The sequence below is a fragment of the Castanea sativa genome, chromosome 8, assembly GCF_040712315.1.
Source record: "Castanea sativa cultivar Marrone di Chiusa Pesio chromosome 8, ASM4071231v1".
NCBI classification, from domain to species: domain Eukaryota; kingdom Viridiplantae; phylum Streptophyta; class Magnoliopsida; order Fagales; family Fagaceae; genus Castanea; species Castanea sativa.
This window is the reverse complement of record NC_134020.1, coordinates 15,613,011-15,685,099: the sequence shown is the minus strand read 5'-3', so window position 1 is coordinate 15,685,099 and position 72,089 is coordinate 15,613,011. Positions and strand designations below refer to the sequence as shown.

The 72,089-nt window shown below is 38.3% G+C and overlaps 2 protein-coding genes across 2 annotated transcripts; both read right to left on the bottom strand.

Annotated features, from left to right (window-relative positions):
- Positions 1–54,962: 54,962 nt before the first annotated feature.
- Positions 54,963–56,042, bottom strand: LOC142605918 (uncharacterized). Its single transcript, XM_075777343.1, has 2 exons — positions 55,492–56,042; positions 54,963–55,113 (listed from the first exon to the last, which is right to left on the bottom strand). Exons 1-2 carry the CDS (start codon positions 56,040–56,042, stop codon positions 54,963–54,965), a joined length of 702 nt encoding a protein of 233 aa, XP_075633458.1.
- A 2,165-nt stretch (positions 56,043–58,207) lies between these two features.
- On the bottom strand, positions 58,208–59,461 carry LOC142605916 (uncharacterized). Its single transcript, XM_075777342.1, has one exon. It carries the CDS (start codon positions 59,459–59,461, stop codon positions 58,208–58,210), a length of 1,254 nt encoding a protein of 417 aa, XP_075633457.1.
- Between the last annotated feature and the right edge of the window lie 12,628 nt (positions 59,462–72,089).

Sequence of the window (72,089 nt, the reverse complement as noted above, 5' to 3'; positions counted from 1 at the left end):
GATGGAACATATATTCTCAAGATGGAATTCATAGTCTCTTGATAGAGATATAAAATATTCCCTTGAGATAAGTTTAATGGTTTCAGTTATTCAGAGAGTTAGGCCTAACCACTTTAGTAAGAAATTACTAAAGTATATATTTATGAAATTGGATTTCATAAATATATAATGACTAACTTTAAAGAATTAAACCGGGTACTCAAGGATAAGATGTAGTAATTTACAAAGTGGCAGTCTACATTTATGACTTTATGTTACTACGAATATTTTATGAAGGGGTTATGTGTATAATAAAGTTTTGGGATATAATTTATTAATAAGGCCTAGAGTGCAATTATATTTATATAGTGGTATTAAATATAATTAATGGTAACTTTGGACTTGTCAAGAGTTGACGGAAAAGCCCAAGGCCCATTGGAGCTAGTGTCTTATTGGTCCCTTTTGGTCCCACTCCAAGCCACACACTAAAGCCCAATTGGAAAGGCCCAATAGGCCAACCCAATTAGATAATCAGTTAGTTATAAAGGGAGAAACATACAGAATTTTTATTAGAGGAGTTTAGAAAAGAAAAAGAAACTGTGTGTGAGAGAGTGTGAGACACACTTTCATTCTCCCTTTGAAAAACTGATTGAGAGACCACACATCTTGGGCGTAAAGTGGAATTGGAGTGAAGATTAAAAGTGTTCCCAAGTGCTTCTAATCTTTGTTTTTGAATTTCTCCACACCAAGGTACGCTATCTTGTTCTTAAATTCTGAAATTTACATTGTGCACGTTATCAATCATGAATGAAATAGACCCTAGTTCGTCGCTTCCGCTGTGGGTTTTGCATGAGATGCAAAACCAGAATTTTTCCTTCAATTGGTATCAGAGCCAGGTTTTCATATCATGATTGTATAATATGTGATTAAATTTTAGAATTTAAGAAAACCGATATCTTTGTGTTTTCAAATTTCTGCATAAAGATATTGTTCCATAAATTTTGTGTGCATTGATAAATATATGTGATGTATTGTTCTGCATGTGCACGGAATGGTCATTGATTCTATAACCATTAATGGAAGAATATGAATGAATGTTAATGCTTTATAGCCATTGAAATATGTATGGGCACGTTCAAAATGATAACCATTTTTTTTTGACATTCTGTACATCTTCCATACGAATGGAAAGGTGGTTATTGAAATGGGTGGTAGTTATTTTTTTTTTTTAAAATAACTACCATTTCATTCACGGATGGAAGTTGTACATATATATATATAAATAACTACCTTTTGCATGCATTCATCCTTGCACCGTTAGACTTGGAAGTGGAGTTGCACGGATTGCATGGGAAATTCAATTGGTGCATTTTAGACTTTGTCTTGTTGCATGATTTGTCCTTTATTGCATGAAATGTGCTTTGGTTCATTTAGATTGCATGATACGGATTGGCACACTTGCAATGAATCAAAGCCTTCTTTCATGATTTGTCTTTTTCTTGATGGCCCACCATGACTTAAGAAAAAGACAAGTCAATGGCATATATAAATATATATATATATATAATGTAATAATTATATATTATATATATTAATTTGTATATTATATTATATATAATATAATATAGATTTTTATATATAATAAAGATTTTTATTACGTTATATATATTTATATACGTCAATGCTAGTTTAATGAAATTTATTCCTGATTAGATTAGGATTATTTTTTCAACGTGTCTAGCATTATTATCATTCTTGATTTTAAAAACCTTAATTTAAAATATCTAGTGGGAGAGAGATTCAAGGGTTGGATCTCACGGCCTCCATTGTTGGTTCATAGTAGTGTGAAATATATACTTTGTCTTTGCCTCGAGCTTAGCATTCCATGCGGAGAGTATTTATTTCATGGCCCTACAAGATTAAATTTCTTGGTTTATAGTGGTTTGATAAACACCTTGTCTTAGCTTCGAGCTTTGCATTCCATGCGGAGGGTGTTTTATCATGGTACTAAAAAATAAGCCTGTTAAAGGGATGAGATGTGGTTACACATGATTCTAGACAATGGTATACACTAGACTAAGTATTTTAGTATCCTCTATGCTGAGTTCTTACTATTATTACTTAGAGGCTAAATATAAAACGGCATATTATTAGTATTTGATAAGAGTTATCATGATAGTGCTAATAATGAGAATAGTTCTCAATCAATCATAATACTTTATGTTCACTCTATGCTGAGGGACATTGAATATGAGATTGAGTTGTCGTTGCATATATTATTTTATGGTTTTATTAAGGTTCCATATTATATGTTTTTATGCAAAATTGATAATGTCCAATTTAATTATTATATTCATGTTTATTATTTTCAGATTTTGTCATGGCATCATTTAGCCCACTTGTTTCTATTCTTAACCAAAACAAACCGACGGATCCAACTATGTTGACTCGGAAAAGAAATTTGGACATTGTTCTTACCGTCGAAGAGCACAAATATGTGCTTACTCAACCATGTCCTAACTTTCCTTCATTAGATGCTCCTCTTGAGGAAAAACAGCGATATGATCGTTGGCAGAAATCTAATGAGATGGCTAAGTGCTACATCCTAGCATCTATCTCAAATGTTCTACAGCATCAAATGCAGGATGTAGAACTTGCTTCGGACATAATGCATAGTCTGAAGGAGATGTTTGGTGAGCAAGGCCGTTCTGCAAGGCAAGAAACCATGAGGCAAATTTATAATACCAAAATGGCTGCAGGAAGTTCAGTGAGGGAGCATTGTCTTAGGATGATTGCTAATCTGAACACATTAGAAGTTTTAGGTGCCGACATTGATGGAGAATCCCAAGTGGATATGATACTCCAGTCACTACCAGAATCATTCAAGGAATTCAGACTCAATTATAACATGAACAAAAAGATTTATTCTTTGTCTGAATTAATGAATGAGTTAGTGGCGGCGGAAGGTATCCTTGGTACTTCTAGTGTTGAAGCCAATATGGGTGAAGCTTCTACTTCTCAACCTAAGTCGAAAGGCAAGGGTAAGAAGAAGAAGAAGAAGGACTTCACTAAGAAAGATGGTAAACAAATTGCCTTAGGGGTTGCCAACAAAGGAAAGAAAACCAAAGGAAAGTGTTTCCATTGTGGTGAGAAAGGACATTGGAAGAGGAATTGTCCAACATACAAGGCTGCCAAGAATAAGGGTATGAAAAGTTCATTTCTTCTTGAAATATGTTTGGTACAGAATCCAACAGATTCCTGGTGTGTGGATTCAGGTTGTACTAATCATATATGCAATTCTTTGCAGGGGTTCCAGGAGACCAGAAAGTTGAATGAGGGAGAACTATTTCTTACTTTGGCTGATGGGAGCAAGATTCCGGTTGAAGCTGTTGGAGTGTTTAATTTGTGTTTTAAGTCTAGAGTTTTAATATTGGAAGACTGTTTGTATGTACCTAATGTTCGTAGGAATTTAATTTCTGCAACTTACTTAGGTAAATATGGGTATTGTGTTATCCTGAAAGACAATGTTGTAATAAAGAAGGATAAAATGTTTATCTGTTCTGGCAATATTGTGGATGGTCTTTATATTTTAACTCCTGATAAGCATGAATTATACAATTCTGAATTAGATAGTAACTCTCATGTGAAATCATTAAAGAAAAAGTTTCCTTCTACTAGTGATGCATATCTATGGCACTTGCGTTTAGGTCATATCAATTCAAGTAGGATTCAAAGACTAATCAAAGATGGACTTTTACAGCCCATGGACTTTGATGGTTTTCCAGTTTGTGAATCTTGTTTGGAAGGAAAGATGACCAAACGACCTTTTAATGCAAAGGGTAGAAGAGCCCAAGATTTGCTAGAACTAGTACATTCAGATGTATGTGGTCCTATGTCAATCCAAGCAAGAGGTGGCTATGAGTATTTCATTACTTTCACTGATGATTACTCTAGATTTGGTTATGTGTACTTAATGAAACGGAAGTCCGAAGCCTTTGAAAAGTTCAAAGAGTTTAGGGCTGAAGTTGAGAATCAATTAGGTAAACACATAAAGGCCATTCGATCTGATCGAGGTGGCGAATACCTTCTTGGTGATTTTAAGGATTACTTGACTGAAAATGGGATTATATCCCGCTTGATCGCACCTGGAACTCCACAACAAAATGGTGTAGCGTAAAGAAGGAATAGGACTCTTTTAGATATGGTTAGGTCCATGTTGAGTTATTCGACTCTACCAATTTCTTTTTGGGGATATGCCTTAAATATTGCAATGTATCTTCTGAATTTAGTACCTTCGAAGTCTATTCCTAAAACACCTGTAGAGTTGTGGAATGGGCGTAAGCCTAGTATGAGACATCTCCACATTTGGGGTTGTCCAGCACATGTGTTGAAAGGAAAGTCTGACAAGTTACAATCTAAAACAGAAGTGGTATTTTTTGTAGGGTATCCAAAAGGAACAGTTGGAGGTTTATTCTATAGTCATAAGGATAATAAAGTGTTTGTTAGCACAAATGCCAAATTCTTAGAAAATGACTATATGAATAATTTTACTCCTAGAAGTAGAGTTGTCTTGGCTGAAATGAATGAACCTGTAGTTGAACAACCAATGGATGAAACTAGGGATGATGTGGTTGTATTAGATACACCACAAGATACTACTTATGAGATGTCTAGTACACAGGTGCCTCGTCGTAGTGGGAGAATTGTTCGGCCTCCTATAAGATTCATAGGTTTGGGAGAAACTTATGAGGCTATCTCAGAAGAGGCTGAATCGGATCCTTACACTTATGATGAAGCAATGAGTGATATAGATGCACATCATTGGGTCCAAGCTATGAAATCTGAATTGGATTCTATGAATTCAAATCATGTATGGGATCTTGTAAAGGCGCCTAACGGCATTAAACCTGTTGGTTGCAAATGGGTTTACAAGAGAAAGAGAGGGATAGATGGAAAGGTTGAAACCTTTAAAGCAAGACTAGTGGCGAAAGGGTATACACAAAAAGAAGGTATTGATTATGATGAAACTTTTTCGCCAAGATAGCCATGCTTAAATCTATTAGAATTCTCTTATCCATTGCCGCTCATTATGATTATGAGATTTGGCAAATGGATGTCAAGACTGCATTTCTTAATGGCAATCTTGAAGAAGAAATATACATGTTGCAACCAGAAGGTTTCATAGCAAAGAACCAAGAGCATATGGTATGCAAGTTGAATAGGTCCATTTATGGACTTAAACAAGCATCTAGGTCATGGAACATCAGATTTGATCAAGCAATCAAGTCATTTGGTTTTGAACAAAATCTTGATGAACCATGTGAGTACAAAAGACATTGAGACAAAGTAGTAATGTTCCTAGTGCTTTATGTTGATGATATTCTACTCATTGGGAATGATGTAGGGGTAATGTCATCAGTTAAAGTTTGGTTGTCAAGCCAATTTGATATGAAGGACTTGGGTGAGGCTAACTTTATTCTAGGGATCAAGCTTTGGCGAGATCGCAAGAATAAGATGTTAGGCTTATCACAAGCTGGATATATAGATAAGGTTCTAGAACGGTTTAGCATGCAAAACTCCAAGAAAGGATTGCTTCCTTTTAGACATGGAGTCCCTCTGTCTGATGACCAAAGGCCTAAGACTCAAGAGGAAGAAAATATGATGAGACAAGTTCCTTATGCTTCGCAAAGTGGGAAGTCTCATGTATGCCATGCTTTGTACTAGACCAGATATTTGTTATTCAGTTGGCATGGTCAGCCGATATCAATCAAATCCAGGACCAAAACATTGGCAAGCTGTAAAGCATATTCTCAAGTATCTTAGGAGAACGAGAGATTATATGCTTGTTTACCATAGTGAGGATTTGATTCCCATTGGCTATACCGATTCAGACTTTCGCCGATCTAGATTTCGTAAAATCCACTTCAGATGTGTTTTCACCTTGGGAGGTGGAGCCATAAGTTGGAGGAGTGTCAAGCAATCTTGTATTGCGGACTCCACCATGGAAGCCGAGTATGTTGCTGCTTGTGAAGCAGGCAAAGGCGGCTGTTTGGCTTAAGAAATTCCTTTCTGATCTTGGTGTAGTGAGAATCGAGCAAGTTCCCATCACATTGTTTTGTGACAATAGTGGAGCGGTTGCACAATCCAAAGATCCAAGGAATCACAAGAAAGGAAAGCACATTGAGAGGAAGTACCACATCATTCGAGATATTGTTGCTCGTGGAGATGTTGTGGTAGCAAAGATTGAAAGTGCAAATAATCTAGCAGATCCTTTTACCAAAGCCTTACCTCAAAGGACTTTCGAGTCACATTTGGAGGGAATGGGAGTTAGATTAATGCACAATAGTCTTTAGGGCAAGTGGGAGATTGTTAGGATTAGTGCCCTTAAATCCTATTGTATGATGCTATGTATGATATTATGTATGACATTATGTATGACATGATGTATGACTTAATATTGTATTTGATAAAGTTATTTTATTATTATCTAAAATAGTGGTTACGTGAATATGGGACATTATCATATAGTCCATGAGATGCATTGTATGTGATTTATGTGAAAAGTCACAGAAGATGTAAATCACAAGTTCTTTGTAAACTTAGAATTAATAGTTCGTAGTCGGTGATGAAATTGGGCATTTCATCTGCGAAGACTATAACGTGTCAACTAAGATGATTTGTCTTGATCATGGAAGTGGAAGCTTCTAGTTGATATGTTGATATGTTTTAAGAGTTAAAACATATTGAACACCGCTGTGAGATTTATTATTCTTCTAACGACTGTCAAATGAATAATAAATCTCACGACTTCTATTTGCATGAACTCTTAATCCTGAGAGAATAATGGACTTGATCATGAAGTGTAGGTTGCTTTGATATATCAGGAGTGAGATCTGAAATAACGGTCAAAACCTCAGTATGTTGGGCAGCCATATTTAGTGTTGATGGAACATATATTCTCAAGATGGAATTCATAGTCTCTTGATAGAGATATAAAATATTCCCTTGAGATAAGTTTAATGGTTTCAGTTATTCAGAGAGTTAGGCCTAACCACTTTAGTAAGAAATTACTAAAGTATATATTTATGAAATTGGATTTCATAAATATATAATGAATAACTTTAAAGAATTAAACCGGGTACTCAAGGATAAGATGTAGTAATTTACAAAGTGGCAGTCTACATTTATGACTTTGTGTTACTACGAATATTTTATGAAGGGGTTATGTGTATAATAAAGTTTTGGGATATAATTTATTAATAAGGCCTAGAGTGCAATTATATTTATATAGTGGTATTAAATATAATTAATGGTAACTTTGGACTTGTCAAGAGTTGACGGAAAAGCCCAAGGCCCATTGGAGCTAGTGTCTTATTGGTCCCTTTTGGTCCCACTCCAAGCCACACACTAAAGCCCAATTGGAAAGGCCCAATAGGCCAACCCAATTAGATAATCAGTTAGTTATAAAGGGAGAAACATACAGAATTTTTATTAGAGGAGTTTAGAAAAGAAAAAGAAACTGTGTGTGAGAGAGTGTGAGACACACTTTCATTCTCCCTTTGAAAACTGATTGAGAGACCACACATCTTGGGCGTAAAGTGGAATTGGAGTGAAGATTAAAAGTGTTCCCAAGTGCTTCTAATCTTTGTTTTTGAATTTCTCCACACCAAGGTACGCTATCTTGTTCTTAAATTCTGAAATTTACATTGTGCACGTTATCAATCATGAATGAAATAGACCCTAGTTCGTCGCTTCCGCTGTGGGTTTTGCATGAGATGCAAAACCAGAATCAACGAGTGAACAATCTTCGATCCGCGAGGGAGCGGGTTACAACAAGGTCTTCCAATCAAGTAGTAAGCACGAGGAGGGCTTCTCCTGGTCGTCAGAGAGGGAAACATCAGCCCATTCTTCTGACGAGGAAGTAGGGAGTAGTAGAGAAGATGAGGCTAGTGAGGGCGAGGACGGGGATGACAAAAAGGAGGAGGAAAGAGTAGGTGACGGAGATCAAAAGACCGGTGAAGAGGAAGGGGAGAGAACTAGTGACGGGGGTAAGGATGACGGTGGTGAGGAGATCTTAGAGACTACCTCAGGAGCCCTTGGTGATGACCGTCCTTTCATTCTACCTAAAGAATGGTTCATCGATGAGTTCTTGCCGACGATGTCGGTTAACGTCTTTAAGAATTTAGGTGCCCGTTACCAAATTCCAGACGACATCCCAATCCATCTTCCTGAGGAGAGTGAGAGATGTTATTCAAGACAAACCGCAAATGTTGGCATGTATGATGCCATGTTCGCGGCAGGATTGAGGCTGCCGCTGACGGCCCTTTACGGTCAGCTAGCTAATTTTTTGGGGCTATCTGTCAGCCAGATTGCCCCTAACACTTGGCTGACATTTATTGGGTCTAAGATTCTGTGGGGTCGTCTGAGTGGCGGAAACCGTCAGTTGACCCTTGACGATTTCTTTTGGTGCTACCGACCCCAGCACATCTCTTCGTCCCAAGGGATATACCACTTTGTAGTGAGGAAGAAAAAGCTAAAGCTGGTGTCAGACATGCCAGACTCAAATAGGAATTGGAAGGGAAGATATTTTTTTGTCAAAGGGACTAATTGGGTGTGCCGTTAGGAGGAGTGGGAGTCAATGCCCTATGGCTTTGACAACACTTAGGCCTATGTCAGGGACTCAAGTCAATCCCATCTGCTTCTTTATACAATTCATTTGTTTCAGATTTTTAACACCGTCTGCTTGTTTTTTCAGTTAGCGTTCATCCACATATCACAGCGGAGCAAGAAGACTTTATACGACGAGTAACATTTATCTCATTGGACGAGCGAAAGTGTCGAGACCTAATTACTCTTGACGCCTGGCATTTGTATTGTGGTGGTCCAGAGCCTACACCAGAGGCTTGCAAGCTAAACACTTATTCCCGTCGACGTGAACATTTCTCAATTCCTTCCGTCTCTTCTTTTGTATCATTTCTTCCCTAACCTTCACTCTCCGTCTCTTGCAGAAATGAAGGCAGCTAAGCAAAGAATAAGGGCTGCTGCTGCCAAGAAGAAGGAAGAAGAGAAAAAGACAAATGGGGAGGGGACATCCTCGTCAACCCCTAAGGCCGTCGGGAAGATAGCAGCCAAGAGAAAAGCCGACGATAAAGACGTTCGTCCTGGGAAGAAAGCGGCCATGACTCCTGGGGATAAACCCCCTAAAAAGCAGTCACCCCTAAGTCCAACCATGGGGCAGGCAAAGGGCTGATGACGTCATCCAGCCCCGTTGGCCAAGGACCTGACCATCGCCTTCTTACCCATAAGGATTACGCAATGGAGGTGGTAGAGTCCATCTTAAAAAGTGAAGAAATGGAACCATGTGCTGAGCAGGCGACGGAGGAATTAGGGGCGTCAAGCCTGTTTGATCTTGCTCGGGTATGTTTCTTTCCTTATTTTGATGCCAAATGAGTTTCAGTAAACTGACGTCATTTTTTTTTTTTTTTGCCATGTAGGCTATGGTTCGCGCGAAGGCTTTGTAAGACAGGTGCGTTGCTAAAAAGGGGGTGATTACCCGTTTGCATACGCACATCAAGAACCTGATCGATGGGCAAGAGAAATTCAAGGAGTCTACTCGTCTTCTTGGTAAGGAGGTGAAGGCGCTAAAGGAACAGTTGGCTAAGGAGGGTCGTCAGAGGAAGCTATAACAAGAAGTTAAAGTGACAGCAGAAAAGGAGTTAAAGGCCCTTTCGGGCCAGGTGGCAATAGCTAGGAGCGATGTCGTGACGGAATTCAAGGACTCGCAGTCCTTCATAAATGCTTGTGACGTCTACTATGGTGACGGGTTTGAGGACTATCTAAAACAGGTCAAGTTTGTTTACCCCGACTTGGATTTGTCTAAGATTACTATGGACAAGCCTCCACCGTCAACTCCTGCGGGCGACACTGTCTATGAGGAAAGTGATGGCGCTAATAAACTTATGGTAGACCAGAAAGTTGATAGCGTCATCCTTGCATAGCCGGCCGTTGCTTTTTCCTTGGCTCATGTATATTTTTTGCACTTGTATGCCAGGGTATTTAGCGAAATAGGGTGAAGTCCTCTGCCTAAGTTGTCCTTAGGCTCGTCTTCCCATTGTCATGGGCCCGTCAATTTATGAATATTGGCGTCAGTTGTTAGTTGACTATTCGGCCACTTTAAGGATTTTAATAAGCTTTTTCTTTTTGAAAGTTTTGTAACGAATTCGCCCTTTTAGTGGACGTTTATATTGAACCCGTCTACTTTATGGGCTTGACAAAACCCGTCAACTTTGTCGGGTCGTCCACTTTGTGGATTTGACAAACCCGTCCACTTTTTAGGGTCGTCCACTTTATGGACTTTGGCTCGTCTATTTTGATAATACGTTCGTCCACTTTGTGTGGTTAATAAAAATTTCGTCCACTTTGTGGACTTAGGCTCGTCTACTTTGTAGACATTGTAATAAGGTCGTCTTCTTAGACTTAATAATAAATTCATCCACTCTGCTAATACACCAGCCGTTTCTAAATAAACTCCTCTATTATGATGAATGCATATGGAAAATTGTCTCAAAACAAATAAACCTCAATCCCGTGGGCTTGGAAAGTACCATAGAAAAAAAAGTAAACTAAGATAAATGACTAAAAGAAATAGACTAGGAATGAGGAGTAGCGTTCTTCATGCTGTCTTCTACTGGTAGTACTTCCTAAGATGTTCGGCATTCCATGGGTGGTGTAGCTTCTGCCCGTCAAGTGTCTCTAAGTGGTAGGTGCCCTTCCTTAGCCATGATGTTATTCTGTAAGGTCCTTTCCAGTTTGGGCCGAGCTTTCCTTGTGTGGGGTCTCTGGCGGCTTCCATTACTTTGCTCAAGACAAGGTCTCCAACTTTGAAGTCCCGGTGTTTGACTCGGGAGTTGTAGTGTTTGGCCATGAGGTCTTGGTATCGCCCGAGTCTTTGTTCAATTGTCGCCCTAACCTCGGCAACTAGATCAAGCTGTAGACGTATGGCCTCGTCATTTCTTCCCTCGTCGTGATTGTCCACCCTGTAGCTCGTGAGTCCAACCTCAGCTAGGATGACCACCTTGCTCCCGTATGTTAGTCAAAATGAAGTTTCTCCCATAGGAGTTCTAACTATCGTCCTGTATGCCCATAGTACGTTGGGTAGCTCTTCTGGCCATATACCCTTTGCCCCCTCGAGCCGAGTCTTGATGATCCGAAGCAAGGATCGGTTCGTAACCTCGACTTGTCCATTGGCTTGAGGATGGGCAGGGGAGGAGTAGTGATTCTTGATTCCTAATTGTGAGCAGAAGTCTTGGAAGGAGTCATTGTCAAATTGCTTATTGTTGTCTGAGACGAAGACCCTTGGGATTTTGTACCTACAAATGATATTCCTCCAAACAAAGCTCCGTATGTTCTTCTCAGTGATTGTTGCTAGGGCTTCAGCTTCTACCCATTTGGTGAAGTAGTCTATGCCGACTATTAGGAACTTCAGCTGTCTCACTGCTATCGAGAATGGGCCCATGATGTCCAATCCCCACTGGACGAATGGCCACGGAGCAGTTATTGGGGTCAACTCTTCCGTCAGTTGTCTGATAATGTTGCTGAACCTTTGACACTTGTCGTAGGCTTTGACATATATCTGGGCGTCCTTCTGCAAAATCGGCCAGTAGTATCCCACCCAAATCAACTTATGTACCAATGAACGTGACCCTAAGTGGTTGCCGCAGATCCCCTCGTGTACTTCTCTCATGACGTAATTCGCCTCTTTGGGGTCTAAACATCTCAAGTACGGTCGGGCGAAACCCCTTTTATACAGGATGTCCTTTATCAGGACGAATCGCGTCGACTAAACCTTCAGCTTCCTTGCCACTTCCTTCTCATCAGGCAACGTGTCGTCTTTTAAATAAGAGATTAGGGGGTGGTCCAATTGTCTTTGGAACCTATCTCTTGTACATCGACGACATCTATCAGTGGTGAGAGCTGAACAAAGGAGAGTACCTTGTCAGGGGTGATCATGTATTCCACTGATGCGGTCTTGGCAAGACAGTCAGCTTGCTCGTTCTCTCCTCTTGGAATTTGGACTATTTTGGCCTGCAGCTCATTTACCCTTCTCTTTGCTTGCTCCAAGTACTTCTTCATCCTTTCACCCTTACACTTGGGAGTCGCAATGAATAACCATGTTCGCGGCTCCTACAACTTTGGCGAGATCTAAACATGCTATTAGGGCTTCATACTCTGCTTCATTGTTGGTTGTAGGGAAATCGAGGTGAACCATGCATTCGATCTCCTCGCCCTCTAGAGCTTTAAGTACGACCCCTGCTCCACCAGCCTTTCTGTTGGACGATCCATCTATGAACACACTCCATTGGGGATATTCTGCCTTCTGGCCTTCCGCACTAGTGAACTCCGCAATGAAGTCAGAGACCACTTGTCCCTTGATGGTGGTGCTTGGGCGATATTGTATGTCAAATTTGCTCAACTCTATTACCCATGACGCCATACGTCCGGTAGCTTCAGGACTGCTCATCGCTCGCAGTAAGGGTTTGTCAGTTAGGACGACCACCATATGGGCTTAGAAGTACGGCTTGAGTTTATGGGCTGCTATGACTAGAGCAAAGGCGAGCTTTTCCATTAGAGGGTACCTTTCTTCTACGCCAAGAAGTGCCCGGCTGGCGTAGTATACGGGCCTTTGCACCTTGTCGTCTTCTTTGACTAAGGCCACACTGACGGCGGCCGGAGAGACAGCCAACTAGAGGAATAATTCTTCTCCTGATTGTGAAGGACTTAGCAGCGGTGGCGAAGATAGGTAGGCCTTCAGGTCCTCGAATACCTGCTAACATTTGGCCATCCGCTCAAAAGACTTCTTCAATGTGCGAAATAATGGTAGACATCTATCCGTTGCTCTGGATACAAATCTATTGAGCACGACAATCTTACCGTTAAGGCTTTCTACCTTTTTTATGTTTTTAGAAGGTGCCATTTCTATAATAGCCTGGATCTTGTCTAGGTTAGCCTCAATACTTCTTTGGGACACCATGTATCCTAAGAATTTCCCCGCCGTCACTCCGAAGGCACACTTGCCTGGATTAAGCTTCATGTTGTAGGAGCGAAGAGTGTCGAAGGTTTCCCTAAGATCCTCCAAATGGTCGTCTTCCCTTCGGCTTTTCACTAGCATGTCGTCAACATATACCTTGACATTTCTCCCAATCTGCCGTGCGAACATCTTGTTCATAAGCCTCTGATATGTTGCACCTGCATTCTTTAAGCCGAATGGCATGACCTTGTAACAAAAAAGGTCTTGGCTTGTTATGAACTAAGTCTTCTCTTGATCAGCTTCATCCATTTGGATTTGGTTATATCTGAAGGAAAAATTCTGGTTTTGCATCTCATGCAAAACCCACAGCGAAAGCAACGAACTAGGATCTATTTCATTCATGATTGATAACGTGCACTATGTAAATTTCAGAATTTAAGAACAAGATAGCGTATCTTGGTGTGGAGAAATTCAAAACAAAGATTAGAAGCACTTGGGAACACTTTTAATCTTCACTCCAATTCCACTTTACGCCCAAGATGTGTGGTTTCTCAATCAGTTTTTCAAAGGGAGAATGAAAGTGTGTCTCACACTCTCTCACACACCGTTTCTTTTTCTTTTCTAATCTCTTCTCATAAAAATTCTGTATGTTTCTCCCTTTATAACTAACTGATTATCTAATTGGGTTGGCCTATTGGGCCTTTCCAATTGGGCTTTAGTGTGTGGCTTGAAGTGGGACCAAAAGGGACCAATAAGACACTAGCTCCAATAGGCCTTGGGCTTTTCCGTCAACTCTTAACAAGTCCAAAGTTACCATTAATTATATTTAATACCACTATATAAATATAATTGCACTCTAGGCCTTATTAATAAATTATATCCCAAGACTTTATTATACACGTAACCCCTTCATAAAATATTCATAGTAACACAAAGTCATAAATGTAGACTGCCACTTTGTAAATTACTACATCTTATCCTTGAGTACCCGGTTTAATTCTTTAAAGTTATTCATTATATATTTATAAAATCCAATTTCATAAATATATACTTTAGTAATTTCTTACTAAAGTGGTTAGGCCTAACTCTCTGAATAACTGAAACCATTAAACTTATCTCAAGGGAATATTTTATATCTCCATCAAGAGACTATGAATTCCATCTTGAGAATATATGTTCCATCAACACTAAATGTGGCTGCCCAACATACTGAGGTTTTGACCGTCACTTCAAATCTCACTCCTGATATATCAAAGCAACCTACACTTCATGATCAAGTCCATTATTCTCTCAGGATTAAGAGTTCATGCAAATAGAAGTCATGAGATTTATTATTCATTTAACAGTCGTTAGAAGAATAATAAATCTCACAGCGGTCCAGTTCAATATGTTTCAACTCTTAAAACATATCAACATATCAACTAGAAGTTTCCACTTCCATGATCAAGACAAATCATCTTAGTTGACATGTTATAGTCTTCGCAGATGAAATGCCCAATTTCATCACCGACTACGAACTATAAATTCTGAATTTACAAAGAACTTGTGATTTACATCTTCTGTGACTTTTCACATAAATCACATACAATGCATCTCATGGACTATATGATAATGTCCCATATTCATGTTACCATTATTTTAGATAATAATAAAATAACTTTATCAATCACAATATAAAGTCATACATCATGTCATACATAATGTCATACATAATATCATACATAGCATCATACAATAAGATTTAAGGGCACTAATCCTAAGAATCTCCCACTTGCCCTAAAGACTATTGTGCACTAATCTAACTCCCATTCCTTCCAAATGTGACTCGAAAGTCCTTTGAGACAAGGCTTTGGTAAATGGATCTGCTAGATTATTTGCACTTTCAATCTTTGCTACCACAACATCTCCACGAGCAACAATGTCTCGAATGATGTGGTACTTCCTCTCAATGTGCTTTCCTTTCTTGTGATTCCTTGGATCTTTGGATTGTGCAACCGCTCCACTATTGTCACAAAACAATGTGATGGGAACTTGCTCCATTCTCACAACACCAAGATCAGAAAGGAATTTCTTGAGCCAAACAGCCTCCTTTGCTGCTTCACAAGCAGCAACGTACTCGGCTTCCATGGTAGAGTCCGCAATACAAGATTGCTTAACGCTCCTCCAACTTATGGCTCCACCTCCCAAGGTGAAAACACATCCTGAAGTGGATTTTCTGAAATCTAGATGCGGCGAAAGTCCGAATCTGTATAGCCAATGGGAATCAAATCCTCACTATGGTAAACAAGCATATAATTTCTCGTTCTCCTAAGATACTTGAGAATATGCTTTACAGCTTGCCAATGTTTTGGTCCTGGATTTGATTGATATCGGCTGACCATGCCAACTGAATAACAAATATCTGGTCTAGTACAAAGCATGGCATACATGAGACTTCCCACTGCAGAAGCATAAGGAACTTGTTTCATCATATTTTCTTCCTCTTGAGTCTTAGGTCTTTGGTCATCAGACAGAGGAACTCCATGTCTAAAAGGAAGTAATCCTTTCTTGGCGTTTTGCATGCTAAACCGTTCTAGGACCTTATCTATATATCCAGCTTGTGATAAGCCTAACATCTTATTCTTGCGATCTCGCCAAAGCTTGATCCCTAGAATAAAGTTAGCCTCACCCAAGTCCTTCATATCAAATTGGCTTGACAACCAAACTTTAACCAATGACATTACCCCTACATCATTCCCAATGAGTAGAATATCATCAACATAAAGCACAAGGAACATTACTATTTGTCTCGATGTCTTTTGTACACACATGGTTCATCAAGATTTTGTTCAAAACCAAATGACTTGATTGCTTGATCAAATCTGATGTTCCATGACCTAGATGCTTGTTTAAGTCCATAAATGGACCTATTCAACTTGCATACCATATGCTCTTGGTTCTTTGCTATGAAACCTTCTGGTTGCAACATGTATATTTCTTCTTCAAGATTGCCATTAAGAAATGCAGTCTTGACATCCATTTGCCAAATCTCATAATCATAATGAGCAGCAATGGATAAGAGAATTCTGATAGATTTAAGCATGGCTACTGGCGAAAAAGTTTCATCATAATCAATACCTTCTTTTTGTGTATACCCTTTCACCACTAGTCTTGCTTTAAAGGTTTCAACCTTTCCATCTATCCCTCTCTTCCTCTTGTAAACCCATTTGCAACCAATAGATTTAATGCCGTTAGGCGCCTTTACAAAATTCCATACATGATTGGAACCCATAGAATCCAATTCAGATTTCATAGCTTGGACCCAATGATGTGCATCTATATCATTCATTGCTTCATCATACGTGTAAGGATCCGATTCAGCCTCTTCTGAGATAGCCTCATAAGTTTCTCCCAAACCTATGAATCTTATAGGAGGCCGAATAATTCTCCCACTACAACAAGGCACCTTTGTACTAGACATCTCATGAGTAGTATCTTGTGGTGTATCTAATACAGTCACATCATCCCTAGTTTCATCCATTGGTTGTTCAACTACAGGTTCATTCATTTCAGCCAAGACAACTCTACTTCTAGGAGTAAAATTATTCATATAGTCATTTTCCAAGAATTTGGCATTTGTGCTAACAAACACTTTATTATCCTTATGACTATAGAATAAACCGCCAACTGTTCCTTTTGGATACCCTACAAAAAATACCACTTCCGTTTTAGACTGTAACTTGTCAGACTTTCCTTTCGACACATGTGCTGGACAACCCCAAATGTGGAGATGTCTCATACTAGGCTTACGCCCATTCCACAACTCTACAGGTGTTTTAGGAATAGACTTCGAAGGTACTAAATTCAGAAGATACATTGCAGTATTTAAGGCATATCCCCAAAAGGAAATTGGTAGAGTCGAATAACTCAACATGGACCTAACCATATCTAAAAGAGTCCTATTCCTTCTTTCTACTACACCATTTTGTTGTGGAGTTCCAGGTGCAGTCAATTGGGATATAATCCCATTTTCAATCAAGTAATCCTTGAAATCACCAAGAAGGTATTCGCCACCTCGATCAGATCGAATGGCCTTTATGTGTTTACCCAATTGATTCTCAACTTCAGCCCTAAACTCTTTGAACTTTTCAAAGGCTTCGGACTTCCGTTTCATTAGGTACACATAACCAAATCTCGAGTAATCATCAGTGAAAGTAATGAAATACTCATAGCCACCTCTTGCTTGGATTGACATAGGACCACATACATCTGAATGTACTAGTTCTAGCAAATCTTGGGCTCTTCTACCCTTTGCATTAAAAGGTCGTTTGGTCATCTTACCTCCCAAACAAGATTCGCAAACTGGAAAACCATCAAAGTCCAAGGGCTGTAAAAGTCCATCTTTGATTAGTCTTTGAATCCTACTTGAATTAATATGACCTAAACGCAAGTGCCATATATATGCATCACTAGTAGAAGGAAACTTTCTCTTTAATGATTTCACATGAGAGCTACTATCTAATTCAGAATTGTATAATTCATGCTTATCAGGAGTTAAAATATAAAGACCATCTACAATATTTCCAGAACAGATAAACACTTTATCCTTCTTTATTACAACATTGTCTTTCAGGATAACACAATATCCATGTTTACCTAAGTAAGTTGCAGAAATTAAATTCCTACGAACATTAGGTACATACAAACAGTCTTCCAATATTAAAACTCTAGACTTAAAACACAAATTAAACACTCCAACAGCTTCAACCGGAATCTTGCTCCCATCAGCCAAAGTAATAAATAGTTCTCCCTCATTCAACTTTCTGGTCTCCTGGAACCCCTGCAAAGAATCGCAGATATGATTAGTACAACCTGAATCCACACACCAGGAATCCGTTGGATTCTGTACCAAACATATTTCAAGAAGAAATGAACTTTTCATACCTTTATTCTTGGCAACCTTGAATGTTGGACAATTCCTCTTCCAATGTCCTTTCTCACCACAATGGAAACACTTTCCTTTGGTTTTCTTTCCTTTGTTGGCAACCCCTAAGGCAATTTGTTTACCATCTTTCTTAGTGAAGTCCTTCTTCTTCTTCTTCTTCTTACCCTTGCCTTTCGACTTAGGTTGAGAAGTAGAAGCTTCACCCACATTGGCTTCAACACTAGAAGTACCAAGGATGCCTTCCGCCGCCACTAACTCATTCATTAATTCAGACAAAGAATAAATCTTTTTGTTCATATTATAATTGAGTCTAAATTCCTTGAATGATTCTGGTAGTGACTGGAGTATCATATCCACTTGGGATTCTCCATCAATGTCGGCACCTAAAACTTCTAATGTGTTCAGATTAGCAATCATCCTAAGACAATGCTCTCTCACTGAACTTCCTGCAACCATTTTGGTATTATAAATTTGCCTCATGGTTTCTTGCCTTGCAGAACGGCCTTGCTCACCAAACATCTCCTTCAGACTATGCATTATGTCCGAAGCAAGTTCTACATCCTGCATTTGATGTTGTAGAACATTTGAGATAGATGCTAGGATGTAGCACTTGGCCATCTCATTAGATTTCTGCCAACGATCATATCGCTGTTTTTCCTCAAGAGGAGCATCTAATGAAGGAAAGGTGGGACATGGTTGAGTAAGCACATATTTGTGCTCTTCAAAGAAGAAACAATGTCCAAATTTCTTTTCCAATCAACATAGTTGATCCAAATCTCATTTGTTTTGGTTAAGAATAGAAATAAGTGGGCTAAATGATGCCATGACAAAATCTGAAAATAATAAACATGAATATAATAAGTAAATTGAACATTATCAATTTAGCATAAAAGCATATAATATGGAACCTTAATAAAACCATAAAATAACATATGCAACGACAACCCAATCTCATATTAAATATCCCTCAGCATAGAGTGAACATAAAATACTATGATAGATTGAGAAATATTCTCATTATTAGTACTATCATGATAACTCTTATCAAATACTAATAATATGTCGTTTTATATTTAGCCTCTAAATAATAATAGTAAGAACTCAGCATAGAGGATACTATAATACTTAGTCTAGTGTATACTATTGTCTAGAATTATATGTAACCACATTTCATCCCTTTAACAGGCTTATTTTGTAGTACCATGATAAAACACCCTCCGCATGGAATGCAGGGCTCGAAGCTAAGACAAGGTGTTTATCAAACCACTATAAACCAAGAAATTCAATCTTGTAGGACCATGAAATAAATACTCTCCACATGGTATGCTAAGCTCGAGGCAAAGACAAAATATATATTTCACACTACTATGAATCAACAATGGAGGTCGTGAGATTCAACCATTGAATCTCTCTCCCACTAGATATTTTAAAATAAAAGTTTTTAAGGTCAAGAACCATAATAATGCTAGACACGTGAAAAAATAATTCTAATCTAATTAGGAATAAATTTCATTAAACTAGCATTAACATATATAAATAAATATATATATAACGTAATAAAAACCCTTACTATATATAAAAAATTTATATTATATTATATAATATAATATAATATACAAATTAATATATATAATATATAATTATTACTTTATATATATATTATAATATAATATAATATAATAATCATATATTATATTATATTATATATATATATATATATATAATTGTCAGAGAGGGCAAGAATCCTTAAGGATTCACTTTTTCTAAGACATTCAAAAGGGGCCAAGCCATGCAACCATGCATTAAGTCCAAGCCATGACATAAATTCAAACCGTACAATTGAATTCCAAGCCAAACAGTCAATAACTACCCCTATTCGAATAAACATTGTAGGGGCATTGGGCCCCGTAATTTACCAAGGATGGCCCAACGAAGTCTTTTGGGCTAGAAACCCAAATCCGAAGACATCAAAATGATCTTGGAGTATCTGAATGTATCTTATAAAGAAATGCCAAATAAAGATATGATAAGCAAATGACCAATTACGTCCGAGAAGTAGATTTGTCCTCGGATTGTTAAGCCGAGGACATAGGAAGAGAAGTTTAGTGTCCCCGGGCTATGTTATAAAGAATCCTACGACTACATGGATACACAGTACACGTGGAGGACAATAGAAAGAGCGGTGGAATATCTAAGGTAAAGCTGCTACCACCGCCCATACATTAAAAGCTCTGTAATTGATATACTGACTGCATAGATGGAAGGATGGGACCTGAGCATGAAGTTTGGAACTTGGTCCCTAACCCCAGCGGGCTTTAGGGAAGAATTGATGGGACAAGTATCCAAAACCTGCATTGCAACCATGAGGTGGAAGCTGGTGAAAGAGGAGAAAAAGAAGTATAAATAAAGGGGAAGACCTACGAAGCAAGGGAAGGCTTTTTCAGTAAGAAAAAGGGCCAATAGTATATGATAATCAAGAATTGTATCCAAACTTGAGGAAATACTGTTATAAATTATCCTCGGATTGTGTCCGAAGAGGAACTTTCAGTCTCACTCTTGTAAACAACTCTTTATTTTGTGCCATTGGGCCCAAAGCCCGTTCTTTTCCTTGTCATCTAAATCATCCTTGAAATCTAGATTACAAACCCAACCTCTACAAATTTTATTGTAAAAAAGGCATTTCAAGCCCATTTCCTTCCAGTCATAGTTTGGGAATTTGAATTGTATCCTTACAAACATCAAGGCAACAGATATGAAAGTTGCCGTGCAGAACAGTAATGGCTTGGTGTATATATCTATATATATATATATATATATATATATATATATATATATATATATATATATATATATATATATATAAAATTGTTTCATATGAATTCCAACGCTAATAACATTAATTCATAAATTCTAAAATCCATGTCTACACTAAGATAAAAGTTTTCACACGCTATACAATCATGATATGAAAACCTGGCTCTGATACCAATTGAAGGAAAAATTATGGTTTTGCATCTCATGCAAAACCCACAGCGGAAGTAACGAACTATGATCTATTTCATTCATGATTGATAACGTGCACTATGTAAATTTCAGAATTTAAGAACAAGATAGCGTACCTTGGTGTGAAGAAATTCAAAACAAAGATTAGAAGCACTTGGGAACACTTTTAATCTTCACTCCAATTCCACTTTACGCCCAAGATGTGTGGTCTCTCAATCAGTTTTTCAAAGGGAGAATGAAAGTGTGTCTCACACTCTCTCACACACCGTTTCTTTTTCTTTTCTAATCTCTTCTCATAAAAATTCTATATGTTTCTCCCTTTATAACTAACTGATTATCTAATTGGGTTGGCCTATTGGGCCTTTCCAATTGGGCTTTAGTGTGTGGCTTGAAGTGGGACCAAAAAGGACCAATAAGACACTAACTCCAATGGGCCTTGGGCTTTTCCATCAACTCTTGACAAGTCCAAAGTTACCATTAATTATATTTAATACCACTATATAAATATAATTGCACTCTAGGCCTTATTAATAAATTATATCCCAAGACTTTATTATACACGTAACTCCTTCATAAAATATTCATAGTAACACAAAGTCATAAATGTAAACTGCCACTTTGTAAATTACTACATCTTATCCTTGAGTACCCGATTTAATTCTTTAAAGTTATTCATTATATATTTATGAAATCCAATTTCATAAATATATACTTTAATAATTTCTTACTAAAGTGGTTAGGCCTAACTCTCTGAATAACTGAAACCATTAAACTTATCTCAAGGGAATATTTTATATCTCCATCAAGAGACTATGAATTCCATCTTGAGAATATATGTTCCATCAACACTAAATGTGGCTGCTCAACATACTGAGATTTTGACCGTCACTTCAGATCTCACTCCTGATATATCAAAGCAACCTACACTTCATGATCAAGTCCATTATTCTCTCAGGATTAAGAGTTCATGCAAATAGAAGTCGTGAGATTTATTATTCATTTGACAGTCGTTAGAAGAATAATAAATCTCACAGCGGTCCAGTTCAATATGTTTCAACTCTTAAAACATATCAACATATCAACTAGAAGTTTCCACTTCCATGATCAAGACAAATCATCTTAGTTGACATGTTATAGTCTTCGCAGATGAAATGCCCAATTTCATCACCGACTACGAACTATAAATTATGAGTTTACAAAGAACTTGTGATTGACATCTTCTGTGACTTTTCACATAAATCACATACAATGCATCTCATGGACTATATGATAATGTCTCATATTCACGTTACCATTATTTTAGATAATAATAAAATAACTTTATCAATCACAATATAAAGTCATACATCATGTCATACATAATGTCATACATAATATCATACATAGCATCATACAATAAGATTTAAGGGCACTAATCCTAACAATATCCTGAAAATGCATCCATGAAACTCAGCAGTTAATGTTAAGCCGTAGAGTCCACCAGGAGGACGACCCGTGGGAGGGGGTAGCTATCATTAGGGCATGCTTTGTTTAGGTCCGGGAAGTTGACACACATCCTCCATTTTCCATTGCTCTTTTTGACCATCACGACGTTCACCAACTAATCAGGGTAGTAAACCTCCCTAATGAACCCAGCCTCCTGTAGCTTGCAAACTTCTTCTGCCACCGCCCGATCTCTCTCTTGGGCAAACACTCTTTTCTTTTGGCGGACGGGTGGAAAGGAAGGTGACACATTCAACTTGTGCACCATGACCGATGGGTCAATTCCTGGCATGTCTTCATGGCTCCAAGCGAAGACGTCCCGATTTTCTTTAAGGAAGGTTGCGAGTGCTTGGCAGATTGTCGGGTCTGCAAGGGTGCCGATCCTGGTTGTTCGTTCTGGTTGGGAGTCGTTAAGAGGCACATCTTCGAGTCTCTCAAAGGGCTCCGTCGCTGCCCGATGTTCTTCTATGCTCATGGCCTGGAGGTGGTCATCCATTTCCATCATGGCTACGTAACATTCGCGTGTGGCCACCTAATCTCCTCACAATTCTCCTACTCTGTAGTCAGTAGGAAATTTTATCATCAAATGGTAGGTTGAGGTTACAGCCTTCCACGAGTTAAGGGTAGGCCATCCTATGATGGCATTGTAAGCTGATAAGCAATCGACCACAAGGAATGCTACATTCTTAGTGATCTACTAAAGGTAGTCACCAACGGTTATAGCCAAAGTGACAACGCCAAGGGGGAATACCCTCGTCCCTCCGAAGCCGACGAGCGGGGCATTAGTCGAAACTAGTCGCTCCTTACTAATCCCCATCTGCTGGAATGCGGGGTAGTAGAGGATGTCCGCCGAGCTTCTGTTTTCGACGAGAACCCAGTGTATGTTGTAGTCTCCTGCTTGTATGGTGACGACAAGTGCGTCATCATAGGGGTGGTGAAGACGTCGTGCATCTTCTTCCGAGAATCCAATGAAGGGGTTGTCAACCCATGCCATCTTGGGTACGGAACCCGTTAACTGGATGTTCTGCACCATCCTAAGGTAAGTTTTCCAAGCTTTCTTCGATGACCCAACTATCATGGTGCCCCCTACAATCATTCTTATATCTCTCACGAGGGGCTTGTTCTTGCGGCGGGTCCGTTCTTTCCTTGCTAACGAATCTTTGCAGCCTTCCTTATCTAATAAGAGCTTCTATTTGTTGCTTCAAGTCATAGCAATCAGTTGTGTCATGGCCGTGATCATGATGAAAATGGCAGTATTTGTCCCTTGACCTCTTATTAGGATCTCCCTTCCACTTACCAGGAAAAGTTAGGGCTCCTTCATCCTTAATTTGCATCAGTACTTGGTCGATTAGAACGGTCAGTGGGGTGAAGCTTGTGAACTTTCCCGTGGGTGGTTTGGAGCATCGGTCCTCCCGTCGTTCTCCATTTCTAGCCATCTTTCACCCCTTGTCCGATCGCGCGTCTTCTTGTCTTTCCCTTTTTCTGGGCTTCTCTTCTCGGGCCAGTAGCGCATCTTTTGCGTTCATGTACTTGGTCGCCTTGTAAAGCACATCTGACATGGTATTTGGGTCGTTCTTATATAGGGAAAATAGGAACTTGCCCTTCCGCAATCCATTGGTGAACGCTGCTACGAGTATCTTGTCGTCTGCTTCATTAATCGAGAGGGCCTCCTTGTTAAAGTGAGTTATGTAAGACCTCAACGTCTCATCTTCCCGCTGCCTAATGTTCATCAGGCATGCGGTGGATTTCTTGTACATGTGTCCCCCGATGAAGTGCGAGGCGAATTGGGTGCTTAATTCTTTGAAAGTACTAATGGAGTTGGGCGTCAGCCTACTAAACCAGATCCTTGCGGGTCCCTTCAACGTGGTGGGGAAGGCTCTGCACATGATTGCATCTAGAACCCCTTAAAGGTGCATCAGGGTCTTGAAAGACTCCAAGTGATCTAAAGGATCCTTGGACCCGTCGAAGCTTTCTACCTGCGACATGCGAAACTTTTGTGGAAGGGGGAATGAACTAACGGACGCTGTAAATGGTGAGTCAGTTCACTCAACCAAGTCATTAAGGTCGCTGGACACCCGTCCTCTGATGGCGTTCATCATGCAATCCATTTGCTCCTTCATCATCTGCATCTCAGTGACTATGTGAGGTGGGACGGTATCAGCGACAGATGGCCGGCCAGTGTCCTGTCGTTCTAGCCTACTTGGGGCGTTGCTGCCTTCCGACCCTTCTTGGTTCCTTCTCTCCGCACTAGTTCCTTCTTGGTCTTCCTCTTGTGTGTTGGCACCCGTGTTTCTTTGGCGCAACTGTTCTTCCAAATCTTGGTTCTGTTTGGTGAGGTGTTCCACGGTGACGGCTAGAGTTTGGACTTGTCTCTCGAGCGCTGTTGTGCGTGGTTCGTCTCCTTGAACGTTGTTGGTGGTCACCATCGAGCAAGTGAGTACCATGCAACTCTTTGTATGGGAAGCGATAGCACGGCTTTACAAGTCGCTAAAGTCTTTCCCATAAACGGCGCCAACTGATGATGCCGAAAATCGTCAGTAAGTCACACGGTCCACACGTGCTCCCAATAGAGAACTTGCACAACACAAAAGCTGAAGACCCTAAGAGGAGTACCGGTGTGGTACCAGCCAAATACCCTCCGACGGTCAAGTTAGAGAAATCTCTTGTTCACAACCCTAGAGTGCCAGAGCAGGGGTGAATTATGCGTACCTTGATTTATGAGGGTTTCAGGGTATTTATAGTAGTGTGGGGTTAACATCTATGCCTTGATCAAGAAGTCTTTTCCTTCTAGGAGAGTAACTCGTGGATCTTGTGCATCTTCTAGAGTTCTTTTCCTTATAGGAGTCTCCATAATTAGGGTTAAGCGTGTGGTACAAGATTTCTCTTTATGCACGCATGCGTAGAGATCAGGTAAGGTCATGGATATATTTGTCGGAGGTCCATATATCCCTTTAGCTTATCTCCTATTTACTTAACATTTTAACTTGCTGCCGTCGGTTTACTGCTGTCAGCCTATTGTCGTCAACCTACTGCCTTCGGCTTGACGTCGTCAGCCATGAGGTGGAGTCGTGGACTTTACGAGAAGGTAGTTTCATGAGTAAATATAACGACCTCGTTACATCCGTCACCTTTCATTTCGCCAGGGGCTAATCACAAAATTATCCTTATCAGCCTATATTCTCTTCTTTGGCTCTCCTTTCCTCCTATTCTTTCTTGAGAACTTTCTGAAATAAAAGAATACTGGTTGAGTCTCTATATAATGCTGAAAAGTAATAATATAGAACTCCATCTTAAAAGATCTTAATAGCAATTCTGCATTAAACCCTTTGACAATAACATTGTCATTATAAAGGACATCAAGTTAGGCAGAAAGCATAAATACATTAACAAGATGAAAGGGTGAGGAAAAAAAGAGGGGGAGGGGTGATGTCCTTTTCTATGACTTGTGCACTAACACTAAAAATGCCAAATCAGTTCATCACAAGCAATGTAGCTAAATGGTATTGTCCAATTCTCTCCACAAGAAGAAACTGGGTTCAAATATCCACATTCCCTACTTGTTGGAAGCAAACCAATTCTATAGTTTCTCCCACATTTGAAAGGCATCACAATAAGATATTCATGTTGGGGTTTTAATCTCTCTGGCCCAATCATTTCTTCCACCATACAAAAATAGGACCAATATTCAATTAAATAAAAAAGGGTTCAAATATCCTATTGGAATTTTATTTGTTCCATTTTTTTTTTTTTTTTGGTAGCATTTGGAAGAGCAAAAAATTACTCAGCAATTTCTTCATGAAAGAATAAGAAAAAGAAGTTGCTTTCATTTTCCAAAATCTTATAATTAATCAATAAGTTACTAGAAAACAAAAAAAAAAAAAGTTTATAACAAAAAACATGTCAAATCAGACTTCAAATAACCAAAGGCGATTGTGTTATGTAGTGTGTTCGCTGCGTTTCCTTGCTTTGCTGGTGCCTGTAAAAAGGAGAGAGAGAGAGAGAGAGACTTATATTATAAAAAATGTATATGGTGTAAATAATCCCAGATAAACTATACTAAACTGAAAAAAGAGTACATACAAAATTACCAAAATTCCAATAACAAAAAACCAAAACAATCTTCTACACCTTATTCCAAAGACCCATATAAACTTCAAATAACCAAAACCCAGAAAATTAAACCCAGTTTCTTTACTAACCAGAAACCCAAAAAAAAAAAAAATCATTAAACATGTCAGCTACATAAGAAAACAAATTAATAACAACCAAATAACTGAACAAACAACAAAGATTCTGTAATCTTCTACTTAGAGCATTAGCAGAAAACCATACACACTAGCAGGAAAAAAAAACCATTTAACATGCAATGGTATCTTCATATTGAAGTGACCAACAAGTCTATTATAGAGAGCCTTGGCAAGGGTTGTCTTACCAACCCCACCCATCCCATGAAGTCCTAGAATTCAAACGTGATAGGCCAAAAACGTATTGACTCCTTGTGATGAATTAAGTTGATTAATTGGCCAAGTTATTAATTAATCAAATTAACATGCAAACACGTGGTAGCACAAACAAATCACCAATAAACTAAAGTATGCAACGGAAAATAAATGACACGGTGATTTATTTATGAATAGGGAAAACCTACACAGCAAAAACCCCACCGGGTGATTTTAAGGTCACTACTTCCGAAATTCCACTATTATCACAACAAGCAGTTACAAGTAAAGGAATCCCAAGTACCTTACCAACCTACAGTTGAACCCTTACCCCAATACCCAATTGGACTTGTTCTGTAGTGACAATTTCTCCTTTCAATGCACAGCTCCCAAGTACGTGACTAACCAATTGCGTGAATCCTAGTACGTGACTTCAATCACCAACTAGAGAAGATTGTTGGCTGCAAAGTTCTTCAATTCATCCACACGATGAAGATCAAGAAGATGCTTGGTTATAAACCCTACGGTACAAAGACACATCAACTTCTTCACAAGAGAGATGAACTAGGGCGAGAACTTCGTCTCAAGTCACAATTTGCATGAACAAGGATTTCTCAATGCTTGTGCAACTTGCATCCCTTTGACGGCCCTTAAAATAATCCTTTTATATGTCTAGGGTTAGGAGAAAAGAAAGCCCAAAGACATATCCACTGATTGGAATCAAAACAGAACTCAGAATCTGTTTTTCTTAAACCTCGACATATAGAGGTATCGAGATGCTGTCGAGAAGCTATCGAGCCATGGGGCTGGAACAGCTCTTTAAACCTCAACACATGCTAGCTGTCGAGCTTTAATGAACTTGCACTTTTTAGCTTGTTTCTTGGACAGACTTGATGACTTCAACACTTGATCTTGAAACATAGTTTCTTGAAGTATAAAACTCATCCTAATTCTACCCAATTACAAGTAAAGTGCATTTTTTCAAAGGATTAGCCAATTACATAATTGAATGACATATGTTCTAAACAAGTGAAACACATACATCCTAACAATCTCCCCCTTTGGCAATTCGTGACAAAACCACAACCAACAAATGAACATATGAGAGAAGTCATAAATCACTTAACTCATATTCACTAGTTGAATACAGTAAAATCTATCCTAATACAAACTCTTGAAAAACTTTGCAAGGAAAGAGTTTATGACAAGTATACTTTGACAACCTGTATATCTGAAACACATTAAACAAAACTCATCAAGGCATCTTAGTGTGAAAAAGAAATAACAGATTGCATACAAATAAAGAATCATATGTATAAATAGATAAAAGAAACAACACATGTAGAGAAAGGTGAAAAAAACATACATCACCACATTTATAACAAAGATAAGCACAATGTATGTAATAATTGTCACAAGACCTAGGTACAAGAAGAGAATGTATCTAAAGTAAAGAAAATAAAAAGATACAAGTAATCCTCACTACATACCTCAACACTCAACACCCCCTATCAAAAATGTCCCTATACAAGCTCTCCCCCTAAGTATGACTACTCTCATAACCCACAAAACTACTCCCCCTTTTTGTCACGAGTGACAAAGGGTAGAGTGTCAAGTAGACATCTCATCGGTAGCGCTAGCATCTCCAACAGCAACATCTGAAGCATCATCATCATCACCATCATCATCCCCAAACTCGAAAGCCACAGGTGGTGGTGGAGGAGAAACTTCGGGAGCAAAACCACCCATGGTCACCTGTCGCCGAGCAATGCGACCAACACGAACATTCACCTGATACAACTCTGTAGAGAGCGTATCCAGGCGAGCATCCATGCGCTGAAGCTGCGCCATGATGTCTCCTAGTGACACATCGCTCGTAGAAGAGGAGGGAGCGAATGAGACACGAGCAGATCTAGATGGAGCGAAACGGGAGGAAGGAGCTGCTGAACCTGTTTGTCGTGACCTAAGCTATGCCTCACTACATTTTACAGTAGCGGCATCTATGGCAACCATGACATGAAAAGGGTCAAAGACAGGAAAAAGGATGGAAAAATGGCGTAAAATCCTTGTGATAGCGGACGGAAAGATGAGCTTATCATAGGTAGCCGCATCCTTATACACATCTATGATAGAAAAGATGAAATGTGAAGGAAAGTCAATGGTAAGATCCTCAAGAAGAGACAACAGAAAATGAGCACGAGGCTCTGTGATAGAGTTGTAGTGAAAGAGAGGATGCAAAACAAAATTCATCACCATGTTTAAGAAACGAGGACCTTTGGCAAAAGGTCGACATGACGTAAACTGGTGCTCACCCCAATCAGAAGGGCGCTCACAAAAAGTAGAGATCATCTCGTCTTTGGACATAGTCCGTAGACGCTCACAACCGAGGCAGTCAGGATGTGCAACCCTCGGAACATGGAGCACATCGGATACCAACTCCGGTGTGACAACTATGCGCGTACCTCAAACGCGAGTGAGAAAGAGAGGTACTGAAGAATCGAATCCATGCATGTTGAAGTAAAAATCCTGGATCAACACGAAAGGACAAGTGACCAGGATGTCACACAGTGACTACCATTCCCGTTTATGAAAGACATCAAGAAGGTCAGTGTCGGCGAAGTCCGCCAGAACAACTTGGCGTTCCGAATGGACACCTCGTTTAGAAAAATTCTCCGAGAAGTCCTGATGGGCTTTCTCATCACGGAACCAAACAGAAAGAGGAGTGGAATCAGAAGATGAAGAGGCCCTAGAACGAAGAGGGTTCTGGGTCGGAATAGACTTACGTTTTGGTGCCATAGACACTACTAACGCAAACAGAAAGAGAGGGAGGGAGAAAGAAACACACTGAAAAGTTCCAAAAAAATTCAAATATAACATGTATATTGAAAAGGGAAAACGTATGCATGGGGAATGCATGAACATGTGACATGCAATATAAAAAACATCATGAGCTCAACCCAATCCAATCCTACCAACACACAAACATTTTGCACACATCTAAATGCATGAGAAGACTATTAGAATGCAAATGTGATGCAATGCATGGAGTTTTTAGATCAAATCTACGAAAACCCATCCCAAAATTTTCAACAATAACTCATCAATTTGAAAAACCCTAAAATATTTCAAAACCCCAAAACCTAGGTTTCAAAACATGAAATGCATGTAAATGAGAAAGATTAGATGCTTACCAAGTGAAGAAAAACTTGAATAAGCGTGAGGAAACCTTGGGTAGAGGTTTGGAGTGAGAGAAAGAGGTTTGGGAGGTGAAGATACAGAGCTATCGAGAGAGAAATCAAGAGAAATGAAGAACCAAATCATACAGAATCTATATATAGATCCTCAGTAAATCTCGACAGATACAGGTGTCGAGAGGTGTCGAGACATCTGTCGAGGGAGGTGTCGAGAAAAACAACTTCGATAGATAAATCTATCGAGAAGGTGTCGAGGAACAAGGCAAAGACATAAGAACAGAAGCTTGATCGATCCACCAAGTGTCGAGAAGCTATCGAGAGGACAGGAGGTTTCTCGATCGATCCAGAAGGTGTCGAGAAGCTATCGTGATTGCGATAAGAAAAGGCTGAGAAGCTCGACAAATAGCCAGGTGTCGAGGAGGTATCGAGGAGGTGTCGAGCCAGCTTTTCAAAACAATTTTTTGAGAAGGAAAAACACAAACATGAATGCAATCATGCATGCAACTCAACCAATGATCCAATCAACATGTTAGACTCTCAAAATCATCTCTCAATAACAAATATAAGCACATGGATCCCAAAACACACACACACACACACTAAACAAGTCTAGCCGATTTTATATTTCAAAAATAAGTCAAGACAGTTTAGTGAGTATACATCAACGCATGTAAACCTTGTGATGGCCAAATCACGTTGTACCTGCACATGTATCAAAAGTAGCAAAGAATATTGCATGTTGTGTGTGAAAACATCGCAAGAATGCATAAGTGTTTCTATGTTATGACGATTTGAGATATGAGAAAATCACTTTAACTCACACACAATCATAACTGTTTGATGAGGACTATCACCTTTGAGGTACATCCTATAACCCACATCTCCTAGAAAACACGCTTACAATCATATTTAAAGCATTTTTTATCTTTTTGCTTTTATTTTCTTTGCATATTTTCTTTTTATTAAGTAAACCAAGCATGGGTATATAAAAGAGAGAAAAGAAATACCCAATTATGTTAAGCTTTTGACATTGCACTTTTGCTATGTCGAAGCATACATATGTCATTGACATTGCACTTTTGCTATGCCGAAGCATACAAATGTCATATCATGATTGGCGGGCAACAGTGGTGAGATGGTTATTTATGCCTTTCTCTTAGGATTTTCTAGTCCTACCCGTCAAAAAGAGTGATACGAGTGTTAAGTTCAAGAGATCACTTCACCTTACTCATCACAAACAAAGAGCCATAAAGCTCACTTGCTTAGTTGTGCATAGAGATGCTCATCTAAGCTACAAGAGATACAAAGTTTAGAAAACTCTGTTTCAAATGCCATTTTAAGGTTCACAAGAATTGATGTACATAAACACACACTGTTTTTGTTTTTTTTTTTTTTCAATTTTTCAATTTTTTTTTATCTGAAAAACAAAATAAAACAAAAATTGAAAACACACAAACAAAAACATGTTAAACAAAGTAAAACAAAGCATAAAACTAGACTGACTCAAAACATTAAAGCAAAACACACAAGTAATGCAAAAACAAAAACAAGAAGGGGAGAGAGAGAAGAAGTGAATAAATCACTTGGAACCATTTTCCTTCCACACCTTGGAAGAACCTTTCCTTTTTGAAAACCCTTGAACTGGTGATGAGGGGGAAGGATTGAAATCGTTCAAGTTCGAAAGGAACATGAGGGCTTTGTTAAGATCTCCAAGAGGAGCAAAAGAGGTTTGAAGCTAATTCTGGTTCCCAGATGTTATCATGCCATTGCTCTATTGAGTGGCTAACCACTTATAGCAATTTGTTCGAGTATGACCGGCAATACCACAATGATGACAGAGATGCTTCTTCTTCTGTTTAGGCTTTTGAGAGTTAGCCTTCTTAGTCCTAGGGTTTTTAGCCTCCTTCTTCTCACGCTTAGGGGGTGCTCCTAAAATGGACTTACCTTTGTCTAGGTTCTCACTTGCTAATTCAGTTTTATCATCACTGTTCTCAATTTTAATATTATTAGCAGGAGGAACAAAAACAGTAGTACTAGCAGAAGCAATATTAGAGGAAGAGAATTCATACCCCAATCCTGTTCGATCAGAAGCAGTTTTCTGAAAGCTGAGCATCTCATCCAGCTTCGCACTTGATGTCCTTTCCAATTGAGCTCTTACTTGAAACAACTCCGCTTCAACCTTCTTGGTCTTCTCAGCCAAGAAATTGTTCTTAAATCTCAGTGCTCCAATAGTTTGATTAGCTTCATCAAACTTAGTGGAAAGCTCTTCACGGTCAAGTTCCACATCACTGAGCTTCTTGGTGGCTAGCCTATAAAGTTTCTCATGCTTCTCAGAAAGCTTGTATATTTTCTCATAGGCTGTATGGATATCATCTTGATCATCCATCTTTTCAAACTTGGATTCCACCAATTCCTCTTCTTCATCCACATCTTCAACAATCCCTTCAGTAGGTTTGACAGTGGCAGTGAAGGCATTTAAAATTCCGTCATCTTCATTGTCGGAATCATCCTCAGGCTCTGTGTCGCTCAAAGTAGCAGCAAGTGCCTTGCTCTTCCCAATGCACTTGAGATATGTGTGACACTCTTGTTTCATGTGACCAAAGCCTTGACACCCGAAACACTTAGGTCCTGCTGGAACAGTGTACTGACCGCCATCCCTAGCATCCTTCTTTCCTTTATCTTGGCTCTTGAACTAAGAAGAACTGGATTGCCTACAGTCCTTGTCGAAGCCTTTTCCATTGGCATTTTTCATGAATTTCTTGAATTGCCTGGTGATGTAGGACTTCATCTTAGAGTCTTCATCGTCTGATGACCCATCTGTCTCACTTCTTTTGGCCTTCAGTGCCATGCTCTTACCTTTCGCCGACTTGCCAATTCTAGTCAACCCTAGCTCATAGGTTTGTAGATTACCAACCAGCTCAGTTAGAGGAATCTTGTCAATATCCTTTGATTCTTCTATTGTCGTGATCTTGGCATGGAATCTCTCGGGTAGAGATTTGAGCACTTTGCTCACAATCTTAGGTTCAGAAATGGTTTCCCCAAGATTGAAGGCTGAGTTCACTATGTCCTTGAGCTTGACATAGAACTCATCAAACGACTCATCCTCCTCCATCTTAATTTCTTCGAAGCTAGTAGTAAGCCTCTATAGCTTCGAATCTTTGACAGCCTTTGTTCCCTTATAGGTTGTTTGAAGGATGGTCCATGCTTCCTTAGCAGTTTCAGTGGAGGATATCTTCTTGAACTCCTCATTTGTGACCGCACTGAATAAGGCATTCAATACTCTGCTGTTGAAGTTTGTCACCTTGATCTTAGCTTCATCCCAGTCGGCCGGCACTTCTTTAGGCCTGGTCCAACCTATCTCCACAGCTTGTCACACCTTCTTATCTAGTGACTGCAAGAAAGTTTTCATGCGTACTTTCCAGTATGCATAGTTAGTACCATCAAACAATGGAGGTATAATAAGAGACTGACCTCTATCCATGACAAATAGGGGTCAATGGATCACACACAAAGATTAACCCTAATTAGAGTGTGCTTGCTCTGACACCACTTGATAGGCCAAAAACGTATTGACCCCTTGTGATGAATTAAGTTGATTAATTAGCCAAGTTATTAATTAATCAAATTAACATGCAAATGCGTGGTAGCACAAATAAATCACCAATAAACTAAAGTATGCAGTGGAAAATAAAAGACACGGTGATTTGTTTACGAATGGGGAAAACCTACATGGCAAAAACCCCACCGGGTGATTTTAAAGTCACCACTCCTGAAATTTCACTATTATCACAACAAGCGGTTACAAGTAAAGGAATCCCAAGTATTTTACCAACCTACAGTTGAACCCTTACCCCAATACCCAATTGGACTTGTTCTGTAGTGACAATTTCTCCTTTCAATGCACGGCTCCCAAGTATGTGATTAACCAATTGCGCGAATCCCAGTACGCGACTTCAATCACCAACTAGAGAAGATTGTTGCTGCAAAATTCTTCAATTCATCCACACGATGAAGATCAAGAAGATGCTTGGTTACAAAACCCTACGGTGCAAAGACGCAGCAACTTCTTCACAAGAGAGATGAACTAGGGCAAGAACTTCATCTCAACTCACAATTTGCATGAACAAGGATTTCTCAATGCTTGTGCAACTTGCATTCCTTTGACGGCCCTTAAAATAATCCTTTTATATGTCTAGGGTTAGGAGAAAAGAAAGCCCTAAAACATATCCACGGATTGGAATCAAAACAGAACTCAGAATCTGTTTTTCTTAAACCTCGACAGATAGAGGTATCAAGATGCTATCGAAAAGCTGTCGAGCCACGGGGCTGGAACAACTCTTTAAACCTCAACACATGCTAGCTGTCGAGCTTTAATGAACTTGCACTTTTTAGCTTGTTTCTTGGACGGACTTGATGACTTCAACACTTGATCTTGAAACACAGTTTCTTGAAGTATAGAACTCATCCTAACTCTACCAAATTACAAGTAAAGTACGTTTTGTCAAAGAATTAGCGAATTACATAAATGAATGACACATGTTCTAAACAAGTGAAACACATATGTCCTAACAGAATGCCATTGGATTTAACATTTAACAATTTCATCAATTTTTCAACACGAGTGTCAAGTCCAACGATGTATGCAGCCACACCCACCGGAGTATTGCTCAATTCAATCAAAACCCTCTTGACCAAACCTTGAACCAATAGTGCTTCTTTACTGTCAGTAAACATGATTACTGCATTAGGATATAAAAGGCCACAGACATGGAAATAATTTAATATCTCAAATAGCAATAGAAAGGACTTGAATAAGTTTTGTTTCTTGTTTTCCTGTTTGATTACAAATAGAAATTTGTTTCAACATGAAATAGAACACCAACAAAATGGGGCAGAGAGAATGGTAAATTCCCCTCCCAAGTTAAGTTAACTACTTATAAGTTATAACCAGTTTTGTGATATGCCCAACCATCCTTTATTCAAAATGACCATTCACTGCGCATGTGAATTAATTTAGACCTTTCATTTAAGCCTATTATGTTAACTTTTAATTTTTCCATATTACCATTACATGAGATTTCACACCCTTTACATCAAGTACTGCTTATCCAAATATTCATTCTCAAGTAGAGTTTTACCTTCTCTCTTCTCTTTCCATTTGGATTTTTTTTTTCAACTCATTACTTTCAGCCACAAATCTATTGCGCCTTTTTTTTTTCTTCCAATTTTATACTCTTAGTACTAAGATAAAAGAAAAAATGAATACATGTTCTACAACTCAGTGCAACTGTGCATCACACAAACAACACCAAACCACACAGCAATACAGGACATCAGATCCTCTCCTACACTACACAACCAATGCAATTACATTTCAGAGAAGAAGAACTACACAGAAATTTAAACAAAACCCAAAACTGCAAATCATCTTTGGTTATTGAAAACTTTAGAAGAGATGCTCCAATTTGCACATAAGACTTTGTTTTACAGTGAAAACTTCACCTTGTTTTAAAACTTGATAAGAATTTAACATCCCACTTGATGGAGGTGACAATGTCACAGGGGCGCACTGCAATGGGTGATAATTTAACATCCCCCTTGTAGTAAAACTTCACCTTTTTGTATAATTTAAGTTTCATAACAACCATAAAAAAAATAAAAAAATAAAAAAAACCAAAAAAATTATGAGGGCACTGCAATGGCATCTTCAGATTTAACATGCTCTCTATATACCCGAGCATTTCTTTGAAAGCTAAATATACTAAACAGTAGTGTTAGTTTAACTTTGTGCACACAGTTGCAATTATTTGGCAATATCACTTTTATGATGAGGGAAGATAACACAAAAGGTTTGTTTCTAGTTTTTCATCAAAAAATTACAATTGATCAAGTACCCAAATCCACAAACAATTAATCAGTCAAAACAACACAACCTAAACCAAAAATGTAGATCCAAATCCGCAAACAAACAAAGAAATAGAAACTTACCTAAAATCAAGACCTAAATCCATCGATCTACCTTGGGTCTGTGGCTGGGGTTTGAGGAGAAGAAAGTGACTTATGATTTTTTTTTTTTTTTTGAAAAAATGCCGTGGAAAAAAATTCTCTCTCTGAACAGATTCTTTAGATTGGAAAGGTCGATCAAGGTGTAGAAGGAGATAAAAGCTTTACGCCAAAGGGGACAGAGAGAGCTCGAACCTAGATTAGAGAGATCTCGGTAAGGGTTTTTAATGAGGAGCAAGCCGCCTCCTGTGGTGGCGGTGCCGATTTGAGGTGATGAGATCAGGTAGCTCAAGCCATGGGTTTTTGTCAAGAGAGTTCGGATGAGATAGCAAAAAGAGGGAAGGTTCTAGATTAGGGGGATGAACCGCTAGGGTTAGAAATGATAAGAGAAATGGGTCGGGTTAGACCTGACCCATTTGTTTTTGGACCTAACTATGCTCGATTTTTGGGTGGTGGTGGTGGTTGTGGTTGGGGGTTAGGTGTAGGTGGTGGTGGTGGTGGTAGCTGTGGTTGTAGGTTTGTGGGTAGTGGTAGAGATGAGACAGTGAAGAGATGTTCAAAGTGTGTGTGAGAGAGAGTGTGTGTGTGAGAGAGAGTGTATGTGTGGGAGACTAATGAAATGGCTAAAAACGAAAAGGTGCTAAAAATGAAAAGGGACAAAAAAAACAGAGGGGAAATTTAGGACAAGGTGGGGGCAATGGTCTATTGCAGCGGGTCATTGGCCCGTCGCTGTAGTATGCCGCAAAATACTAGAACTATTGCGGCAGGCTAATAGAATGTCGCAATAGATCTCATGTACAGCGGTGGGCCAAAAACACGCCATAATAGGCGACATATAGCGGTAGTTTTCGCACCCACCGCAATAGCTCGTTTTTCTTGTAGTGTTTCAAAGTAAAAACTTGGGGAGGATTTGACCTAACTATCCTTAAGGTAAAGTAAATCCACTATAAGAGAATCAAAAATTTTACAACCAGATTTAACCTTAAATCTATTACAATCTCCAGTAGTAACTTACTAACACGATCACATACAAACTCCGAAACTATGGACTCCTTCTCTCTTTGGATTTACTGCAACACAAGCATACACGCTTGTGATTTTGAGATCCCACTTAAAGGTTTTAGATCACCATCAATAGTTGATCTTGTAGCAATAACTAGGTTCTACCACCGCTTGATTGTAGATCTTGCTCCGGTAGATTCTTGTGTAGTTAGAAGGTATAAAACCTCTCAAATCTCACAAAGAGTAAGACACAAGTCTTCCAAAAGCCTAAAAAACATAGCTAGAGTTTCCCTTCTATATGTGAACAAGTTAGAATGAAACTCTAAACGTTTTTGCAAGCTTGGGCTTGATTTAAAATTCTGCAGAATTTCTTTTTCTGCGATTCTCAATCAGTCGAGCCTAATTCTCGATCGATCAAGTTTGGCAGATTGTGACTACCCTTTTTTGCAGTCAGCTCAAACTTGAAGCTTGAAACCTACACCTTTGAGCATTGCCTAACACTAGACTAGACATGTTTTGTTCTCGGTTTGCCAACACATACAAAATATGATTCTAAACACTTAATACTAAACTTTAGAATCTAACACATTCCAACAACAATTCTTTAACATCAGCACATTTTTTAGTCTTTATTCATGATTACTTTCGCGATTTTACATTTGGACCTATTATAATTAGGGCACTAAAATGCATTTATAACTTGAGCACTTATGGTATTAAATAGCTTTATTTTTTCTTTTCATCTTTTTACATCTGGAGTGTTTCCTAATTAAGGAATGTCCTTAACAACAAGGATTAAGGATCACACTTAGAAAACTAATCCCTTATGTCTCTACGTTCTGATACCAATTGAGAAGTCCAATTTGAACTCCAAGGTTTATTATGCAATGGATTTATGAATTAATTACCAGTTAAACAAATTAAGTGAATCCAATTTAATGATTTAATCAATGAAACTAGCAAGTTACCAAACTTTAAGCAAACAATAAAAATAATAAACATATAATTCCTAGAGTTATCACAGGGATAAACTAACCCAACTGAAGCAATCCACTATAAAAGAAGAAGTTTACAATCTAAAACAAATTAAAATTTTTATTTCCTAGAGTTAGCAATCCCAATAGATGAACTCATTATTGCGATCCACAGTAGCTTTGGAACTTCTAAAATTCTCGTAAATGAACTCCTTCATGAATGATCCATCCATGTTAACAACCAAATTTTGAACGACTCGAAGGCACCTCCTTAAGGGTTTGTTACAGTAGTATACTCAAGGCCGGCTCAATAGGTGATGCAATTGATACAATCGCCTAAAACCCCCAAATGAAAAATAAATAAATAAATAAATAAAAAAGGCCCTCACTTGTAAAAAAAAAAATTATATATAATACTTTTATCTATATATTCTAATTAAAAAAAATTTAAGCACTTTTATTGGTCAATAAAATGCATTAAAAATGCCACATCGTATCCTAAAATGCAGAAGATTAAAAAGGGAGAAAACAAAAATAGTCAAACTTCACCTAACAAAATTAAATTTTAGGAGAAAAATTTATTAACTCATTCTTGAAATATGCTAAAATGAAAATTAATACCAAACAAATTCATTAATAATACAACGCAATTGTCTTGAAATATACTAAAATAGAGATTATAAATTTCAAAAACAAAAGAAAAATCTCTCATCTCTCTATCTCTCTGCCTCAGCATCTATATTCTTACCTTTCTTTTCTTCATTTTCATCTTGATTCTTGATCTTTTTCCATAAACTCAGTCTAGCTTGAAATTTTTCTTTGTTGATTCCCTTCAATTCACAGCAAATTCAAAATTGAAAAGGAGGTAATCTTCTTCCCCTCTCTATCTTTCCGAAAATGAAGATGATAAGTCTGCACTCTGCTATTTATTTAACTTAAATTTTTTTTTTTTTTTTTTTAGTTTATTTCACTGCACAATTGATTGATGGGACACATTTTTAGTCATAGGACAGGCTGGGAAAATATTGATAAAAAATTCTGCTATGATAGGACCCTTTTCTGCCCCTCTCTTAATTGGACCCTTGCTATGATAGGAGTGTGACACGTTTTTTGCTTTTACACTTAGCCAAAGGAGTACAAGCTAGACATCTTACATCTGCACTGCACAAGTGCACAACAATATATATTACATCTCACATCTCAATATATATTATTTGATTAATATTTAAACATAAAAAGGCTCCACTTAAAATTTTCGCCTAAGGCCCCCAAAGTTGTTGAGCCGGCCCTGAGTATACTTCACTAAGATATGGTTTCAAGCTCTTTGGTCATAAGCATTGATAAACACCTGAAGTACATGTCAATTTTGAACTCACGGTTTAATTATGCTCTCTATTTAGAAGTAGGTTCTACCGCACCTGCCATCTGGGGCTGTGATTTTAGTAGGGTTTTGAAACAAATGCATTATCTTCAAAAATTACGTTACAATATTAGCAAACTAAGGCTGTGACTTTCGATTGATCGAGTAACTGTCGAAATCATATATTGCTCAATCAAACATCAATTGAGGAACTGTCAAATATTGAATCTTGATCAATCGGGTCTCAATCAAGTTACTACTGAAATTTGGACATAATAAACTTCTTGAACTGCTTTGACACACTTTGAGCAAACTTTAATAGACTCATTAAATGTCAGGAAATGTTATTATGTCAATAATATTTTTACAATATTTTCATAACAAATTTAAAGTAGCAAATTGCTATGGGCTGTTACTAGTAAATAAAAAAGTAATTTCAGTGATGATTTAAATTAGAACCAATAAAAATTTACCATCTAAAATTTGTTGTGAAAATATTATGAATATAGCAGTGATAGCAATTCTCTTAAAGGTTATATTGTCGTATATGTTGTCAATCTAAAACTTAACAAATGCAATCTTATGTTTGGGTATGTGTTAAAACTTGTGTCCATTTTTTTCTTTTGTAATTCTCTTGCATGGAACATTTGTTTGAAATGTAATATGGCTTTGATGAAGTGTCAAAACAATCAATTTTGAAACTTTGAAGAATACGGGACACACTCACACACATAAACGTGCGGAAACTAGAATGAATAAAGTGTTCCCCCTCCCCCCTTTTGTCAGCCATAGTCGCTACCATCTTTAAAAATCCCATCTTTTGATAGCAAAAATAAAATGAAAACTCCCTTAAATCATTGTTTTCAATTCTCAAGCCAACAACATAAAATCGCACTTTTTGTTGAATATAAGTTTTCCAAATTTTTCTTTTTCTAAATCCATTTTTTTTCTTCAAATAATTGTTTTTAAAAAGGATGTAAAAATAAGTTTGTAGAAAGTGACTTGTGTGTTGTGTGTTTGGGAAAAGCTTTTTTTTTTTTTTTAAATTATTGGGGGTTAAAAAAAATATGGTTTCAAAAACCAAATTGGACTAACCGGTTGAACCAGGAAGTAGACACAGAACCAGTCTAGTAAAAGTCGGAGAAATCGACGGTTGAACCTTAAAATTTCTAGTTCAATTGGGAAAAACAGAAAATTAAACTTGTTTTCGGTTCTTTGACAATTCCGATTTTTAAAATTATTAAAAAAACATTTTGCTTTTTGTCTATTTCTTTTGCAAATAGTCTAACTTTCAAAAATTAGATTTTTTTATAAAAATTTTAATCTAATTGGTTGTCACATCTAATAGGCAACATAAAGGCAACACTTTTTTGGCATCGGTGAAAATATTATTTTAGTCATTACATTTTTAGGGCTAGTGTCAATTTAGTTTCTACATTTTAGTAATAATCAATTTAATTCATATTATTTTTAACTTGCAAACAACTTCAATGATTAGATTGTACAAATTAACTATTACCAAAATATAGAAACCAAAATTAATTTGTGATCCCAAAATATTATTGATCAAAATTGATATTTTGGCCTTTGTCATTTATCAAGTCATAAATCCATGGTCACCGACTTACCGGTACAGAGCGCAGTAATATAATACTACATTTTAGTACAAAAAGGAAAAGTCGTTGTTTCTTTTTTATCAAAGACTGGAATTAGCAAAATAATTGAGGAGTATAATTAAGACACAACGACTGAGGAAGGGTGTATGTGGCAGAAAAACTACTGTCAAAGCTGCAAAGAAAGGATAGACATATTAACTTATAAAAGAAGGAAAATGTGTATTTTTTTTTTTTTTGGGTCTGTGAAAACATTTAAAATATACAGTGCAAGATTATAATAATTATAAATCCAGGCAACAGCTTTAAACATTCCCTCATTCGTGATTGCACGTATAAGCCAAGCCTCTTTCCCGTCTACTTTTCCTCAGGCTATTCTATTGCTTTTGCACTCTGTCTCTGTCTCTGTCTCTGTCTCGCTCTCTCTGATTTCAGTCTTGACAGTTAGATGCAACTTTTTTAGTGTAGTTCAGACCCTATATATCACAAAGATCCATACCCTTAATGCCCTTCTCTCTCTCACTCTCTCTCTCTCTCTCTCTCTCTCTCATATCTCTCTCTGTGTGCATAGTGCAATCTTCATCAACATACAGTCTCGTACCTTTCTTGAATATGTCTCGGGATCGCACCGGAGAGAGAGAGAGAGAGAGAGTACCACACTCACTAAACAGTTGTTCCTTCTATGGTTCTCTTTCTCGTGAAACAGTAGAAGTGGTTTAGTAATAATTTATGGAATATAAAAGAGTAGTTCACATATACATACATTGAAAGTTGAAACTTTAGTCATAAACTACACATATCGAACTCAAACTAATGAATTGATCTTGGCAGTTCATTGTGCATTCTTTGTGAAAAAGGAAAGGGGAAAGAAAAGCACTCACACACAAAAAAGGATAGATCCTGCTTTGTGCACCTTGTTACTGGGCTTTAAGCACGTTTTTTTTAGTCCTCCAATATGACAATTTATGCTTCAAACTTGTCAAAAGCAGTTCATCTACTGGAATAGATGGAACTTACACCAAAGGAGTTGGTTAATTTAAATAAAATATCATCTTGTAAACAAAGGATCTTTGCTCTGAGTTTATGTCACACAAATATATACCTGGATCCATATTTTTTGTTGTATAATAACAAAAATCACATTAAACCAATAACAAATCACTATGAGCTTCAAGAAAAACTTGTAGATCATCTTTACCAAAAACTAATTTAATTTAAGGATTACAGTTTATGTAGCAATTTATCTTTTAATTAATTCGTTATTCTTTATAATATGATAGAATAATTGTAAACTCATGGGTCCAGTAGCTAAGTTTCAGCTGCGCAACCAAATCAGGTTAAGCAAAAGCAGTATGTGCCCGAGATATATGTAGCTCAATTAGTTGACATACTACTGATACTAAATTGTAATCAAGTTGACATGTGTTCAGACCCCTAAAAAAAAAAGAAGTGGTGGACATGTTGCAGTCCAGCTTAACCTATGTGCCAACAGTCTATATTGGTTAGGTCTAGGGTTAGGGTTGCTTTCATTGCCAGATCTCATGAACATTCTGTCTCTTCCGTAGCTCCTAGTGTCCTAATCCAGCACCCTTCAATCACTTCAATTTTTGCTTTCTGAAGCAACTGAAGACTACTAATCTGTTTCAGTCAGCTAGCATACATGTCAAACATTTGGCCAAATATTGGGTCTGTCTAGCTCCTAGGCAACTAGCTAGCATTAGAATGTCAAGAGCACCCGTAGGGTTTTTTAAGCTAGCTTCAGAAATCTGAGCCCAGAAGTTTGAATATATAATATAAAACATACATTAAAATTGGATTCAAGTTTATCTTTTCTTAGTTCGTCGATCTGGTTCGGATTGCCAAATCCAAGTGATACTATTTTGCTGTTTGCGGCTGGCTTCTTCTCAACACTAGAGAAATAAACTACTAGTGAAGGAAAAAGTGCATAACAAAATAGATGACAGAGCTAGTAATAAAAAGAGAAAAAATTGAACATATATAAGAAGTAGTGGAAACGATATGGAAAAGTGCGAAATTGAAGTAGTGAGGGTGGGGCTATGAATTACATTAGAGAAGGGTTTAGCAAATTGTTTTCGACTACTCTTGATTGCTCCCCTTTCCATATTCCCTAACCCTCCAGGTGGCAAGCTATTTTGTCAAAGAAGGATAAGGGTAGCCTGAATATGCCGGTTTCAGAAGAGGAAATCAAAGAGGGTTTGTGGGCTCTTAAATCTTACAAAGCCCCTGGTCCGAATGGACTTCATGTAGGGTTTTTCCAAAAGTTTTGGCTCACCATGAAGGAATCTGTGAGGAATGAAGTTATGAAAATTTTTGAAGAAAGTAGAATCTCTGATTACCTCAATAGAACCAATATTGTTCTAATCCCTAAAATAGCTGGTCCGGAAAGTTTGGGGAATTATTGCCCCATAAGTCTTTACAATAAAGTGTACAAGATTGTCACAAAGATCATTGTAACCAAGCTTAGACTGCATCTTGATAAGTTGGTTTGCCCTCTCCAATCAGTTTTTGTTCCGGGGAGGAGTGTAGACAATGCTATTGTGGTGCAAGAGTTGATTCATACTATTAGTAACAAGAAGGGCGGGGAGGCTACATGGCGATTAAAGTGAATCTAGAAAAAGGCTTATGATAAAATTAAATGGAGTTTCATTTGGGAAGTGCTGATTAGTGCAAACTTACCCCACAACTTGGTAAACCTCATCATGAGTTGCGTGTCTTCTGTTTTCACATCTATTCTCTTTAATGGTGGAAGTGTTGAGTCCATTTTCCCCTCGCGTGGAATTAGGCAAGGTGATCCATTATCACCTTAGCTTTTCATTCGTTGTATGGAAGTCCTTGGGCATTTCATTGAAGATAAGTGCAGTGAGAAGAGTTGGGATCCTGTTAAAAGCTCTCAGAGTGTGATGCTTTTTTCTCACTTGTTCTTCGCGGATGATTTGGTCCTCTTTGCAAAGGCAGATCATGTGAATTGTTCTACAATAAGGGATGTGCTTGATGACTTTTGTGCTCGGTCAGGTTGGCACAAAGTGACCAAAGCTAAAGATAAAGGGGGGGTCTTGGAATTCAATCGACAAGGGGAACGAATCAAGCTCTTCTTGCTAAGCTTCATTGGAGATTCCAGACAGAGAAGGATGTTTTTGTGGGCAAAGCTGCTAAGAAGCAAGTATTGCAATAGCCGAAGGTTGCATGCTGGAGACAAGGACAAGCTCCCTTGCTCTAGAGTTTGAAAAGCAATTCAAAAGGGTAGTGAGGTTTTCAATAAAAGCATTTGGTGGATTCTGGGGTGAAATAGTAGTTTGAGCCTTTGGCATGACAAGTGGATTGCAAAGGCCCCTTTAAGAACTTTAATCCAAGGTCCACTTCTTGAAGAAGAAGAAGAGAGGGTCCAAGTTAAAGAGGTTTTTGGTCCTCAAGGATGGGATTGGTCAAAAATTTCTATCCAAGTTCCAAATAATATTCTTATGGAAATTAATGTCATGCCATATTCCTTGGGAGCTTCAATAGCCACTAGATGCTGTGAGGAGGAAGAGGAGTTCATGGGGTTTCGGGTTTGGAAGGTGGATACTCTACCTTGAATTAAAACATTAATGTGCCTATGCTTGCATTATAGCATTGGTGTGGGAGATTGCCTCGTTAAAAGGCACCTTAGTGAGTCGGATAGATGCTCCATCTATTTAAGGGAAGTTAAGACTATTATTCATAGACTTAGGGACTGTGAGATGGCCAAAACAATTTGGACTAGCTTGGGTGTTTGGCCAAACAGTAGTTTCTTTGATGATAGTCTTCACATTTGACTTGAAAAGAATTGCTAAGATAATAGTTGCAGAGTGTCTAGTCAGGCACCTTGGAGAATTCTCTTTCCTTTTGTCATTTGGTTGTTGTGGAAAGAAAGAAATATTGTTGTGTTTAAAGGCCAAAACATTTGGCCTGGTGTTCATAGTGAAGCTATGTTCCAGGCACTTGAATTTCTGCATTGTGTGTTGAATCCTAGAACTTCGGGTAGCAAAAGGATGGTTCAGATCAGATGGGAGAAGCCTCCACCTGGTTGGGTTTGCTTAAACATAGAAGGATTTGCCTTAGGAAATCCAGGTAGAGCTGGTTGCGGTGGCATCATTCGGAATGATCGTGGAGATTGGCTTGGAGGTTTCTCTAGAAGCATTGGGGTCACCACAAGCTTTATAGCTGAGCTTTGGGATCTCCGCGACGGCCTTACCCTCTGCCATAACAAGCATCTTCAAGTTGTTGATATTCAAATAGATGCGAAAGCTGTTGTTGATGTTATTAGCAATTCTTCTTATTCTAACCGGTTTGTTATGCCTATTGTTGATGACAGCAGACAGCTGATCGCCCAACTTGGCCAAGTTCAGATTAGGCATTGCTATCGTGAGGCAAATTTTTGTGCTAATTTCTTAGCTAGGAAAGGTGCGCTTCAAGATTGTAGCTTTAGTGTGTACCAAGATCCACCTGTGGATCTTCTAGAGTTTATTTGTTTGGACAAGGAGGGTATGTTTTGTAACAGGGTTATCCCTGATCTTGCAGTTTTTGTTTAGTTTCTTTTAATGCAAATTCCAGTTTACCAAAAAAAAAAAACAACCAAGAACAGATTCTTGATTAGTATTTTTTTAATATTTAGATTGTCATGGCTTAAAAAGTATGAGATTTATAATTTATATATATATATATATATATATATATATATATAAAATCAAGATTTAATTTGTCTCAAGCGAAACTTCGGGGGAAGGGGGGTTCCTTGATTTAAATATACCCAAAACATAGTTTAATATAGTTTGGCAACTCTATTCGCAGAATGCATTCTATACAAATACATTTTTTGAAACATAGTACATAATACAATTTTTTTTAAGAAATTGAAATTTTTTTAATACTTTTTTTTTTATAAAGAAATTGAACTTTTTTTAATGCATTTTTTGTCAATAGTAAGGAAATATTGTAGCGAGTATGACCAATGTTTTATAAATTCTCTAATGAATAAAAAATAACTAATAAATTGACATGCATTTAAATTCACATCTCTATAACATAAAATCCAAGCATAAAAATATAAAATATTATAAAGTTGTGATTTACAACTATGTTTTATGTTGACTTTATTTCATGACAAAAAGTGTTGTATTTGCTTTAATTTGTTCCTTATATTTTGTGAGGTTTTATTGTATTGAGTTTAGTATTAAGTTGGTGAAGAATCGAGCATAAAATGAAGAATTAGTGAATTTCGCAAGTGTCTCACTAGAAGCTTACTCGTGAAAGAGGCACGTGAGAAGCACATGCTAGAAGTTGAAGAGTCTCTCACGGAAAGGCCTTACTCGCGAGATACCCGCGAAACTTTCTGCCTGGAAGATTTTTAAGTGTGACTTTCTTACCCTTCATCCATACTATATATACCCTCATTACCCACAAATGTATGAGAGGCCATTCAGAGAAAAAAACCCTAGATAAGTTTTCTACAACACATACACCCATCCTTTTAGAGAGAGAGAGCTACTCATCCTTAATGAAAAATCATTGTAGCTTCTTCTCGTTCTCTCTCTCATTGTCATACCTTGAGAGGAGATTTGTACCCAAACACAACTTATACATTTTCAGAGTGTAGAGGGTGTTTTGGAGCTTGGGAAGTTTTGGGGATTTGCTAAAAGAAGCCAGTGAGGCTTGGTGGATGCAATCGGGAGTATTGCGGGATCCAGAAAGTTAGACAAGACACGGTTCCGAGAAACCTAGTTAGAGTAGGAGTTTTGGAGGACTTAGGTTCATTGGGTAGATTAGGCTTGGAGAGTCTCTTGCTATTCGTGTATCCCAACTTATTGTCTAGTGGATCGATTTACCGTTTGAAGGGCAGCGGAGAGGTTTTTCGCCAAGTTCTTCAGTTTCCTTTTCAATAACACATTGCCATGTTATTTTATGTTTGCATTCTCTCTTCCCTTACTCTTGTGTTTTACTTTTATTGTTTGTTATTCATGTTTATGCACTAGAGTAGTTATCGGTTTATTGCGCTTTTTTTACTCTTGTTCCACACTTTGATTAAGTAAGAGTAAAAGCAATCTAGCCGTAATTTTAATTGGGGTCCTAAATAAGCTCTTACATTTATACACAAATCCGAGCTTTCAAATATAGTGCATAAAAAATTATATTAACAATTTTACTTCTTAAATATAATGCATCAATGACAAGAGAAAAGTATACGAGAGCAAGATGGAGTTTTTTTTTACCAATTTATTCTAAAACTAAACCGGTTAGTCTCCATCTTTCTAGCTATTATAATTATAAAAAAAAAAAAAAACTATCATTAAAGGCATAGAGCCGTGATCAAGAAATGATTATTAATTTTGATCTGAAGCTGAACCGTTTATTACATACAGTTCTTCTTATCTCCATGAACTTTTTGTTGGACAAGATTAATAGAGACATAGTAAACCCAAACACAACAGAGAAATAGTAAACCCATATTTGCCAAACCAAAATTCATCCAAAAAAATTAAAAATAAAGAAAATGGCAAAGAATCGAGATCAACACAGAGAAAGAGAGAAATGTAGAGCCAGCAATTCCCCCCCCTCCCCCCTCCCCCCTGCCCCCAACACACACACACACACACACACACACACACACACACACACACAAACATAGAGTTTCGCCCTGCACCCCCCACCCGCATGCACCCACAACCTCTCTCCTTTCCCAGACATAGATAGTGTCAGAATATTTAGGTGTGAGTAGTATGGTTATGTAATAAGCCCTATGCTGGATCATAATGACAAGAGTGACTTGTGAGTAGTCCTAGTAAGTCTTACATTGGACCATAATGAGAAGAGTGAGTGATTAATATAGATATAATATAATTGAACTCAAATATATTAGCTTAAGGTTGTGGCTCAACAACTGTCCATATACGTTATATTAACTCATTAATTGAAGTCTCTCTATGGTGTTAAATCCCCAAACAAGTGGTATAAGAGCCTAAAGTGTTATCTCCCTAACAAGTGCCATCAGAACTAATGGATTGATGGGCAAGTGTTCGTAAGTAGGTCCAACCAAGTAAAAGGAAAACTCTCATGTTAGCTCCACACATGGTTTAGTAAAAGGTTCTACAAGTAGTATGTCTAGGCGATTGTCATATTTACTCTACCCATACTTATAAGTAAAGGACAATCTATGGAGAGTAACTAAAGTGTAAGCACAAGTGAGAGAGAGAGAGAGATTCCTCACATTTTAGTAGAAATTTAATTAAATGCAAAATGAGAATTCTCAATTTTAGGAAATTTCATTTTAGTTTTAGAAAAATTGAAAAACAAAAACATATTCTTTCAAAATGTATTTAACCATAACCCAAAATTTTTCCAAATAAGTCAAAAATTTGTAAGTCTTTCCACTATATAGAAATCTATGAAATACATTTTTCTTAGAGAATCCAAACACAAGCCTAAACTTGTTAGAGGTTTCTATTTATCAGTCTAGTTGTTCTATAACTTTCATAATCCTTATGGTTTATTCTTTCTTTGACTTTTTATTCTTATTTTTTTCTCAAGATAAGGTATTAACGAAGATTTCATAATGTGACCGTATTCAAGGATTAGGTAATGAAGATAAATTTGAGATATCTTGGACAAACACAATAAAGACTTATCTAAAGGAATAATATAAGGGTATTCACATTGAAGATACTAAATTAGCCAAAATGATATTTTAGCACTTCAAACACCAAAAAAACTGCTCAATTTAAGATGATACATCTAAAAAATTTTGGCAACTAGTTAGTAGTAGATAACTGTAGTTGCTACTAATTTTATATTGATTTTTACTTAATTATCTCTCTCTCTTCTCTCCCCTTCCGCGTAACTCTCATTTCTCTCTTCTCTCAGCTCTTGTCTCAGTATCTCTCCTCTCCTCTCTTCTCTTCTACTTTCACGTGGTAGGTCATCAATCTTTGCTTGGTTCGACAGAGTTATAGGTGTGGGTCTTAAATCTAATCGGCTTTGCATGTTTGTGGTGGTTGTTGAGGTGGATTTGTTATTGTTTTGTGATGGTTGTTGTTTATGGCATCCAGTGTGATGTTTGTGGTGGTGGTTGCGGTGGTTATTGAGGTGGGTTTGGTGGTGGTGGGTGGTGATGTAGCGGTGGGTTTGTTGGATTTGGTGATGTGGGTGCTGGGTTTACTTTGTGTTTTTTCATTCTTTTAATTCCTTTAATGCGGTGGTGCTAGGTTTGACACAGTAGGGCTAGGTTTGCTGATGCTGGTTGTGGCAGTTGTTGTTGTGAGATTGCTATTTTATTCTTTTATTTTAATGGGTTATGGTTGTGGCAATTGTTATTGTGATAGATTGCCATTTTATTCGTTTATTTTGATAGGTTGTGGTTGTAAGTCTTGTGACAATGGGTTGTTATGGCTGGTGGTGGCAATGGCTAGTTGCGACAATGTGTGTTGGTTGATTTTAATAGGTTGTGGTGGATTTTAATGGGTTTTCCAATGGATCGTAGATGATAGTGATTGTGACGATAGTGGTGGTTGTGACTAGTTGCTATGGATTTTTGTGGCGGTTGTTTTATATTATTGTAATGTCTTGTTTAATTTATGAGATGTATGTTAAAATAGGAGATGAGATGTATGGTGTATTGTTAAGTGATGTGATAAAGTAGATAAATTAGTTTTTTGAGTTGCTAAAAACTAAATATTTTAGCTTCTCAAATGTGAATGCTCTAAAGTAATCTGAAATGAGTGACAAATTTTTTTTTATAAGTATTGAGATAGTATGCTATGATTTTTTTTTTGGTGTATAATGAAAATGATGTTAAAATTTATATGAAAGTATATTATACCAATTCCAACTTATCACAAAAAGTTTTTATAATAATTGTGAATTTTTGTATATATCTAGCGTTGCTCAAACTCAAAAAAAAAAAGAAAAAAAAAAAGTGTGTCCTGGATAAAAGTTACAAAGAAAGGCATGGTTGTTGGGGATGTGATAATATATATGTAAGGACCTGAGAATTCACAAACTTATTTAACTTCCTCTTCTTCGTTTATTGATCAGAGATCCTTATACAATAAATTTGGTAGAGAGGGTTCAACAACAAAAAGTCCCCCCTCATAGTCTCTTCATTCCTATTTATATTGTTTTCTGCTTTCATCGTAGCCTTACACCTTGCAATCTGCGGTCCCTTCCCCATGACACTTGTCCATCGGCAATGGAGCAAGATTCTACTTTGCGTTCCACACTGTTCAGGTCATGTCCACATTAATGCGACGGATAGAGGTGATGCTTGCTAATTAATGCGGCCAGAATGGTTGTTGCCGAGCATTTAATGCAACCTTCCAAATCGGGCCTCTCATCCAGATATTTGTAACACGTCCTTTATGTAGTTATTGTCCACGCCACTTCATCTTCGGGCACACCCGGAGAGACCTCACCTTGCATACTAAACGTTGGCCCTCCTTTCTTCGGGTCCTAAGGTTCTTAGGTCCTCGGGTCCTCACAACAGCCCCTTTAATACTTGAGTTATTAATCATGAATTAATAACCAAGTTTTAAGTTTTAACTTCTCATACACGCTTCTTACCCTTCTTATGTTTTCACACGTATAGACGTCTCTTCAGCCCCCGTGATCCGGCGTCGGCGCCGTATCCCACGATGAGGCATTTATGGCGTCTGACGCTTCTTTTCCCGCGCACGTTCTACGGTTGGATGAGAAATGTACGGCTCAGATCCCGCTTTCAATTATGAGTGGGAAAGTTACCGCTCTTATCTCTTTTACCCCACCCCTATAAAAGCAAACCCTTTGGCTGGATGTAGCTCATTTTGGCATTCTGAAGGATTGAAAGAAGAGTGAGCTCCCGAGGACCATCTTTAAGCGATCTTCAGAGGTGTGTTCATTTTCCTTTCGTTTCTCTCTATTTGCTTGCTTTTCTCCTCTTACCGCGGGGACTAATGGGTAGGTACGCTAAGCTAGTAAACACGGATGAGGCAAAGGCTGCCTTTAAAAACCGATATAGAATCCCTGATGGCGTAAACATCACGTATTGTGAGAAAGAAGAAATTCCACTCGCACCTCGCCCCCCTGAGTCCGTTTTGATTCCCATGATTGCGTTTATCGAGAGGGGCATGGAGATTCCTATGGGTAGAGTAACCAGGGATTTCTTAATAAACTATAGGCTTACCCCCTCACAATGTTCCCCAAACGTCCTTAGAATATTAGGATGCGTAGACACGCTTAACCGAAAGATGGGGACCAATTTGACATGGCAAGATGTAAATTGGGTGTATAACTGCCAAAAAGGGGATAGGACTAAATATTACATGAAATGTAGATTCCCTTCCGTTAGGCTGATCTCTTGCTTACCCGACTCGAGTAAAGGGATGGACGAAGATTACCTTGTCGTCTCGGGCAACTGGCATGACGGCTTACATGTACCCCGAGAAGGGGACGCCAGGGTAGTGTTCCAGGAGGGCCTGACCTGGCATTTAGGAATGACCAAAATTTTCATGTGTTCTTCTTTGTTTAACTTATTCATTCTAACCATTTCATTCCTTATTGCAGACGATTTCCATACTGCTCCGAATTTATCTGCTGTGAATCGAGCTGACCTAAACCGGATTCTTCGGTCAGAAATATTTGTACACCGGGACGGACAACTCCGAGCAGCCCACATTATCCTCGGGTACACACCATCCACTAAGCGTTTCCAAAGCCCGAAGAACGTAATCAGAGCAAGAGATCTACGTTTAGCTCGGATTGACGTTGCGGCCCCTGGATTCGTACTGCTCGCACCTCCTCCTGCAGGAACTCAAGACGCACAGCTTCCAGCTCCTCTTGCGGCCCAGTTACTTTATCCCCCCTTGGACTAGGCTACTAATCTTGTAGCCGAGGAAAGAGTTGATACGCCCGAGCCAAATCCTCCCGAGGTGACCGAGAAGGATTTTGAGGTGTTCTACCGTCCAGACGCTCCTTCCAGCTCCAATCCGTCAACCAGCGAAATGGGTTTTCAAGTGAAGGAGCCCGACCTGTTGGCCTTGCTGCAGGTGCACGCAGGCGACTCTTCGCCGGCGGTTCCGGTCCCACCTCGTCCGATCACTCCGGCTACTACCCGTGCACCTTCCTCGGAGGCGACGGATAAGAAACGGAAAAGGGGCCAAAGTAGCAAGCATGTGATAGAAATCGAAGAAGGGGAGAATCTCGACCCTTCCGTTAAAGATACCAGGGCTGCGAAAGCCCTTTCCAAGAAAGTTGCTCCTACTGGTTCGTCTAAGGACCCCAGTAGTGAGCCTACAAAGAAGGCGTCAGCCTGGCGACCCAACTTCACTCTCAGTTTGGGCAGTCCTGTTATGGATGATGCGAACCTGAGGGACCCGAAGAAGGAAGCTCGAGCACAGTGGCCGAGTGTCTAGAGATGGCTCTAGGCCTTCCAGAGGATATGGCCGAGTTACGATCCTTCCGTAAGAGGGAAGTTTTCTTGTCTTTGAAGCAGGACTTAGCCAAGGTATTTTTTAAGCCTTTGCAAAGTTTATACATGAGTTTAACTCTTTATTAGGACTAACTCTTTTTTTTTTTAACTCGAATACATCATAGGCGGTCCAAGCTTCATTTATGGCTGAGGCATGGGTAGATCACTCACTGGATCTTGCCCGAAAAGCTGATCAGAATGCCGAGGCGGCGGTGAGGGCACAAAAAGAAGCTGAGTTGAACTTGAAAGAGACCCTCACGCATCTGTCCGAGGTAGAAAAAGCTCACAAGAACGCTGAGTCGGCCCTGAAAAGCTACGAGTCACAAGCAAACCTTGCTCTTGAGGCTAAAAAACAAGCTCAAAGTAGACTCGCTCTTACTGTCGTTGAGCTTAAGCAAGCGCAAAAGAAACTGGCCGCCAAGGAGCAGGAACAGGCCGTAGCGGAACAAGCAGCATACGATGCAGGAATGAAAAAGGCTTCGGATAGCTTGGCCGCCCAACTCAAAGGTGTTGCTAGGGCGTTTTGCTTGGAGGTATGGGGTCATGCCTTGGACGCTGCTGGGGTAGCTGCCGATGCTGAACTTCGGGCTCCAGATAATGTTTACTATCCTACAGCATTACGGCTTGCTCCTGATCCCCCCATGCCACCAAGTGAACCGCTAGAGCCTGTTCCTGTTCCTGATTCTTCTGATGCAGCAGCCTCAAAAGGCCCTTCTCCCCCAGCTCAGCCCGTGGAAGGAGTAGTTGAGGGTGATGTGGCTGAAGAGCCAAAAAAGAAGAAAAAAGATAAAGAACCAGAGAAAAGGAAGGACAAGCAGCCTGTTGCTTAGTCATTCTATCATGGTTGTTTCCTTCTTCTTTTTGTTGTTTTCTTACTTTCTTCTTCTTCTTTTTTTTTTAACGGATGTAAGGGGCCATATGATTGCCCCAGTTTTGTAACAGATATTTGTTAAGGAATTAATATTTATCTCTTTTCTGATGTTTCATATACAAGTCTTAGTACAATGCGCTGCCATTTATTTGTTATTTTGTATGCATCCAAATAAAAGCTTACTTGAATTAATAATCACAATATCACTACGAAGTGGTTCGTTATACTTGTGTCCTTAAGAAACAAAAAAAGTTTAACCTGAGCACCGTAATCTCACCACTTGACCTTTTTTGACGCTTGAAAAGGAAGGTTGGAGATTCAATATGCTACTGAGCGACAAGGCTTGATGATTTGTTTTATGTTAGTGCTTTAGATATCTGAGATTCCTTAGCCATGATCTTGTTAGACTTACAACTCTTGGGTTATGGTCCGAGGAACCAAAGAAGAAAAGAAATCAGTTTAGCACTTACATTTTGCCAGTGGTTAACTTCTCCTAGACTGGTGGCCCATAGAGCCGAGTAAGAACTAGGGTCAGCCTAATGATTGTGTTTTTGCCAGTGATTGGTTGCTCTTAGATTTGTGGCCCGAGGAGCCTAACAAGAACTAAGGTCCATTTAACATTTGAATGTCTCTTAGACTTGTGGCCCGAGGAGCCGAGCAAGAACTAAGGTCAGTTTGACACTTGAATGTTTGCAAGTGACTAATTTCTCTTAGACTTGTGGCCCGAGGAGCCGAACAAGAACTAAGGTCAGTTTAACACTTGAATGTTTGGAAGTGACTAATTTCTCTTAGACTTGTGGCCCGAGGAGCCGAACAAGAACTAAGGTCAGTTTAACACTTGAATGTTTGCAAGTGACTGATTTCTCTTAGACTTGTGGCCCGAGGAGCCGAACAAGAACTAAGGTCAGTTTAACACTTGAATGTTTGCAAGTGACTAATTTCTCTTAGACTTGTGGCCCGAGAAGCCGAACAAGAACTAAGGTCAGTTTAACACTTGAATGTTTGCAAGTGACTAATTTCTCTTAGACTTGTGGCCCGAGGAGCCGAACAAGAACTAAGGTCAGCTTAACACTTGAATGTTTGCAAATGATGTAGAATTGATACGAATGGAAACCACGCACAAAAGGAAATTCTTTTCTTAATAATAATAACGTCTTAAGTTATTTACATTCCAAGGGCGAGGAATCACCCTTCCGTCCAAATCTTCTAGACGATAAGCCCCTATTCCTGCTAATGAGGTAATTTTATACGGCCCCTCCCAATTAGGACCCAACTTTCCCCAAGCAGGATTTTTTGCTACCCCCACCACCTTTCTTAGCACCAAATCACCTGGTACTAGAGGTCTGGATCTAACTCCCTTGTCGTACGTCTGCTTGAGCTTTTGTTGATAACTGCCCATTTTCACATTGGCTACCTCTCTCCTTTCCTCAATAGTATTCAAACAATCATACATCCTCTCATGATTGCTCGCTTCATCGTACTGGTCAGACTTCAGGGTGGGAAAGCCCGATTCTAATGGTATTATAGCTTCCATTCCGTACGTCATCGAAAAGGGAGTCTCGCCTGTTGATCTTCGGGGCGTAGTGCGATAAGCCCATAATACATGAGGCAATTCTTCTACCTAGCCTCCCTTAGCATCATCCAACCGTTTCTTCAATCCTGCCAAGATAACTTTATTTGTTGCTTCAGCCTGACCATTCCCTTGAGGATAGGACGGTGTTGAATATCCATTTCTTATTCCCATTTCTGCGCAGTATCGCCGGAAAGCCTTACTATCAAATTGAAGCCCATTATCAGAGATCAAAGTATGAGAGACTCCGAAGCGAATTATAATATTTTTCCAGATAAACTTCTTCACATCCACATCCCTAATATTGGCTAATGGCTCGGCCTCCACCCATTTCGTGAACTAATCTGTACCGACAATGAGCCATCTCCTATTACCTGGTGCCCGAGGAAAAGGTCCGACGATATCTAAACCCCACTTAGCGAAGGGCCATGGGCTGGATAACGGGTTTAAGTTACCTCCAGGTTGATGTATGCTAGGCGCAAACCTTTGACATTGATCACATTTCTTGGCATAATCTTGAGAGGTTCTCTGCATGCTCGACCACCAATACCCTTAGGTCATGGCTCTATGGGCTAGTGACCTTCCTCCAGTATGACTCCCACACACACCTTCGTGCAATTCCTCCAGCAAAGGTTCCACGGCTTCAGGATGTACGCAAAGCAGGTACGGCCCTGTGTAGGAACGTCTATAGAGTTTTTGCTCCTCTAATAGCCAGTAACGGGGAGCGCTTCTTCGTACCTTCTCGGCCACTGTTCTATCTTCAGGTAGTGTTTCGTGCTGCAAGAAAGTTACAATTGGGTCCATCCAACTTGGACCAACATGAACGCTGTGAATCCGTACTGCCGAGATGTTGGTCAAGCTAGAGGACAATAAATCCTCCACCATAACCATACGTGGTAACTTTGATCCCAGTGAAGTGGCTAGCATTGCTAATGAGTCAGCATGAGAATTATGTCCCCTTGGAACTTGTTGTACCTTGAAACTTTCAAACAAACCCAATACCCCTTGAACTCGTTTGAGATAGCTTTTCATTCGCTCATCTTTTGCCTCAAACTCCCCATTTACTTGCCTTACTACTAATCGGGAATCACAATACAATCTCACTACCTTTCCTCCCAAGTGTTTAACCATTTGGGCGCCCACTAAGAGAGCCTCGTACTCGGCCTCATTATTAGTGGCTGAGAATCCCAACCTCAATGACTTTTCAATGACTAGCTTTTCAGGAGATATTAGCACGACTCCAATCCCGGCTCCCCTTCGATTTGACGCCCCATCGTGTAGACTTCCCAGGGAGTGACTTCTTCCAACCCAATGGACATTATTGTCATCATGGTACCTCCGTGGTTAACCTGACATTCCGTGAACTCGGCTACGAAGTCGGCAAGGATTTGCCCTTTGATAGCTGTCCGAGGCATATATTTGATGTCACAAGCTCCCAGTCTGGTTCCCCACTTTGCTACCCGACCCGTGTAATCCGACTTCCTCACGATAGCCTGTAAAGGCAATTGTGTGAGTATTACTACGGTGTGAGCTTGGAAGTAATGTGGCAATTTCCTTGTCGCATGCACCACGGCTAGAAGCGCCTTTTCCAAAAGTAGGTACCGCTGTTCTACTTCCTGTAAAGACTTGCTGACATAATATATCGGTTTCCGGACCCCATCATCATTCCGTACTAAGACAAGACTTACGAAGTAATTCGTGACAGCTAGGTAAGCATATAACACTTCTTCCTTCTCGGGCGTTGATAATATCGGTGGTCTGGACAGGTATTGTTTTAAATCTTCAAAGGCCAAGTCGCATTCACTAGTCCACTGGAAATCTTTCCATTTGTGCAAAAGGCGATAAAATGGGCGGCACCTGTCTGCGGACCGGGATATAAACCTGTTCAAGGCTGCAATCATTCCCGCTAACTTCTGCACCTCTTTCGGATTCTGAGGGGGATGCAAGCCTAAGACAGCCTTAATTTGATCAAGATTAACTTCAATTCCCCGATGAGTAATCATGTACCCTAAAAACTTTCCCGATCCCACTCCAAAGGAACACTTTGATGCATTCAAGCGTAATTTATACTTCCTTAACACCGAGAAGGTCTCCTGCAAATCTGTCAAATGGTCTTCTGTTCTCTTACTTTTAATGACCATATCATCAATATACGATTCCATATTACGCCCCAATTGCGCATTAAACATTCTGGTCACCATTCGTTGATAAGTGGACCCTGCATTCTTTAAGCCAAAGGGCATCACTCGGTAATGGTAGTTGCCATTAGGGGCACGAAAAGCTGTTTTCTCCTGATCATTTAATGACAAAGGGATTTGATGATACCCTTGGAATGCATCCAAGAAGCTCATTCGGGGGTGCCCCACAGTTGCATCCACCAGTTGATCAATTCTGGGTATAGGGAAAGAATCCTTGGGGCATGCCTTATTCAAATCTGTAAAGTCAATACAAACTCTCCATTTTCCATTCTTCTTTTTTACCACGACAGTATTGGCCAGCCATTCAGGATAAAAGATCTCCTTGATCGCCCCGGCTTGCTTTAGCTTACTAACTTCCTCTTTGACTGCTTCGGCGTGCTCTTGAGATGCTCGCCGAGGAGGCTGTTGTCTAGGCGTCGCACGGGGGTTAATATTCAAATGATGGCAGATAACTTCTGGATTAATTCCTGGTACGTCATAAGTCGTCCAAGAAAAAACATCAATATTATCCCGCAAGAATTGGACCAATTCTGCTCTTTCCCGTACCAGCAGCCTAGATCCGACCTGAAAATATTTTTCTTCATCTACCCCAATAACTATCTTGGTTAGCTGCTCAGCAGAGCCTTCATCCTCATCTAGGCCGACTTCCCGAACAGTCTCCTTTAATTGCTATGATGTCTCAAGATAGTCCCCTTTCAAAGATTCTCGGCTTGTTCGGATAGTGGCAGATGTTAGACATTGCCTGGCTACCATTTGACTGCCATGTAATATTCCCACGCTTCCTCGCATAGGGTACTTCACCATTACATGTAAAGTAGATGAAACTGCCTCCATTGCATGCAACCAAGGTCTAGCCAAAATGGCCGTGTAAGGAGAGTATGCCATAACAACTATGAAGTTTACATGCACTTCAGAACCCTCCACCTGCACAGGCAGCCTAATCATTCCCCGCGGTATCACCTAATTTCCATCAAAACCGATCAACGGATGGTCGTACTTTTCCAAATCCTCTTGTTTCAACTTCAACCCATTGAATAGGTCCGGATACATAATCTCGGCACCACTTCCATCGTCCACCAAGACCCGTTTCACATCGTATCACCCAATACGCACCGTAACGACCAGGGCGTCATCGTGAGGTTGAAACGTGCCTTCTTTATCCTCATCAGAAAATCCCAATGTGGGCGTCGCCGAGGACCTCATTCTTTTATTTGCTTGATGACTCTCCTCTATGCCCTCGTTCCCACACTTGTTTTGAACAGTCATGACCCGAGAAGGTTGCCCCAATTCTCCTCTCGGCTGGGCCAAGATGATGTTAATAGTACCTAGAGATGGTTGAGGGGCCTGACCCCAATATTTCCGAGTGCCTTGCTGGCCCCTTTTCTCGTCCGGATTAACCAATAAGTGATTGATCTTTCCAGCCTTAATCAAGTGATTCAGATGATCGCGCAACGTCCGGCAATCCTCCGTAGTGTGTCCCTTATCCTGGTGGTAATGGCAGTGGAGGTTTTGATTTCTCGTAGATGCATCTCCACTCATTTTGTTAGGTGGCCTAAAATATGGCTCATGCCGAATTTTCTCCAGTATGTGATGCACGGGTTCCTTAAATAATGAGTTAACTAGAGGAGACTCGGCGGTCCTCGGATAGCTTGGAAAATCTCGTCTAGGCCTACTACCTTGAAACCCCCCTACCCGAAGATCCTTTTTCTCCAGGTACCCCTTCATTTTTGCTTTGCTCTGCATTTGATCTTCTTCCACCCGTTTATACTTATCTATCCGGTCCATGAGCTGACACATATCTATCGCGGCCTTCATTGTCAAAGACCTCCTTAACCCATGCTCCGCGGGAAGACCCACCTTAAAAGTCCTCACGGCTACATCTTTCACATCCCCATCAATTTCATTATACGTTTCCCAATATCGGTCAGAATAAGTTTTAAGTGTTTCCCCCTCCCTCATAGTCATAGACAATAGAGCATCCAAGGGTTTTGGAATCCTAGTACAAGTTATGAACCTTGCTCCAAATGCCCTAGTCAACTCCTCAAAAGACCTCAGAGAACCTTCTGCTAAGGCATCAAACCACCTCATAGCCACGGCCCCCAAACTGGATGGAAAAACTCTGCACATCAATGCCTCATTATTCGAATAAACGGCCATCTTCTGACTAAAATGACTAACATGCTCTACAGGGTCAGTCCTCCCGTTATACATAGTAAAGATGGGCTGTGAAAACCTACGAGGTAGCTTTGCCCTATTTATCCTGGCTGAAAAAGGGGATTTGGAAATTTGCCTCAGGGCTTTACCCATTGCATCACTCCCGTCATCACGATATATCCCATCTGCATCAGGCATCCTAATCTCCTTCTGCTATTTTACCCTAACGTCTGAAGACACACCGCCACGGGTACCACTCCGAGTAGGTTCGAGTACTGGGGGAACCCTTCCTCTGAGGCTTGCTCCCGAACTGTCACTGGAAGAGCTAGCAGTACTTATACGCCTCCGCTTCCTACTATCCATGCACTTGCGTAGATAAGCTATTTCAGATTGCATCTGTTGCAATACCTCGTCACGAGACATCTGTTCCTCAGTCAGTGATTGTCGCTCAGCCCCTTGACCGCCATCATGTGCTCTCACCACCTCTGAGGTATGTCCCTTTCCTTTGTCACGCTGAAGACTTACCGCTACGTCCCTGCTTCGTGAACTTACTGATTCCTCCCCTTCTAGGTACGTTTCAGCCATCTATTCTTATACTACGTTGTTGTCCCCACAGACGGCGCCAATTGTAAGGACCTGAGAATTCACAAACTTATTTAACTTCCTCTTCTTCGTTTATTGATCAGAGATCCTTATACAATAAATTTGGTAGAGAGGGTTCAACAACAAAAAGTCCCCCCTCATAGTCTCTTCATTCCTATTTATATTGTTTTCTGCTTTCATCGTAGCCTTACACCTTGCAATCTGCGGTCCCTTCCCCATGACACTTGTCCGTCGGCAATGGAGCAAGATTCTACTTTGCGTTCCACACTGTTCAGGTCATGTCCACATTAATGCGACGGATAGAGGTGATGCTTGCTAATTAATGCGGCCAGAATGGTTGTTGCCGAGCATTTAATGCAACCTTCCAAATCAGCCTACTACATCCAGATATTTGTAACACGTCCTTTATGTAGTTATCGTCCACGCCACTTCATCTTCGGGCACACCCGGAGAGACCTCACCTTGCATACTAAACGTTGGCCCTCCTTTCTTCGGGTCCTAAGGTTCTTAGGTCCTCGGGTCCTCACAAAATATATATATATATATATATATGTGTGTGTGTGTGTGTATAGATCGATGATCCTAATTAGTTTGGACTTTGGATTAAGCGTAGTTGATTCGATTAGATTTTTTTTTTTGGTAATTATAAGAATGCTCCCCGATAGTCCATTTTAATAATAAACCTAACTACATTTACACCAGGTTGTAGTAAGAAATCAATATTATCTACCATGTTAGAAAAAAAAAAAAAAATTTATTTGTTTGCAGTACCGGTTTTTATTTTTTTTTTATTTTTTCTTGGGAGTCTTAATTTACAAAATCACCTTTTGGATTTTCACGTGAGTTTATCAATTCATTCGAATTTATTTATTTTTTTAAATAATTCATTCTTGTCTTCGCATGTAATAATGTACATTTTTTTTTTTTTTTTGAGAATCGGATTGTCTTGTGAGTTAATTTCTGTAAATGGCATCAATTATTGATTTTTTTTCCTTTTCTATATTTTGTATAATGTGTTACTGATAAAGATATTTCACTTAATTTTTCAATGTAATATGTGAGAATCAATATTATAGGCTGCCATCTTAGGCTCTTTTCTTTTATAATAAGTATTGATGAAGAGAGGCATATGATATTATTTAAGAATTATGAATGATATGGTTAAATCATGTCCATTTGATTTAATTAAAGACAAATTTTGGATACAAAATTGGTTGTAGCATTTGGTTACAACTTCAATTAATATTTTTTTATTGGATATGAATTATAAAAAATCTACCATTGAATCAATTTTCTTCTTATATCCTCTATACTTGCGAAATTTTCAGAAAATAAAAGATTAATAGCTATGCCGTCAATCAAGTCTTTCAATTTTAAGTTTTTGTAGTCTAAAATTATGTATAAAAAATAATTTTATGAATAGTAAATAATATCTATTTGATACAAAATTTGATGTGTGTTTTAATAACATAAAGAATACGCAATCTAACGGCTATATTTTCAAAACATATAGTCATGTTAATTCTTTTAGTGGGAGTTATAGCCGTAAATTACAGCCAGTTAGCCAAACTTTGTCCTTTAATTAATTAATTCAGTTAAGATTTAACGAAAAACAATTGATAGAAGCTTCTACTTGTTACAAACTTAAAGCTTTGAAGGAATTATTTAATTAAGTTGAGCATGTAAAATTTAACTTGATACTCACCCAAATATATATATATATATATATATATATATATATATATATATATAAGAGTAACATTCTCAAAATCAATCTCTCTCTCTCTCTCTCTCTCTCTCTCTCTCTCTCTCTCTCTCTCTCTCTCTCTCTCTCTCTCTCTCTCTCTCTCTCTCTCTCTCTCTCTCTCTCTCTCTCTCTCTCTCTCTCTCTCTCTCTCATTGCAATTCATCACATATTAGTATAAACACTAATATATTGGAGACTCATCTAATAAAGGATAAGTTAAGGGGGTCGGGGTCCATGGCCCTTCTAAAATGGAATAGGTAGGAAGGAAGGAGCACTCATTCCTCAATTTTCCTTCAAAATCTCAAATATTCATTCCCCTCAAAATTGGGCGAATCGGAGGGAATGAATTAGATTAATGAAATTTTCTCTGAAACTCCTAAAATATGCCCTATACATTCAATATTTTATTTAAAATAGGAGTATAATAGTAATTTTGTTATAAATGATTCATTTTCATTCCTTCTAATGTTACTCTCAAACGAAGATGTTACTTACATTCTATTTTCTATCCCCTTATTTTAAAAATCCAAACAAGATAACATAATATCATTTCATTCCTTTCTTTTCCTTTGATTTCCATTACTTAAATACACTCCATTTCTTTATGATTTGTTCATTGCATTCCATTCCATTCCTTTATGAACTTTCAAACGAAGTGTTAAAAATAATTTTTACCTCCCTCAATAAGTGTGCTTCTGTAGGACATGTAGGGAAAGATCCTAATTCATTGCACACAATTATTGAAAAATCATGCATGTGCTTTTGTAGGACATGTGGGGATAGATCCTAATTCATTGCACAAAATTATTGTAAAGTCATCCGACAAGCTAATCAATGGATCTCAACACATTGAGAAACTCATAGAAAACATTCTTCTAAAAAAATTGCAATGAATAAACTAAGAGTTCAAGTTTCAATCAATGTAGTTCGGTGGCTTGCATTTGAAGCTTGGGATATTAGCTATCACAATGAAAGCATCAATTCATCACTTAATCGCAACAATTTTCTTGAACTGATACAATTGTTGTCATGTTACAATGAAAAGGGTGTAGATGTTGTAATAAAAAAGGCTTCAACGAATGCCTCATATACTTCATCACACATATCCAAAAGGAGATTATTTATGTCCTTTTTAGTAAGGTTAAGAAAGTGTTACATGAGAAAATTAAAGATGCAAAGTTTTGTGTTAGTGTCAATAAAATTCGTGATGATTCCCAAAAAAGAGCAAATGATTCTTATTTTGAGATTTGTTAAAGATAATTTTATTCATGAAAGTTTTCAATCTTATCCAAGTCAGAGACACTACAACTTTAACTTTCAAAGATGAGATATTTAGCAGTCTTTTTCATCATGACTTAATTATTCAAAATATTTGAATTAAGGATATGATGACCCAAGCAATGAGCGGTGAGTGGAACGGGTTGCAAGCCCTAATTTTTAGATAATATCCATATTCTTATTACGTTTATTGATTTGTACATCACCTACAACTTGCATTAGTTGAAACATCTCATTAAATATGTGTTGTTCATTAATGTTTCACTAGCTTGGCTTTTGTCGTTAATATCGTTGTACTTCTTGCAAATGTAGCGATGAATTGAAATATATTCAAGCTACTAAAGTTGCTGAAAAAGTAGTTAATAATGAAGTAAAATCTAGAAGGGGGCTTAATCAAATTGGCACTTTGAAGTGAACTATAGATACTTAGTGGGCATCTCACTTTAATGAATATCTAGCTTGATAAAAATGCTTAACACAACTTGTGTAAATCTAGAAAACATTGCTTAGGAACTAGATACTCTCAGCGTGGAGATGTAGATTTTTCTCTTAACTCATTGATGTTCTTGGAGTTTATTATATCTTATTGTTAGAGATATATTGACATATTAGCTTAATGTACTATGTTCAAGTTCACTTACTTTGTCGGCAAGACAAGTCTCCTACTTACTAGAAGTTTAATTTTTCTCTTTTGTATTTACTCTAGCATGTACTGCATGGTATGCACATCAATACTAATATTTAATACTTATGAAGGACATTTTGAAAATCACTAGTATTCTTTCTCAAGTTTTGCAACGACAATCTCAATATATTATGAATTCCATTGATCTTCTTCAAGTACTATAGACTTCATTACAAAAATGAGAGAAATAGGATGAGATACTTTTCTTATGAAAGTAAAATCGTTGTGAGCAACACAAAACAAATATCTCTGATTTGAGTGCTTAGTATATTGGAAAGCGTGGTCAATCTTGATTTGAACAAGATAATTTAAGTTGTATTATTATCGATCAATGTATTTATCATTACAATTGATTTTCAATTGCAAGAATTAAACAACAAATTTAATGAAGATATGATAGAGTTACTTGTTTTTAGCTCATTTTTGGATTCTATTGATGGTTTTAAGATGTTTGATATTGATGACATTTGCAAGATTATGGTGTTATTCTAAAGATTTTAAAGAGCAAGAAAAAGTGCATTTAAGAATTGCACTTCAAAATTGTGAGTTTGATGTTCCTCAACACCCAAAGCTAAAGAATCTATCATCACTTTTTGAATTATAACAAGGGCTGGTGAGAGCCAAAAATTAACAATCTATTCATTTGTCGGTAGATTGATTAGACTTGTGTTTACTCTTCGTGTTTCAACAACTACGAAATGTGTAGTTTCAGCCATAATTCTTGCAAAGTTTTATAAGAAAATGGAAAATGAGTTTTTGAATTATTATTTAACATGCGTATAGAAAGAGAAATAGCTAAAAGGCTTAGCATAGGAATCAATTATAAATTATATTAGTACTATGAAAGAATGTATAGTACAATTTTGTTGAGTTAAATAAATTTTTATTGAATAAAATATTTTTTCTGGTCATAAAAAAATTTATAGTTACTTAAAGATTTTGTTATATTTAGGCTCCATCCATCCAAATGGTACATCTAGTTGAGAGCCGATCCGAATACTATTCTACCAAAAGGTTGATAACAAGTCTTTGACTCTTTGTTAGGATGGAAGGAAAAGCACTGCCGAAGTATTATCATCAGTATGTAGAGTCAACTAATATGGTGTACTAATATGATGTACTAAAAAAAACACCTAAGTTAGTTCAAAAAAGAAAAAGAAAAAAGTGGACTGCTACATGCCATCATTACTAAATTTAATATAAGCTCATTGGCTCTGTTGAGTACTGCTACATGCCATCATTGATGAAGTACTGTTGTCTTCTTTGGCTCAAATCTTGGTTTGGTTGTGTATTTAATGAATGCATAGACAACGATCTAAACCTATTAGTTCGGTAACAATTTTTTGCCTCTGTAAAAAAATATATATATATTAAATGATAGTTGAAAGTTGAAGTACAAATCTCATTAATTTGTAAATTTCTTGCTACTACCTCAATGTCAACGCCTTTTGAACAACATTTTCTAAAATACATCTAGTTCATGCCATTGTTATTAAAATAATGAAGTAGGACATAAAATTTTTTTTATAGCAATTAGTCTTGGGGCTAGAGGTGTCCACATTCAGGTCAAGTTGGCTTAGGTTTGGGGTGAACCTGCCACTCGACCCGGTAACTTTAGGTGTTGGAAATTCAGACCAGTCGTCATTATTTGTTGATTTCATTGATATCAACCGCCACAACTTTGTAAATCCTTTGATCAGATCAATCAAAGTCATCTTAGGCACAGTGGGTCATTGTTGCGTCATGACATGGTGGACACTCACAAGATCTTACTGAGATCTCACCAATCCCAGTGGAGATCTCGACAAATTTGTTAAGATATTGTTAGGTTCTAAAGATTTAGGATTAAATATTTAAAATCATATTTTGTATGTGTTGGCAAATCGAGAACAAAACATGTCTAGTCTATGTGTTAAACAATGCTCAAAGGTGTATGTTTCAAGCTTCAAGTTCGAGCTGATTGCAAAAAAGTGGGGTCAGAATCCGCCAAATTCAATCAATTGAGAATTAGGCCCGATCGATCAAGAATCGCAGAAAAAGAATTTTTGCAGAATTTTAAATTAGGCCCAAGCCCGCAAAAACATTTAGGGTTTCAATCTAACTTGTCCACAAATAAAAAGGAAACCTTAGCTACGTTTTTAAGACTTTTGGAAGACTTGTGTGTTACTCTTTGTGAGATCTAAGAGGTTTTGTACCTTCTAACTATACAAGCATCTATTGTAGCAAGATCTACAATCAAGCGGTGGTAGAACCTAATTGCTGTTACAAAGATCAACAACTGAGGGTGATCTGAAACCTTTGAGTGGGATCTCAAAATCACAAGAATGGGTACTTATGTTGCAATAAATCTAAGGAGATAAGGAGTTTGTGGATTCAGAACTTGCACGTTGTCGTTTTAGTAAATTACTACTTGAGGTAGCAATAGATTAAGGCTAAATCTTATTATAAAAACTTCAATTCTCTTATAGTGGATTTGCTTTACCTTAAGTATTACTAGGTTAAATCCTCCCCTAGGTTTTTACCTTGAAACAGTTAGTTTTATTGGTTTTCCCAGGTTATCATATCATGGTATTATTTACTTTTCCGTTGCTATGTAGGTTATGATTTATTATTATTTAACCTAGATCTAAATAATTAACCTAAATAATCACTTGGATAATATATTAGGGGGTCTAAACAGAATAAACAAGTGGTATCAGAGCAGGTTAGTTCTTATTTATAGATATCTATACTTAGAATTGATCCTTGACCCCTGCTGTCATGGATTCTTTGTCTCTTTACTTGAATGTAATTAGGTCAAGAATTGAATCTATTTTTTCTTAGACTATGTGGTTTTTTAAATGTGCTAATCCTATCCTTGAGTATCTACATATAACTACCTCTTGCAATAATTATGTTTGTTATACTGCTTTGACTACCTTAAAGGCACAAGATACTTGTCTTTGGTATTTGGATAGTAGTTGTCCTAGGCACATGATAGGTAATAAAGCTTTGTTTAGGACTCTTTTGGAAGGAAAGATTGGAACTGTCACATTTGGGGATGGAAGCAAGTTAGTCAATAGAGGTATTGGAACAATCTACATTCTAGGACTGCCCTTGTTCGAAGACATGTAGTACGTGGATGGATTAAAGGCAAACTTGTTGAGTATTAGTCAGATATGTGATAATGGGCTGAATGTGTTGTTCACTAAGTAAGAGTGTGAGATACTTGATGATGGGGGTGACTGCATTTGTGTTGGAATAAGAATCGCTGATAATTGTTACGATATAACACCAAGCATAAATCATAAGTGTTATAGTGTAAAAATTAATCAAGTGGACCTATGGCATCAATAGTTAGGACATGCTAGCCACAAGAAAATAGAGAAAATCTCCAAGTGTGAGGCAATTCTTGGTTTACCAAAGTTTGAAAAGATAGAGAAGATTATTTGTGGACCATGTCAGATTGGCAAATAAGTGAAAGCTAAGCATCCATCAATCAGTGACGTTCAGACATCTAGACCCTTAGAGTTGCTGCATATTGATCTTATGGGTCTTGCCAGAGTTCAAAGCTTAGGTGAAATGAAGTACATCCTTGTTGTGGTGGATGATTTCACACAATACGCTTGGGTGGTTCTCCTGAAAGATAAATCTAAATTTGCTGACAAGATGATTCATCTGTGCAAGAAGTTGCAAGTAGAGAAGAATACCTTGATTGCTCGGATCAGAAGTGATCATGGAAGAGAGTTTAAGAACTCTAAACTCAAATTCTTTTGCAATGATCAGGTAAAAAAGTAAGAATTTTCTACAACCAAGATATCTCAGCAGAATGGGGTTGTGGAAAGAAAGAATAGAGTAATTAAAGAGATGATTAGAGTCATGTTGAATAACAAAAGTATGCCAAAGTCTTTTTGGGGAGAAGCTGTAAACACTGCATGCCATACCTTGAACAAAGTGTACTTCATCCTGATACTAAGAAGACCCCATATGAACTCTGGAGAGGAAAGAAACCGATGGTGAAATATTTCAGAATTTTTGGCAGTAATTGTTACATCCTTCGTGACCAAGAGAATCTTGAAAAATTTGATGCAAAAAGTGAGAAAGGGCTCTTTCTTGGATATTCTATGTCAAGCAGAGCTTACAGGGTGTACAATTTTAGAACCAAAACTGTGATGGAATCTACTAATGTGGTGATAAATGATGAACAATGTGCAAAAACTCTTGCTAAAGAGGCTTAAAGTGTTCAAGGGAGATCTATAAAAGTTGAAGATACTCTTCCTAAGGAGTATGTTGAAAATTATAACGAAGAAGAATTGTTAATACTGAATGATATTATCTCAGAACCAACAACCCCAATGTGAGAAAATCCACAAGAACAGGATGAGTCAAGGACACCATCTGAGCAAAAAAGTACAAGAACTTCTTTGGTGAAAGGTCCATCTACTAGGGTTGAGCTTAATCACCCTTCCACCAATATCTTGGGAAGTTTAAATGATAACATGAGGCTAAGATCTAAAGCATTGAATGTCATTACTCACTCATGCTATCTTTCTTAAGTGGAATCCAAGAAAGTGAATGGAGTTCTGCAAGATGCTGATTGGATTAACTCAACGCATGAAGAACACCATCAATTTGTTTGAAATGATGTGTGGGAACCAGTTCCTAGACCTGAAGGAGCCAATGTGATTGGTACTAAATGGATCTTCAAAAACAAGCCCAATGAGCATGAAATAGTCATAAGGAATAAATCAAGACTTGTTGCGCAAGGATACACTTAAGTAGAAGGAGTTGATTTTTTATGAGACTTTTGCACTTGTAATTAGGCTTGAGTCTATTCAGATACTTTTGTCCATTGCATGTCACTTGAATTTCAAGCTATATCAAATGGATGTAAAAAGTGCATTCTTGAATGAGATGTTACAAGAAGAAGTGTCTGTAGAACAGCCCAAAGGATTTATGAATCCTTATAGACTTGATGATGTCTAAAAACTGAAAAGAGCATTGTATGGTCTTAAACAAGCTCCTCGAGCTTGGTATGACAGACTGACTTCTTATCGCACAGGGAATGGATTCAAGAGAGAAAATGCTTAAAAGTTTGGATTTGTGTGAAAACACAAGAGTTTGTTTAGACCCCCAAATAAAAATTACAACTAGATTGCTTTTATTCTAACTTAAATTAAGTGCAAGTTAAGAGTAAATGATCACAAACAACCGATACAACTACCCTAAGCCATATTCATGCAATATCAACAATAAAAGATAAGCTTAAAGGGTAGGGAAGAGAGATGCAAACATAAGATAATACCGCAATGTGTTATCGAAGAGGAAATCGAAGAACTCGGCGAAAAACCTCTTCACCGCCCTCCAAGCGGTAAATTGATCCACTAGAGAATAAGTTGGAGTACACGAAGAACGAAAGACCCTCCAAGCCTAGTCCTCCCAATGTACTTGAGCCCTCCAAGCTCCTGCTACCAATTGGCTTTTCGGAACCTTGTCTTCTCTAGCTTTCTCGATCCCGCAATTCAGCCCGATTGCATCCGCCAATGAATGACTCCTTCCAATACTTCCCAGCAGTACCAAAATCTCACTTGACACTCAAATTGGGTGTGGTAAGTGTTTGAGCTATCAACCTCTCACGGGTTTAGAGATGGAGAGGTAGGAGTAGAGGAAAACCACAAGGAAATATGTAGATGATTATGAGTATAACAATCTCTAACTCTCAAGTGTATTTTCTAGGATTTTCTCTCTGAAAAACACTCCTTACAACATGTGGGTAATGAGGGTATATATAGTGTGGGTAAAGATTTGGTTAAAAAAAACATGACAAATTAGCCAAAAAAAATATTTCACGAGTATTTCGCGGGAAGGCCTTACCCGCAAGACACTCGCGAAAACTCCAAGCTAGCATGACTCTTTGCATTCCAGTCATGTGCTTTACATTTGGCTCTTTTGCCAGATAGCTTATCACGAGTCACTCATGAAATCTACTTCTTCATCGTTTTAAACTTGAGTCTTCGCACTCTCTTACACTCATCCCTCACAATTAAAAACCCACATAAATACAGGGAAATGATTAAAGAAATTACAATCAAATTTGGCATTGAATTAAAGCCAATATAAAATAGTTGTAAATTACAACTTTACAATCTCCCCCTTTGGATATTCTATGACAAAACCCTTAAACAGACTCTAGACTTAAACGTGAGTTTGAAAACATAGGCAAAACTCATTCACACCTAATTCTAGAAGCTATGAAGAACTTGCACCATGTACACCTGTATCTTGAAACACTTGCACATACAACAAATTTTCATTAAGCACATGACAAGTAGAACACAAGGTACGTGTAGGAACAAGTAAAATGCAATCAAGATATAATACAAGATATAAGCTATGACGTATAACTTGATCAAACATGAACCGTCATTAAGGAATGACTACAATGAAAATTTAACTAGTAAATAATCATCCGGACACGCAAATGCAGTTAAGAGCAATGCTAAAATCAATTGCATGTCTAACAAGCATGATGCATTAAAGAAACTAAAGCTAGAAGCGATAGAAAGCAATAAGCATCAAAACGGTTACAAAAACTAAGATACACAACAGTACTAAAGAAAATATTAAGATTTAAAATAAAATACTTGAAAGCTTTAAAAGAAAGCAATATAAATATCCTAAGTTATAAAAACTTAAAGTAAACAAAATACTAATAAAATAGAAACAAGATAAACCAATGAACCAATGCTCCCCCTCAATCTATGCTACTCCCCCTCAAACTACTCCCCTTTTTTACCAGAATGGCCAAAGAGACTAGAATTGTTATGATTCGGACTCTGAATCCTCCTGCTGCTGCTGGTCCCTCATCATGTCATCAATTTCACCACCAAGGATTTCCATAATTTCTCCAAGATTTTCTCTTCTCTCATCATACTGGAGGGATGTGTGTGGAGTCATTGGGCAAACCTCCAATATCTCTTGGATGGACTCCCTTCTAACATGGAACTCTCTTCCTCGCAGCCAACAGTTTATGCGATCCCCTTCCACAACGACATTGGCATAGAATTTCCTTATGGCATGGACATTCCCAATTGGGTTCAGCAGCTTTGTCCCCGTCCTTTCTTTGAACACTTCAGGAATGAAAGTGTGTTCTAGGGACTCAAAATCTACAATCCTTTCCAAGATGATTGGGGCCCTTTTGTAGTAGTTGTTATAGGCCATGTTCGCATCAGCATCTCGGAATGCATCAAAGAAGTGCGGGAACGCTTTGAGGACTTCTTTGTGGCTGATTTCTTCCGAGGAGACATTTACAAAACAGTCACAAGCACAAAGGAACAAAGACAAAACAAAAAACAAGGAAAAAAACTTGATTAGTTCCAAGTTAGTCCATAAACCAAAAGTCCTAAAACAAACATAAAAACATAAAACCTAATATCACAAGACCATGTTTTAAGTGCTAAGCGTGTAACAACACTTATCTAGCATGATTGAAGTGCAAAACATGTCAAGTGATCAAGTATTTGCATAAAGTCTGCATGTCGTGTGCATATATGATGCATGATCAAGGAATGACCAAGCACACTTGGGTCAAAGTGTGTAAAACACACAACCAATATTTAAAACATGCTGAGAATGTAAAAACATGGTAATCCCCAAAGTTTGGTACTTATCGGAGTCCAAAACAACAATAAAATGCCATTTAGGCTTTTCATCAAACACATAGGATGCATACAAACCACTGACATGAATGTAGGAACATGATGAAATCTTACCTAAATACATGTTAAAATACCACTTGGGGCCAACACAAACATAACCAAACAAAATGGGACTCAGCCCAAACAAGAAAAACAAAACATTTTGTAGAAAAATAAGTTTTCCCCAACCATTTCAAAAATAAAGCCTACCCTAAAAATCCTAGAATCTAAGACTAAATCTAAGGATTCAAAAGTAAAAGGATGTTGTAACATACCTTAGATAAGTCCTATTATTGATTGATCTTGAGTTTTGGTTGAGTTTTTAGGAGAAAAGATGTTTTGGGTTGAGAGAGGCACAGAGGAGACAAAATGAGAATGTTTGAAAAACTGTCACTATTTGCCTTTAAAAACGGTAGAAACGCGCTTTTGGCAAGTAAGCTTCTCGCGAAGTTACTCTAAAAAATGCCACTAAAGCACATACAAATTATTGCGAGTAAAGTTTTCTCGCGAGACAGTCGCGAAACTTTCTTTATGTATTTTATTGTATTTTGAATTTTGCAATCCTTATTTTTGCGGGAAGAGGTTACTCGCGACCTACTCGTAAAAATGCTTCTGAAAGAGTATTTTTAAAAAAAAGATATAAACACTTTGGACAAAAACTCTAAACACATAAAAGTATAAAAACACTTTCAAAAACAAATAAAACACTTAAAAATGTTTTTGGGTTTGATCGACAAGCAATTAAGTATATACATCACATTTGAATAGGTACAATCACACAAATGGAATAAGCATTCATTGAAACATTAGACTTGTGTGTTGTGTGTGTGGATCAAG

Bases quoted from the DNA above. Each gene is read 5' to 3' on its own strand.
- LOC142605918 (XM_075777343.1), bottom strand. From the start codon at position 56,042: ATGGTTAAACACTTGGGAGGAAAGGTAGTGAGATTGTATTGTGATTCC. The intron at 55,114-55,491 runs GTCACTAGCCCA...TCAATTTGATAG, and splicing joins GGGAGTCATACTGGAGGAAG to TAAGGCTTTCCGGCGATACT.
- LOC142605916 (XM_075777342.1), bottom strand. From the start codon at position 59,461: ATGCCTGATGCAGATGGGATATATCGTGATGACGGGAGTGATGCAATG.